The sequence below is a fragment of the Prionailurus bengalensis genome, chromosome C1, assembly GCF_016509475.1.
Source record: "Prionailurus bengalensis isolate Pbe53 chromosome C1, Fcat_Pben_1.1_paternal_pri, whole genome shotgun sequence".
In the NCBI taxonomy this organism is placed as follows: Eukaryota; Metazoa; Chordata; class Mammalia; order Carnivora; family Felidae; genus Prionailurus; species Prionailurus bengalensis.
In genome coordinates this window covers 12,139,423-12,209,533 of record NC_057345.1, presented here as the reverse complement: position 1 = coordinate 12,209,533, position 70,111 = coordinate 12,139,423, and the positions used below count along the sequence as shown (strand labels likewise).

Below are 70,111 nucleotides of genomic sequence, written 5' to 3'. Positions count from 1 at the left end.
GGGCGAAGTCCCAGAGGCAGCTTGGTGGGCACGGAGGCGGAGCTGAAGCGCCTGCCGTGGAGGACATTGGTCGGGGCCGGGCCAGTCCTCCCACCACATCTCTCACCAACAAGGTCCCGTCTCTCACCAGCCTTGGTAGAAAGACTGACTCTTCACGGGCAGCAGTGACACTGGGGGTTCCAATGCCTCCATCCTACTTTCGGCATTTACTGAGCACCTGTCTGTTGAGACTTCTTTGTCTCTAAAGTGATTTATGCACTTAGAAGGCTCCTGAAAGCTTTGAGTAAACCTTCACCCAGTCAACAGAAGTTAGAACCAGAGGGCAGAGGACCACGGTAGGAGAGGTCGCTGGGATTTGGCGCCTGGGGGGTTGGGTTCAAGTCCTAGCTCTGCCCCTCCTAGGCTGCGTGGCTTTGGACAGATCACTTAGCCTCTCTGTTCTAGGCAAAATAATGTCCCTCCCGAACAGGTCCACATCCTAACCCTGGAACCCACAAACAGTGGCAGAAGGGGCTGTACAGATGTGATCAAAGTTAAGGATTTTGAGATAAAGGGTTAATCCTGGATTATCTGCTCTGGGTGGGCTAATCTAAGGACAGGAATCTTTAGGGGAGGGCCTTTCCTCGCTGGGGTCAGAAGGAGGCATGACCGCAGAAGAAGGGTCATGGAGCTGGAGCTCTGACTCTGGAGCCGGAGGAAGGGGGCTGTGAGCCAATGAACGTGAGCAGCCTCTAGAAACTGGAAAAAGCAAGGAAATGATTCTCCCCCAGAGCTTCCTGAAGGGAATGCAGCCCTGTCGATGCTTTGATTTTAGCCCAGTGAGGCTCACATCGGAATTCTGACCACCAGAACTATAAAATAATAAATGTGTATGGCTCGGCCACCATCGTTGTGGCAATTTGTTACAGCAGCCGTAGGAAACCAATACGGACACTGGGCCTCAGTTTCCCCATTTGGGAAATAGGTGACGGCACCACCCTCCCTGGACTCCTGGGAGCACTACAAGTTGAGAGCCCAGCCCTAAAGTCACAAAGTCCAGGGTTCGAATCCAGACTTACATGGGGTCTCACTCCTCCCGAGCGGGCAGGGCAAGGGCTCACCCCGCACCTGACTGAGGCACGTTGCCCGAACACCTCCCCAAGCTCTCTTTGGGGCCTTTGATTTTGAGCCAGCGCACCTGGTCAGGCCAAAGCAGAAAGGATTAAGGGAGAGTCTTGGGAGGGGCCGGAAGAAACAGGGGCAGGTCCTGGCCCAGATGCCGGATGCAGCCAGGGTGTTGGGGGAGGGAAGAGGCTCAGCTTCTGACTGTGGGACCCCCAGAAAGGCAGTTAGCCTAGACCTCACTCACCCCATCTGGGAAATGGGGAGGAAGGGTTCTAGAAATAGCCGGCTCCCGTTCATATGCACGCTTTTTTTCCCCCCTACCACACCTCCCCTCCCTCTCCTTCCTTCCCTCCCTCCTTCCACCCTGTGCTCTGATTAATACTCTCTCCCAGAAGCAAGCAAAGGAGAACCTCTGACCCCACTTGAGTCCAGACCCAGTTTAGCCTCCCTTCTCCCCACGAGGCAGTCACTGCTCTTTGTCCCCAGAGACTTAATAAGAGGAGACAGTATCACACAGCAGGGCAGAAAGGTAAAGCCAAATCCCAGGTCAGCCGCCTGCCAGCTGGGTGAACTTGAACCAGTGACTTCATCTCTCTGAGCCTTCATTTCCTCACCAGAAAAATGGGCATAATAAGAGTGCCTATCTCACTCAGAGCTGTTTATTGAGCACTAAGTGAATAACCATGTGAAGTATGCAGCGAGGATTAGAAACATAGTAAGTACTTAATAAAGGCTATCATTAAATTCCCTTTATAGATGTAAATAAAGAAATTAAAGATTTTATACGTACATATAAAAAAATAAATTCCCTTTAAGCTCCCCTTCCTCCTCCCCGCCCCCCAGCAACAAGGGTGGGGTCCACCTGGACTAGAGGAACGCTTCTTTTTTTTTTTTTTAATGTTTATTTATGTTTGACAGAGAGAGAGACAGAGCACGAGTGGGAGAGGGGCAGAGAGAGAGAGAGAGGGAGACACAGCACCCAAAGCAGGCTCCAAGCTCTAAGCTGTCAGCACAGAGCCCCAAGCGGGGTTCGAACTCACAGACCACGAGATCATGATCTGAGCGGAAGTCGTGTGCTTAACCGACTGAGCCATCAGGAGTCCCTGGCCGAGTGCTTCTGAATGAAGTCCTGTGTGTGAGGCCCTAAGGGCGGTGCAAATCGGAAGAAACGGGCCCTTTCCCTGCTGGGGGACAGGGAGAGGAGACAGGGGTCTCTGGAAGGAGGGAGGGGAGTCACAACCCAGAGGGGCAGGCACTAGGGCCGGGAGCTGCTTTCTGGGGAAGGGGAGCAGGCAGCAAAGGCCAGATGTGGGAGCCTCTTAGGTTCCACTGGCCTTAACGGACTGGAGGGAGTCCTTCCTCTGTTCCGTTGTTCTGTTTTGTTTGGGGGGCGGGGGGGGGGGGGGGCTGTTAGTCTTTTTCATTTCTCAGTTGCTTGACCCTCACAACAGCTCTCTAAAAGCACAGTTATTCTCCACATTCACAGAGGAGGAAATTGCCCCCCTGAGTGTCCTGCCCAAACTTAGCAGGTGGTAGGAGGCAGACAGGGTCTCGCAGAGACTTCAGAGCGCGCTGGAATCTCCTGCGGATCCTGGTACAAAGCAGGCGGCTGGCCCAGCGCGTCCGACTGGGGGTCCAGCCTCTGCATTTCCATCAGGCGCGCCGGAGACGAGGGGCTTGCTCGTCCACGGACCACACGCAGCTTCCACGCTCTACATGGGCTCTTAATAAGTGCTCGCTGACGAGTGTAACCACGATCCCGTAAGGAAACTGGACCTGGGTGGGGGGGGGTGTAACTGGTCAAGTCACGGAGCCCGCCAACCGCAAAGGCGGGATTTGAACCCAGGGCTTACGATCGCGCCAGCACACGAAAGGAAGCCTGGGACCACCGAAAAGTGGCTCGCAGATTTCCGCGAGGAGCCAGGCTGGGCGGGACTGGGGGGGTGGGTGGTCTGTGCGGCGGGACCCCAAGGCAGAGACGCCTGCAGATCCCGGGGAGGGCTGGGGGTGGGGCGGGTGGGGCTCGCTCACAGACTTGGCCAGCCCACCCCCCCCCCCTCCGCCAGCCAATGGGCTCTGGCGTTTCTTCAGCGGCCCCTCGACAGAGTGAGACCAAGCCTGTGATTGGAGGAGGGCGTGGCCCTTCCCTGGGCGCGCCCCGGGGGCGGGGGCTCGGGCCGCGAAGGTGCCGCTTAGTCACTAAAGTGCTGGCCGTCCGCCCTAATCCCGGGCTAATGCCTCACTAAACCCTCGCTGCCGGCTCGCTCCCGGGCCGGGCTAGGCGGTCACGGGTCAGGGCCCGGCCGGGCGCGCCTCTCCCGCCCCGCACACGCCACACGGTTCGCCCCTTCCCGCCCCTAGGCCCCCATCAGCAACCCCCCTCCCCACCCCGTGCATTACACCGCAGGCCAGAACAGCCCCCGCCCCTGCAGTTCTTCTGGTCCAGGCCGACGTCCCCGAGTCACAGATGGGGAAACTGAGGCCCAGCAAGAAGGAACTTGGCCAAGGCCAGCAGAACTGGACTTCCTCGTGGAAACCCTGGTCACCGACTGTCATTGCCTATTGCTGTCTACACTGAACTCCGGCCCTTACGCTTAGGCCAGGCCCTTGTACACAATAGGTGCTGCGTGAACCTGGGGCCTTCGGGGTCATTCCAGAACTCCACATTGAACTGGATGGAGAAAAAGACAAGGCCGTGGCCTGAAGACTTAGTGGGAGAGGTGGAAGGATGGCATATTCTGGAAGGAGTGGAATAGACCAGTGAAATGTGCCCATTTTATACGAGTATTTGCTAGGAATTTGGACACTAGTGTCCTTGGAACCTGAATTTGCTGGGCTTGCTTGCTTGCTTTTTCCCTTCCACTTTGTAAAATGGAAGCCCCTATTTGCATATCTCATTTAAACCTTTGAGCTGGAGATTATGTTATTCTTCTTTTCAGATGAGGAAACTGCATGGAATCAGAGAAGTTAGGTCACTTTCCCAAGGCCACACAGCTGGAAAGAGATAGAGCTGATGTTTGAAACCAGGTCTGTGCTCTTTTTCCAACTGAAATGAAATGAAAAGTCTGTTGAGGGCTTTCAGACCTGAGGTTCTGTGGCTCTACTGTTAATATTTAAGTTTTCCCATTGATCTTTTTGAAAAGTCCAGAGTCAGGTCTCCTGCAGCCTGACGCCTGAGTCTGTTCTAGCCTTTCTGCCCAGGTCAGCCCACAGCTGCCAGGAAAAGGCATTAATCCAGTTCCCCCTCTGGGGGCTGTTCTTTGATAGAAAAACTCCCTGGAAACATGCAACCTTCTGTGCACCAAGCGGCCACTTGTCCAGTTTTAACAGAACACAAACTTGAGGCTCAAGCACTGGGCGACTGATCTCACACAAGCCAGTTCCACAGACTGTCCCCAACACTGTGTGACAAATACTGTCCTGGGACGACGGAACAACAGATAAGATTCTTCCACTCTCTGTTCTGTAGGCTTCCCATCTGTAAACCAGCAGCACGTGACTAGGTCAGAGATGGCAAGAAATACAGTGTACAGGCCCCTTCCCTGCCTTCTAGCACCTGGAACAGACCCTGCTAACTGATCACAGCACACTTTCCAGCTGAAATACATCTCAGCCTCCAATACACAACTCCCAGCAGCCACCAAGCACCAAGGATAGCGGCCCCGGGGAAGATGAAACCCTTTGCCCTCCCCGGACTAAGGTAGCTCGGACTCTCCCCAGCTCTGCCATTCAGCTCAAGGCCTTCCAATTCCCCCGGAGTCCCCATCCCTATGAGAGGTGAGACGACCAGGCCAGGCCAGAGAGCCACAGGGCCGGCCGAGCCTCCCTCTGCCTCTTTCCTTGTCACGCAGAGAAACGAGACTTGACCAGCCCCCCAAAGACCTGCTGCCTCAAGCAGCACCTCCCAGCAGGGCTGCCTCCCAGCCCTCTGCAAGGAGGAGGCTGGGCACTCAGTCACACGCCAGCCACCTCCCCACCAAGACCACCTCGGCTCAGGCCAAAGTCGGGAAGGGAGAGAGGTTTCAGTGGCCCCCATCTCCGTTGTGTTGCTGCGGTTGGAGGGGGAAAAAAAACCCAGAAACACCTCAAGGCAACCTGGCTACACGTGGAGGAGACAACATCCCTCATGACCTTGTAACATGAGACCACTTAATCAGGCTGCATGTTTGTGAGATGGGAGACAAAGAAATAGAAAATGTATTTCAAGAAACTATGCCACGTGGCGTTCGGGGCTCAGTTCTTGGGTACGAACCCAACTGAGCGGTGCCGGCACGAATAAAGTGGCTTCCTGGAAGGAAAAGCCTCGGGTGTCAGGGCTCTCGGTGCACGAATCTCCAAGCCTCTGCGCCCGCACCTCCCTCTCTCTGACTGCCCTGCCCCTTGTCTGTCCGATAAATGCCTGTTATCTTTATTCCCTCCAACCCTTTCCGATGTCCTCTCCTTTGGGAAGCCTTTCTTGCCCCCCCTCTAGGCAGCCACCCGCTTCGTGGGTATGATGTGTGTGGCTCCTTGCACACACGCGTGCACACACACACACACACACACATTTCCCCTAGCCACTGTCGTGATTTCTGTACTCGTCTCTCTCCCTTTCCGGACTGTCAGCCCCTCGAAGGCAGAACTATTTTGTCAGGGCCAAGGTGCAGAGAGGGAACTCAGTGCACATTTGTGGACCTGTCGGTCCCACCAAAGCCTACTACCCAAAAAGTTTAAAACACCCCAAGCTGACGAGCCAGGGACAAACATCATTATCCCCAATTTGCGAGTGAGTCAGCTCAGGCAAAGAGACATGCCAAAAAGTCACCTGCTCGTGCCATTCGCTAAGTCAGGGCAAGGATCTGGGAGCCCAAGCTCTTCAGCATTCCAAGGAGGGGACACGGTCCCTCCCTCTGATTCTGCACATGAGTTGGCAAACCCTAAGTGTCCATTCGTGGGGGTTTGTGGGGGTTGTTTCACTCTGTATATTCTTATTCTGAGGCTGGAGCAGTGAATCCCAGTGGTTAGAGCTCACGCGACCATAGTCAAAAGTTTACAGCACTTTCAGCAAAAACTTTTTTTTTCTTTCTTTTTCACGTTGAACGAGCACTTTCTTCCTTTTTTTTTTCCAATATAATTTATCGTCAGGTTGGCTAACACACAGCATATAGAGTGTGCTCTCAGTATTGGGGGTAGATTCCCGTGATTTACCGTTTACCCACAACACCCCGGGCGCATCCCAACAAGTGCCCCCCTCAATGCCCCTCACCCATGGTCCCCTCTCCCCCGCCTCCCCCATCAACCCTCAGTTTGTTCTCTGTGTCTAAGAGTCTCCGAGGGTCTGCCTCCCTCTCTGTTTTAAGATCGCGAAAGACGGAGTGATAACATCCTTAACAAGCCAAGAGCTCTTACGAACAAATAAGATAACGCAGGAGACAAATAGTAAAAATCAGGAAGAGGCAAGCCACATGATTTAAAATCAACTCAACAATGATTGAGCAAACCACTGTAGGTCAGGCACTGTTGTAGACACTGGGGGTACAGGGTGAACAAGCCCCCCCCCACACACACTCTTGGAACGATCCGGTAGGGGGGCAACAAGCAATAACGAACAAACACGTAGACCTCGTACGGCAGGCAGCGAGAAATACTACACAGCCAAGCAAAACACGATGATATGAGGGAGGTAGCAGGGCTGCTATAGGTGGGAAAGATCTTTCCGGAAGGTGCTGGTGTCTGAATAACAAGAATGCCGCTCCTCGAAGGTGGGAGGAACAATAGAGCGTCCCCCAAGCTGAGAAGGCACTTCGAGGCCAGAAAGCAAAGCAGGCGACTCCATACAGTTTGCACGGAGTTTTGTTCAGCGGAACTGACGGACGGGGGGCGGGCATCGGGCAGAGGATGATCCGTGGCAGCCGCACAGCCTTCTCCGCAAAGTCCAGACCTTGGGCCACAGATTTTGTAGAGCAAAGGGACACACAGAAGGGCAGGTGGTGAGAGCAGAGGGTTCCCACGCACCTGACAGCCCTTCATTAGATCCTGTGGCCCCATCTCTGTGCCAGGAAGGGGAGAGACTAGGTTATCTCTGACAGACGCATGGGAGGCCAAAGCAAGCCTCCCCCATCCCAGCCTCAGCAGGCATTCCTAGGGTATGTACATTAATCTCCAAGGGCCCCAGAACACACAGCCCCAAGAGAGGTCATCGAGTGATCGTAAACAAGATGGAGGACCAAATATGGAGTCAGTATTGACAGCACGGAAGGGTCAGGGGGAGAAGCCCTCCAGGGGAGGGGCTGATGAGGTAGGGCAAGGTCTCCAAGTGGGAATGAGCTCCAGTGTTCAAGAAGCCAAAAGGATGCGAGTGGGGGGGGGGGGGGGGTGGCGCCTGGGTGGCTCCGTCGGTCGAGCGTCCGACTTCGGCTCAGGTCATGACCTCGCGGTTTGTGAGTTCGAGCCGCGAGTCGGGCTCTGCGCTGACAGCACGGAGCCTGCTTGGGATCCTCTCTCTCCCTGCCCCTCCCCGACTCTCAGTTTCTCTCTCTCTCTTTCTCTCTCAAAAATAAATAAATACACTTAAAAGAATAAATAAAAGATCACTTTGGGTGCTGTGTGGAGAGGTGGCAAAAGTGGGGCCAGGGCGGGAGCAGGGGGTCCAGTTAGGAGGCACTCACACTGCAGGAGGACCGATGACGCCGTGGAGGCATGGGGGGCAGGGAAGGCGCAAGGACTCAGGATGTTTGGGGAGGAACTGACAGGATTTGCTAATAGGACGCGGGGATGTGAGAAAGAGGAGGAAGGATACTGCGTATATTTCGCCTTAAATACTGGGTAGATGGTGCTACTTTTTCTTCGAAGGAAGAAATGGCAGAAAGGGGGAGACAGAAGTCTTGGGTTTGTTTGTTTTGTTTTAAGATGTTATTTCAGTAATCTCTACACCCAACGTGGGGCTCGAACGCACAACCCCAAGATCAAGAGTTGCACGCCCCACCGACTGAGCCAGCCAGATGCTTTAGAAGCTTTAAATAATGGCAATAGCTCACACTTTCTGAGCTTTGCCTCTGTGCCTGGCGTGCTTCACGTCAGGGATTCCCAACTTTGGCACGATTGATCATTCTTGGTCCTGGGGTCCTCTTGTATACTACAGAATGTTTAGCAACATCCCCGGCCTCAACAGACACACACACACACACACACACACACACACACAGAAGGACAACCCAAACTGTCTCCAAACACTGCCAAATGGCCCCTGGGGTGGGGCGGAGGGGGGGGTGCGGGGAAATCACTCCTCGTTAACACGGCTACACAGGGACTGTCCCACAATAATCCCCACAGGCACCCCCATGAGGTTGGTTCTGTTATCATCTCCATTTCACAGATGAGGAAACTATGGCCCAGGTTGGTTAAAGAAACCAATTCGAAGTCATGAGATCTTTTTTTGGCCAAGTTGGGCTTGAGGGTCCACTGGCCATCCGTGAACAGACAAGCAGGTAGGCGTATGGCCATGACTGGGGTCCAGGGAGGCAAATAGGCTGGAGAGGAGCTGCCATTCGGAGTCACTGGTGTCTGGCTAGGATTTACCCCAGGGGACTGGAGGAGGTCACCGAAGGAGACTGTAACGTCCCCTCTCTTCTCATGATGGCCGTTACTCCTGCTTTCTCTGCCCTCTCCTGGGCCACCAGTTTCTTCCCCTTTTCCGAATGTCCCCATAAACAAACACAAGGAGTGTCGCCCTCCTCATAAGCTGCCCTCCAGGTCCTGCCCCATTTCTCCGCTGCCCTTCCTAGCAATACTCCTGAAAAACTGGGGATGGCCTGTCTCTCCAAAGCATCACCTCCCCTGCTCCCCCCCCCCCCACCCACTGTGGTTAGGCTCCCATCTGAATACGCCACTGCCACCATGGCCTCCGTGCCACCAACTCCAGGGGTCGCTCCTCTGTCATATCACCGGCCCTCTCAGCTGGCCTCCCTCCTTCCTGAAGCACCTTCTTCCCCTGGCTTCCTCCACGCCATGCTCTCTGGCCTTCCTTCGAGCTCTCTGTTCCTCCTCCAAAGGGGCCCGGGATCTGGTCCCGGCCACCCTTCACTTCCCTACTCACACAGAAGAAGAATACAGATGGCCAACACACAAACACAAAGGTGCCCAGCCCCAACTGTAAGAGGTGCCCCATAAAACAAGTAAGATAGATATTGTCTTAATTGTTTAATAGGATATTTATTTATTTGAGAGAGAGAGAGAGTGTGTTGGAGGGGCAGAGAGAGAGGAGAGAGAGAGAGAGAGAGAGAGAGAGAGAGAGAGAATCCCAAGCAGGCTCCACCCTGCCAGTGCAGAGAGCCCGATGCAGGGCTCAAACTCACGAACTGTGAGATCATGACCTGAGCCAAAACCAAGAGTCAGACGCTTAACCGACTTAGTCATCCAGGCGCCTCAAGGTATATTTTTAATCTATCACAACGTCAGAGGTTCAAAAGATTATTAATGCGGGGCGCCTGGGTGGCGCAGTCGGTTAAGCGTCCGACTTCAGCCAGGTCACGATCTCGCGGTCCGGGAGTTCGAGCCCTGCGTCGGGCTCTGGGCTGACGGCTCGGAGCCTGGAGCCTGTTTCCGATTCTGTGTCTCCCTCTCTCTCTGCCCCTCCTCCGCTCATGCTCTGTCTCTCTCTGTCCCAAAAATAAATAAACGTTGAAAAAAAAAATTAAAAAAAAAAAAAAGATTATTAATGCTCAGTGTTAGTGGAGATATGCGGGGGGGGGGGGGGCGGTGGTAAGCCCTTTCATTCACCATTGGTGAGAAGGATAAAGGGTATGGTCTTGTGTTGGAAAGGAACTTCTCAGTATCTACCGACATATAGATAAAATGGAATAGAATGATTAACACTATGTTGTAAACTTTTATTACTGACATAATTTCTGACTTACAGAAAAATTATAGAAATAATACAAAGAATTCCCAATCTAGATTCCCATCTAGATCAACTAGATTCTCCAAATATTAACATCTTACTACATCAGTGCTCTCCCTCTCTCTATATATTTATTTGTGTTTTATATATATATATTTTTTCCCAAACCACTTAGTAGTAGGCTACAGGCATGATGTCCTTTTACCATAACCACGTATTTGTTTAAGTGTTTCCTAAAGTAAGCGATTCCCTTACATAACCACAGTACAATTATCAAAATCAGGAAATTAACATCGATGCAATGCTATTCTCTAATCCACGGATCTTACTGGAATTTCACCAACCGTCAGAATAACGTCCGTTTCAGCAAAAGAAAATCCAAGATCAGGTGTTTCATCCAATCGCCAGGTCTCTTTAGTTTCCTTTCATCAGAAACAGCTCCTCAGACTTGCTTTGTGTTTCATGACATTGACCTTCTTGACGTTTTTTTCATAGAATGCCCCTTAGTTTTACCTGACACTTCCTCGTGATTAGACTGAGGTGATGCACTTTGGCGTAAACTTTTGTGTTTCTCTTCCCTCTGCCTGAAGCTGGTTGCCTGGCTTTGCAGCTGGTTTCTTCTCCTCCTTTGAGTCTCACTGCAAACATCACCTCCTGCAAGGAGCCTGCCCTGACCACCCTAGGTAAATAGGTCTCTTCTGTTTTCTCTATGACAGCATCATTGCTTATTTCCTTTACAGCACTTCTAGTTCCCTGTAATTATTTATACATTTGTTTGCTTGTTTATCATTTGTCTCTTTGCATAAAGTGAGCTCTGTCTGAGCAATGACCTTGCCTGACCTGTTTTTTGCTTTCATCCCAGAGCCTAACACAGCTGGGAATCCAGTAGGGTCCCCAACAACTATTTGATGAACAAATGCATAATGGTCATGTACAAAAAGCAAGTTGCAGAATGAGATATATGATGTTAATTTGATCCCATTTGTGTTGGGGAAAAAAAATCATACAATATGGCTACAGATATCAGGGATGCTCTAGAAAGATTCACAGCGAATGGCTAAAAGTGGTCAGCTCTGGGGAGACGGATTATGGGGGAGGGGGAACTTTTACTTTTTTACCTTATATAGTTCAGTATTGTTGGATTTTTTTTTTTACAACAGACATGCATTATCTTTGCAATAATTTTTTTTGACGTTTCTTAAAATAAAATGACTCACCCCCTCTGGGAAGCGTTCCCTAGCCAGGTCTCCCTCCTCCGGCCCCTCCCTGGGAACAGTTCATGATATGCCAGGCAGAACCGGCAGAACTCAGCCATCCTCAAGGTCAGGGGCTTCCAACCCTCTCTCCTAAGCGCTCTCCTGCCCCACTCTCCACAGGTGCTATAGCTGAATAAGCAAATGGCTAAATGAGCAGGATTCCGGACCCGGGGCCAGTGCGCCAGACCCATTCCTTGGAACGTTCTGGACCGCTCACATCTCCAGAGTGCACACACACACCCCCGCCCCCTCCTCTTTCTTCTGCCTGGCAAACTCCTCCTTGCCCTTCAGGACCCAGTTCAAACACCACCTCCTCTGGGAAGTCCTCCCAAACTCCCACCTGTTGCTGCTTCCTTGGCTCTTCCTGCTATAGCAGGTACTGGGTTGAAACCTTGTATCAGTGTCCCCGTTTGGAGCTCCTTGAGGCCAGAACCCGCCCCTGTGCATCTCTGAATCCCAAGGGTCCAGCACAACGTGGGGGTCTCAGGTCTTCAGCCAGCGTCCATGAAACCGTCACAGGTGGCATATCAGCTTAAAGGGAGGGTAAGACCTCAGACCCTTCACAGGGTCCACGCTATGGCCAGCACAGTCCCCAGCACATAGTAGGTGCACCCCCAGGGTCAGGACAGTGCCCAACAGATAGTAGGTACTCCATAAGTATCATCCATGGAAGGAGCAAGTGTGTTTTGGTTAAGGATGATTAGCACATCCTGAAAGGGATGGGGAGTGAAAGTCACCCCGGAAAGCAGGCTTGAAATTCTCCTATAGCTCCAGAGCGAGATGAAGTCCCCTTGTGGAAGAAGCTTCTCCCCCCCTCTCATTCCCAGGGAGATCTGTATCCACCCATGTCCCTCTTGGGAGACAGGTTCCCAGGGGTCCTAAGAGCCTCTGCACCTTCCTCCTGGTTCTGCCAGTAAGGCAACGTTCTGACTGCTCCTTCTCAAGGCCAAGTCTCAGGCTCGTGTCTGCAGCAAGCAGCTGAGGATGAGGGGCTATCAGCCCCTGGGACGAAGCAGGCTTCCGCAGATTCTTCAAACTCAGTGTGCCTCTACTGATGCCTGAGCTACCCCCCTCCCCGCTTCCTTTGGGCTCTTTCTCCAGCCCTCCTCCCCGGTGATTCCCACCCCCCAACACCCCAACCTGCTCTTTCTACCACCCGTCTCCTCCTGCCTTCGTCCAACCAGCAACTAACGGGAAAGGAACCAACAAAATCATTCACCCTTAGGTATCCAGTTCCGATAACGTTCTCAGAGTAACCTCGTCCTGGAGTAATTAACACATTAAAGGCAGGCCAGGGGGTCACGCCACTGTCTCCCAATGTGTCAAAAGTGCCACAAGTGGTCCCCCAGGTGCTTTTCCGGGGGGCGCAGGGAAATGAACACAGCATCAAGTAGCACCGAAGTTACTCCTTCCAGAATTCTCTTCGTGTCTTCTGGTCAGCTCAAGGACAGAGTATCAGAGTCGGTGCTAGTCTTCTCTTTAACACTGGCCAATCTCCCTCTCAGGCAAGAAGAGATCAGGTCTCGGGCTCTCTGAACCCATGCCAAGCTCCTGTCTCCGGCCTGACCTTAATAAAAATGATTTCACTTTCCTTATATGTATTTTATAGGAAACTGCTGAGGGCAGGTCCTACTGGTTTTCCACTAACGGCAGTGACACAATCGCCCTTCTTAAATAACTTTATGTTGAAAAAGTGAGTGAAAGACCAAAAGGTAAGCAAGTAACAATTCAAGTAAACAATAATTCAAGTAGTAACCGTGTCATAAGTCACGGACGTGGCAGAAACTGCCAGGTTAGGAAACATGCCACAATTTGGGGGATGGTGTCCCTGACCCTGGGATTGGAGGGCACGCTCCGGGCCTCCCCGCTCTGTCCCACCCTAGCCCTCAGCCACATTCAGACCCACCTGGTACCTCCTGGTCGCCGAGCGCACATCTTGGCCTGCACAGAAGAGGCTCTGTGCTTGAACAATGAAGATAGAACCACCCACAGTGGATATTCCCTCTTAACCCATTTCACAGAGGAGGTAACTGGGATTGGAACCAAGAGACCCAAAGCTACCTCACTGGTGGAGGGCACCGATGAGCCTCTGCCCCCAACATCCAAGAGTGTAACGGCTCCTCTTTGGGACATAGTCTTTTTTTTTTTTTTTTATGTTTACTTACTTTTGAGAGAGAGAAACAGAGCACAAGTGGGGGAGGCGTAGAGAGAGAGGGAGACACAGAATCCCAAGCAGGCTCCAGGCTCTGAGCTGTCAGCACAGAGCCCGAAATGGGGTTCAAACCCACAAACTGAGATCATGACCTGAGTTGAAGTCAGACGCTTAACTGATTGAGCCACCCGGGCGCCCCTGGGACACGGTCTTGAAACCCTATCCTGCCCCTGATCCCCTGAGTTTCTCCCCCAGGGGGCTGACCTGGACCACAGTGTCCCAGCCTGGTGTTTAGAGCACCAGGAGTCTCTCTTCCCCGAGAGAGAGCTATCAGGCAAAGCGGCACCCAAGCAGCCTGAATTCCTCCCTCCCCATGGAGGCAGAACAGAACTCCCTCAGAGCAAACAGGCCAAAAGTCAATCCACCATATGATCAATTCTCCAAGGAAGCCATTGACCAAATTATCAAGAAATCTGATGTGTTAGAGCAGAGGCTGACCAACGACAACTCACGAATCAAATCCGACCCATGGCCAATTTGCCTACAGCCCACGAGCTAAGAATGGTTTTAACATTTTTTTTTAATGTTTGTTTATTTACTTGGGGTGGGGGTGGGGGTGGGGCAGGGGCAGAGAGAGAAGGAGAGAGAGAATCCCAAGCAGGCCGTCAGTGGCAGAGCCCCCCGTGGGGCTCGATCCCACGAACCACGAGATAATGACCTGAGCAGAAATCAAGAGTCAGATGCTTAACCGACTGAGCCACCCAGGCGCCCCCGTTTTAACATTTTTTCATATTGACTGGGGAGGGGGGTGGGAATCAAAAGGAGAATGTTTCATGACAACACACACAAATTAAATGAAGTTCTATTGCCAGGTCCGTAAAGAAAGTTTCAACGGGACAACACCGCGCCTATTCGCTACACGCTGTCCAGGATGCTTTCCCCCCGAAGACAGCAGACCCGAGTTGTTAGACCCACCACTCTCTTCACCGCTCGGGGCCACTCAGGGCACAACAAATCACAGCCACACAGCTGTTAAGGTGAAGCGTGCGTATCGCCACGGTGCATCCTGTTTTTTCAACCGATCCTCGATACTTGTGTCAAAACAGGGAGGCACGGAGACTTCAAATGTCGCAACTTTTTTTTTTTAATTGTGGTAGAATCCACCCAATGTGAAATTTACCATCTTAACCATTTTTTTCTTTTTTTTTCTTTCTATAATTTATTTATTTTTTATCATTTACATCCAAGTTAGTTAGCCCACGGTGCAACAATGATTTCAGGAGTAGCTTCCTTAGTGCCCCTTCCCCATTTAGCCCATCCCCCCTCCCACAACCCCTCCCGTAGCCCTCAGTTTGTTCTCCATATTTATGAGTCTCTTCTGTTTTGTCCCCCTCCCTGTTTTTATATTATTTTTGCTTCCCTTCCCTTATGTTCATCTGTTCTGTGTCGTAAAGTCCTCATATGAGTGAATCATATGATATTTGTCTTTCTCTGACTAATTTCACTTAGCATAATGCCCTCCAGTTCCATCCACGTAATTGCAAATGGCAAGATTTCATTCTTTTTGATGGCCGAGTAATACCCCACTGTGTATCTATACCACATCTTCTTCATTCATCCATCGATGGACATTTGGGCTCCTTCCATACTTTGGCTATTATCGATAGCACTTCTAGAAACATGGGGGTGCATGTGTCCCTTCGAAACAGCCCACCTGCATCCCTTGGGTAAATGCCCAAGAGTGCGATCTGCTGGGTCGTAGGGTATTAACCATTTTCAAAGTGTAGGGTTCAGTGGCACTATTCACACTGTTGTGCAACCAGCACCTCCCCCCATCTCCAGAACTTTCCATCCTGCAAAACTGAAACTCTGCACCCATTAAACACTAACCCCCGCACCCCGTTGCCTCCTCCCCTCCCCCGGCCCCCGGCCGTCACCACTCTACTTCTGACTCTATGGATCGGACTACTTGAGGGACCTTGTACAACTGGAATCATATGGTATTTGTCCTTCCGTGACTGGCTTATGTCACCTAGACTAATGTCCTCCAGGTCCACCCATGCTGAATTTCCTTCCTTTTTAAAAGGCTGAATAATGTTCCGTCATATGCATTTACGACAGTATGTTCTGATGGTCAAATATCACACTTTTAAGGCACAGGGGAGTGTGTATCACTTTGTTATCGAATTCGATGGCAAAGCGTTATACTTAGTACACGACGACGCTATACCCGTGCTAAAAGAAAACAATACATATCTTGGTCTGAAAAGCCTAAAATATTTACTAGCTGGCGGTCTATGGAAAAGGTTGGCCCACCCCCATTTTGGGCTTATCCTGGCTTCACAGCAGCCATGGGGCTGGACTGCAAATCTGACTTCACTGCACGCCTGTGTCGGTATGGTTCCCATCTCAAACACAAGCTCAAATGCTCAACCTTCCTCTGTCACTTTGTGTGGACTTCCCCCGCCCTTTCCCCCTAATTGTGCCAACGCACACCATCCCTAACCCCTGCACCTGGCCCAGAACCACCCCCAGCTCTTGTCCTTTCTCGCCCAAACATTCAGTCATTCTGTAAACATTTCCTGATTCCGCTTCTGTACCCGGCCCTTAGGGGGTCGGTGCGTATATACCCGACTTGTGCCTGCCTCCCCCGTCCACATGCTCAGCGTCTTCCTGGGGTTAATCATCGAATCTGCAAATCACGGGATCTAAGATGCAAAGGGATCCCCAGCAGGTGCGAATTATAGAATCTCTGAGTTACTAAGCTCTTGCTTTAGTAGAAGCTTGGATGGAAGAAACGCGTGACCTTAGACCATTAAAACGTCAGGATCAGGGACTCGTAGGACACTACTTGTTCAAAATAACAAACACGAAAATGTTAAAATGGTGGGCTCGTTTAACCTAGGTGCATGACAGCCACAGAGTTTTGGGACAGTGGAAGAATAGCACAGTGTTCTAGGTGGAAGGGACCTTCCAGATGGTCCTAGATGGTTCTAGCTGGTCAGGACCCACTTCTTCCCTGGGACATGACTCCCTTCCTGACCCCAGCAGCCTTCCTCCCTCTGCCTGATCTCAGTCCCAGGGTCTCACTGTCTGGTCATGCTGTGAGCCCCTGAAACCCACCCTGCTTACCACCCACCCCTCCACGCCCTCTCCAAAGACACCCAGAGAGGTTCGTGTCTTCAAGCCTGCCTCGCACGGTGTCCTCTGCCCGGCTCATCCTCCCCTCTCTCCTCACCTCCCTATCCCTGCCTGTTGACAGGCCAGCCACTTGTCAAGGGCCCCCCCAAATGTCCCCTCCACCAGGATACGCCCCTTCGTTCCCCTGCGCACAGGTCACAGCCCCTCCAACCTCAAGTTTACCTCAAGCCTGAAAGTCACTGTCATTCTGAGAGCCTGTCTCAACAACTGGAAAGTGGAAAGAATAAAAGTACCCGCTCCCGGCAGGGTTGCAGTGGGAACAAAATTGGAGAAAGCAGAAACGTTAGCATAACATTAGCTGGGACACTCTGGCTTCAGAGCGCCCGCTGAGCCCTGCAGCCTCGAAGCCCACAGCCTCCCAAGGCAAATGCAGAACCAGTTGAACGCGGTGTTGAACCTGAGCCCAGGAAGAAGGGGAGTGTGCACCTGGCAGGGAGGTGCCCATCCAGGAAGACTCCCTGAAAGGAGATGGATTGCCCTTGCCAGAAAGCACTTAGGGGATGATTGATGAGGGTCAAGCATGGGTGAGGCCAGCACATGATTTCACCCAGCACTGGAGTGAATGACAGGTCAGAGGGAGGGGCTGGAGTAGGCATGGGGGGGCCAATCGCCCAGCCTGATGAGGGGTGAAGATTTTAGCTGAGAAGTCACCCCAGGAACAAGGAAAGAAAGAGTGCATTTATTGAGCGCTTACTGTGTGCCCGGTGTCATGCTAAGTACTTGACCTGGGCTCGTTTGGTCCTCACCAAGGCGCCCAGCATTGACATTTAATAGAAGAACCAGACGGACCTGCATTTAAATCCCAGCTACTCCGAGGTGATGTGATCTTGGGCGGGTCCTGTCCCTCACCGCACATCTCAATTCAGAGGAGCCACATTTCAAACGCTCAGTAGCTCTGCGGGCCAGTGGCCGCCTGCCACGTTGAACAGCTCGGCAAAGAGACCGGGGCGGCTTACTCCGGCGCCCTGGCAGCTTTTCAGAGATTTGGCCCGTTACACACATCTTCTCGAGGATTTGCCTCCGCATCTCTGTTTTAGGGGTGTCGAAGCGTTTATCCAAGTTTCATCCTCCCATTGAGCTGGGCTTGAATCTCAACGATTAGGGACGGGATGCTGTGCTGGGCAAAAAGTCATTTTGCCCTTTGCAAGGTAAACCGAAGGCAATAAAGAAACTTACCTCTGAGGTTGTAGCGGGGATCGCTGGCAGGCAGTCGATGCTCCAGAGATGGTGACCTCATGAATCGAAGCCTTAGCCCCCTTTGTGGCGCCGTGATGGTTAATTTTATGGGTCAGGGTGGCTGGGCTGTGGCCCCCAGTTGTTTAGGCAAACACCAGAATAGATGTCGCTGTCAAGGTATATTTTTTTTAGATGTGATTAACATTTAAATCAGTAGACTGAGGGGGGGCTCCGTCGGTTGAGCGTCCGACCCTTGATTTTGGCTCAGGTCATGATCTTGTAGTTCATGGGCTCTGTGCCTAGAGCCTACTTGGGATTCTCTCTCTCTCTCTCTCTCTCCCTCTCTCTCTCTCTCTCTCTCTCTCTCTCTCTCTGCCTCTCCCCTGCTCACATGCACTTTCTCTCTCTCAAAATAAATAAACTTAATAATAATAACAACAACAATAATAAACCAGTAGACTCTGAGAAAAGCAGAGCACCTCCACGCTGTGGGTGGGCCTCATTCAATCAGTTGAACCCCTTCAGAACAAAGACTGAGGTTTCTCCAGGCAGCAAATCTGCTTGAAGATTGCAACATAGCAACTCTGCCTGGGTTTCCATCCTGCCGATTTCACACTCCAGACAGCAATAGAAATTCTTCCTGAATTTCCAGCCAGCCTGCGGTCCTGCTCCACAAACTTCAGAATGGCCAGCCGCAACAATAGCACGATAACATGAAGCATTCCTTAAATAAATCTCCCTCTCTCTGTATACACACACACACACACACACACACACACACACACACACTTCCATAGGTGACAGTAGCCCTGGAAAGCGTTCAAGTGTGAGTCTCACTCTGAATACCTGTGATATTAAAGGTAGAATGACTACATTGTTATTGTTCAAGCCACTGTATAAATGTAACAACGTATAAATGTAACATCTCAGCCCTTCCCTTCCCCTAAGTGAAACGGCTTGCAGGACCCACGGCTGAGGCAGAAGTGGAATTCGTGTGCCGTCCCAGAGCCCCTCCTTCACTGGCTGGCCAGAGACCCCCTTCCAAGAAAGTGGGATCGCAGGGTGGGCTTTGCTGGGGGAAAAGGGATGTGAGGAAGCAAGGAAAGACCCAGAGTGTGGGGAGCTGCTCTTGGGGGCAGAGGTGGGGTGGAGGGCAATCCCTGGGCATAAAGGAGCTGCTTTGAGGATGGACGGCCCATCACCTCCCCGCTCTGGCCTCCTATCAAAATTCCTGCCAAATTTGGCTCTGCAGTGATTTTCCTAAAGCTTCCGTCATATCATCTGTCAGTCCTTGTGAGGCTTTCCTGTGACCTTAAGGTAAAGCCAAAAGTCCTTCCTGTGATTTACAGGGCACTGTGTGACCTAGTCCTGGCCAGGCCAGCCCCTGCCCTACCCAAACCTTGGCCAGATGGAACTCACTAGACCCTCACACGTGCACTTGCCTCTGTCTGAAACACTTTTCTCATCTCCAGACCATCCTCCAAATTTCATCTCATTCTACAAGGCGGTCCTGTTCCCCTCCTCTGGGTCCCCAAGGCCCTGGCTCAGTGGCCTCTCCAGAATTTCTGTATAGGGGCGCCTGGGTGGCTCAGTTGGTTAAGCATCTGACTCTTGATTCGGCTCAGGTCCTGATCTCATGGTTCGTGAGATCGAGCCCTGCATCAGGCTCTGTGCTGATGGCTCAGAGCCTGCTCGGGATTCTCTCTCTCTCTCCCTCTCGCTTTCTCTCAAAATTAATAAACTTTAAAAAAGAAGAAGATGTATTTCAAAGAAAAGAACTTCGGGGCACCTGGGTGGCTCAGTCGGTTGAGCGTCCGACTTCGGCTCAGGTCACGATCTCACGGTCTGTGAGTTCGAGCCCCGCGTCGGGCTCTGTGCTGACGGCTCAGAGCCTGGAGCCTGCTTCAGATTCTGTGTCTCCCTCTCTCTCTGCCCCTCCCCCACTCATGCTCTGTCTCTCTCTGTCTCATAAATGAATAAACATTAAAAAAAATTTAAAAAAAAGAACTTCTGTGTAGAAGAGCTTTAGATTCAGGCATCTGCTTGCGAGGGTTTAGGGGGCCACCCCAAAATATGCCTCTTTGGCATATTGATTACCTTAAACTGGTTATTTTTTTTTAAACATTTATTTATTTTTGAGACAGAGAGAGACAGAGCATGAACGGGGGAGGGGCAGAGAGAGGGAGACACAGAATCCGAAACAGGCTCCAGGCTCCGAGCCGTCAGCACAGAGCCCGACGCGGGGCTTGAACTCACGGACCGCGAGATCATGACCTGAGCCAAAGTTGGACGCTTAACCGACTGAGCCACCCAGGCGCCCCTAAACTGGTTATTTTTAAGAAACCACAGGCACAAAAGAGGCTCCGAAAAACCAGTAGAAGTTACCATTTCATAAGAGACATTTAATATGCATACGGGAAATCTTTATGCGTAAGGGTGTCTCCCTCACCATGCCAGGAAAAGGGGGAGGACTCTAAATCTCTAGACACTCTATCCACGCAGAAGGCACGACTTAAATCTGCATAACAACCTGCCCCTTATTGACTGTGCTTTTCCCGGTCACCTCCCACAACTGACTCCCATTTTCTTTCTTTAATTTTTTTTAAGTCTTCTCTACCCTCAATGTTGGGCTTGAACGCATGATCCCAGGATCGAGTTGCATGCCCCACTGACTGAGCCAGCCAGGCGTCCCTCTTCCTTTGTCTTTAGCCTTAGATGGTATTTCAGGTGACGGCTTCAGCCATTTCAGGAGTTACTCCGTTTTCCTGAGTCTCCCCCATGTAAACAGAAGGTATACGTACTATTAGACTTTGTTTGATTTTCTCTCGTTAATCGGTCTCATGCAGTTTGATTCGTAGACCAGCTACAAGAACCTTGAAAGGTAGAGAAAAGTCTCTCCACCCCAGCAGTGATCAAGAACACTCCCCTGCTCCTGCCCTCTCCTTCCTAAGAATGGCCACAGCTGTCTGTTTTTACATCTCCGGCCACCTGGTGCCTGGTACAGCCAGGCACACAGTGACGCTAAATATCATCCACTCCCCACCCTGCGTTCTTCCATTTGCTGGCTGGCTGGGCGACCTCGCTCCAGTCCCTTCCCCTCTCCGGGCCTCCTTGGGGAATCAGAACCTTGCTTTAATCTGCAAACTCTGAAGTTCTGGGCAATAGGAAGGGGGAGCGATGATCGCACCCTAGGAACGCATGCTCTTGACAAACCGCAGAGAGCTTTCAAGTGTGTTATAGAACAGCATGTACACTCAGAAGCCTGTTTTCACAAAAACTTAAAATCTATTCATATATTTTAAATGACGAGCCCTGAGCCAGGAGCAGGAGCCCCGAGTGTGTGGGTCCACTGGATCCAGGTTGGAGTTAATATATAACTCCATCTATCGGACTTAGTCTGAGCTGGGCTCTGATACGCTAAACATTTTCCTGTGTGTATCACCTCACTATTCCTTACAACCTTGTGGGCAGGGGACCCCCAGTTTCCCCTATAAGGAACAAGAAGCTACGGTTCAGAGAGGTCTCCTAGCTAGCGAGGGGCAGAACTGGACTTGACCCCAGGTTTGCCAAGTCTGAAGGCCATGCGTGCTTTTCACCCCCAGACCAGTTGGTGCCTCTGTGCAAATTGGGAATAATAATAGCTCCCGCCTCACAGGGTTGTTGGAGGATTAAATGAGCTAAGAGGTGCAAAGCCCTCAGAGCGGCTCCTGGCAGAGCCTGAGGGCTCAGCCAGTGCGGTCACCCACAACAGCACCGGACCGCCTCTGGGCGGGCCCTGCAAGACCTTCCTCAAAAAAAGTTCACGGTGATGTCTCCGGGCCTGAGGTCATGGGTGATCATACTTGTTTTCTTTTTCTATGCTCATCAGGTATTGCTTATATATTTCTTTCTTTTTAAACTCTAACGTGAATGATGCCCTCAGTGAGCTCAAAGCAGGCCCATGAGACGTCTGCGTCACCTCCCCAAGGCCTGGCACAGGGGGGCACAGAGACCCCCAGGAAAGGATCGTAGCACAGAGCAGCGCAGAGGAGCCCTTCCAGCCCAGACTCTCCAGCCAAATGCTTGGCGGGAGCCGGACTCAGGGGTGTGGGGTGCGGGTCAGTGCCAGGAACTGGCCCACGCTAAGCCTGTCCTTTGTTGGCATTCCCCAAAAGGCACAATGAGATGCCTTGCGGCTCTTCCGGCCCCCAGGGGAGCGGTGGGAGCAGCAGGGATGCGTGAGACCTCCGGCCCTGAATCCACCAACAGCTGTGACCACTTCAGCTATTTTAAACCCTTGGGCACCGGGAGCACGCCCCCCCCCCCAATCTTAACACCAACCAGGCCCTGAGCCAAGGACAGGAACCCTGAGTGTGGGTCCACCGGGTCCCGGTTGGAATTTTTCAAGGAGAGGGAGTCTCATCTCTTGCTTTGCCTCGCGCCAGGGACCTCGTGCTAGTGTTTTCCATACATTGTCTCATGTGATGCCACCCTCCCGTCGATGCGGAGAGAGCAGCCGTTCACAGATGACAAAACCGAGGGCTCCAAATGGCAGGGCGCATTGTCCCAGGCTCCACAAGGGGACTAGAACTTGGGTTTGCTCATCTACCAATTAAGAGCCGACGTTCCTTCTCTGCTCCCCCCTGCTCTTCCCCTGTCCCCCACCCCCCCCACCCCCGGGGCCACACAAGTCCTACCCTGGCTCCGCCACTCTTGGGAGCTAGGGGACTGAGGGCAAATTCTTTAACCTTTGTGCCGCTCGCTTTCTTCATCTGTAAAGTGGCAGGGTTAATTGGGACGGTACGATGATCTAATTCTAATACATGAAAAGTGCCGCTGGAGCTGTGCCTGGCACACTCCAGAAAGAACGCATCAAGGGCCCGCTGTTATTTTCTGTGTGCTGGCAATCACCACCTCTTGCCTGACGTTATCACTATGCGGCTGCTGTCGTGACCTGCCGGGGCCTAGGTGGGGGTGCAATGTCCCTCCACCCCCCCCCCCCCACACACACTCTGGGCCCTAGTTCCCTGGTGGGTGACATAAGGGTACCATGCTCTACGATCCCCAGGAAGGCGGGGTCCCCAGCATGTGCCCCGTATCTGCCACAGGGTAGGGGCTGCAAAAGTGACTCCAGTAGAGGAATGCCCAGACAAGGTCCCAGCTGGGGGGACCCTCAAAGTCAGCGCCAAGGTGCACAAGGTAGCTCCCCTCGAGCTGTCTCCTGACTGGATGGTGCACTCCCTCAGCACTGCCAGGAGCCTATTAAAAGCTACCAGCGTCTCCCTGGGTCTGTGAGCCCTTTGGGGCACATGCCCCCTTAGCCCAACTCAGGCCTTCCCCTTTCGCCACCCACTTTCCTCCCAGATCCTGCTCTGCCCACGAGCAGCTGGGCTCTACTATCTCCTAGTTTGGGCCACCTCGAGAAAGTTGATGGGGTCAGGGGCTGGGTGTGCCTCAGCTCTGGGCACTTCTAAGCCTCAACCCTCTCACTCAAGTGCACCCCCTCCCAGGGCTCCCCTGCCCCAGCAGTCCTGCCCCCTCCTCAAACACACACCCCCTCCAGCCTGCCCCCTCTTTCTTGTAACCTCTGTTCACTCCCCCTGCCCCTCCCCACCCCCCCCCCCCCCCCCCCAGCTCCTGTCCACTCTACCAAGGAACACTTACTCATAGCTGGCTGAATTATCTGAATAGGCATAGGCCCTGGCTCAGATTCGGAGCGGGGAGGGTCTGAGACAGGGGTAGGGACCGGTTTGGGCTCCCACTGGATGTTGTCCCACACCTCAGCCTCCACAAGACACGAAGTGACTCCTGCGGTGGCACCCTCCTTGGCCCCGCAGCCCAGACCAGCACGGGACCCCTCACTGCCCTTCCCCCAGAACATCAATACCCCACAACCGCTGCTCACGTCGATTCCCCTCCTCTCCGCCCCCCCCCCCTCACACAGCCCCAGCTGGGGTCTTCATCACCACCACCCCCCCACCCCCGTTGCCCCAGGGCACCTCCATCTTCCACAGCCAGAATGGCCCTTTTCGCTTCCACACCCGACCACTCCTCGCTGAAGACGCCACGCCAAGGCTCCTACCGCCCACCCACTCACCAATGCCTTGACTTGGCATCCTGACCCTGTAGGCTGCTCGGTTCCCCTGCCACCCCCTCCCCATTTTCCCTGATTGTCCGGTGGGCGGAGGGATGTCAGCTTGTATCTGGCTTCCTGGCGACTCCCCCGCCTCCCTTCCCCCGAGTTTGCAAATGCCTCCTTTAAGAAGGCTCGGTCCGGCCCCCAGGCTGGGTTTGGGCGCCCACTCCCTCTGGGCTCCCGCCGCTTCCTGTCCTCTCCCCTCTGACCTCTGACAGCTGCACAGTTGCACTATCTGCCCTGAAAAACTGGGGGCGCCCGGAGGGCAGACTGGCCCCGGCGTCCTGGCGCCGGTAGCTGGGAGCCCACCGCAAGTGTATCGAGCCAGCAAAGCAGGCGTGGAAAGGAGGAAATTGGCAACCGTTGACCTCACCCGGATTACAGGCTCCGGGGGCGAGGGGGCGGGGCCGCGCGCGCGGGAAGGCTGGGGGCGTGGCCACGCTTGACGGACGGGCCCGCGGCCCACTGCGAGAGGAGGCCGGCCGGCCGCCCCGCCCACCGGCCGTAGATAAAGCCGCCCGGGCCCGCAGCGCCTCAGGCGGTTCGAGGGGACTCACCTGCTGCAGGTGCTCGGGGCGGACCTGACCTGGACGAGCGAGGACGGGCGCAGGGCCGGCCACTGGGGGACGATGCAGCAGGAGCGGACAGTGCGGCTGCAGTACGGGAGCCGCGTCGAGGCGGTGTACGTGCTGGGCACGCACCTCTGGACCGATGTCTACAGGTGAGCAGGGCCACCGCGACGGCCCGAGACCCCCCGCTTCTCGCCCCCCCAAATCCCGAGACCCTCACACAGACCCAGCAACCTCACCACCCCTTTCCCAGGGCCCCTCCCCTGTCCTCCAATCTTCCCACGGTCTGACCCCCCTCCAGCCCCTTTCAGGACAACCCCAGAGACACCCCTAGTCCTCCCGCCATCCTCTCCCCTCAGCACCTCCCTTCTCCCCCCAGGCCCTCCCCTTCCTCTCAGACCCTCCCGACTCCCCACTCACCTCAAATCAGCTGAGCTTTCTCCAGGATTTGCTGGGGGAGGGGGGGAGGGCTGGGGCCAGGCCAGAGGGGAGCTGCCCTGGGGCGGAATCTGGCCCTGGGGGTTGCTCAGGCTCCAATTTCGCCCTGTGGGGGCTGCCCGTGGTTGCCTGTCCGCAGGCACTGGCTGTGAGCTCCTGTCCCCAAATGCCTTCCCCTGACTTCACCCTGGGGTTGAGAAGGACTTTATTCTGCCAGGCTGGAGGGTGCAGAGGTGGGGGTCTTTGTCCGAAGAGCGTCCCTGATTCTAGACCCTGTCCCCTCCCCGTCTTCACTTGCCCACAAATGTTGGCAGGGTGCAGGATTTCTGAGACAGCAGGCCGTCGGGTGGGGGGATTGAGGCCATGCCCCCCCAAAGCCCCCAGCCCCCAGGAAGCAGGCAAGGCCAGTGGTCCATCTCCTGTAATTCTGTGGGGCATCCTTGCGAAGGTGTGGCTGGTGTGAGTGAAAAGGTGGACGGGGTCCAGGTAGGATCATTCTGTGACCATTCTGCCATAGCAGCCCTCTATTCCAAGCATGTGAAATGTTCCTCGTTGCTAGAGTTTGGAGGGGTCAGTACCAACAGGAGAGAGCATGCCGGACTCTAAGGCGGGACCCCATGCTGATAAACTTAGGCATGTCCCCTAACCTCCCTGTGCCTTGAGCTGAGCTGGAGGTGCCAGTGTGACGTGTTGCTCCCAAATTGCCCTGTCATCTGGACCACCCGCCTCCCCAGACCCTTACGAATCCCATCCCTGTGTCTTCCCACACACCCTCCCCAGCCCATCCTCTGTCGTCTCCGGTGGCCCCAGCAGCCCTGCCCACCAGTCGCCTGCCACCTCTTGGGTAGGCACTGGCCACCCTGATACCGTTAAGCCCCAGCCTCCTTCCATGAAGGCGAAGGTCCTGGTCGCCACGCAGATGAGGGACCCTCCCCAGGCATCTGCCCCTGGCCTTGGTTGTCCACATGGAAACTCCAGGGGTAGTTTCTGAGGGTCATAACGCAGCAGTGAAGTGTGGTCCAGGCCTCAGTGCTTGGGAGAGCTCCCCTCTCTTCCCCACCCCCAGTCCTAAACTGAGCACTGCCAGGGGGTGGGCAGGTAGCCAGGGCACTTAGGTCTCTAAGCCTCAGCTGTCCCCATACCCGCCTGTTTGTGCACTGGGGCCCTTTTGCCGCAGCCTGAAAGACTGGCATGGTGCCTCCGGAGGGGGGATGGGGAGAAAAGAGAGGGGCCATGCTCAGGCCTCCTGCCCTACCTTGTCCTGGCAGAGAGAGGCCCAGCCCCGGGGCGGGGTGGGGGTGGGGGTGGGGCATTGAGTCGGGGAGGTGTGGACTCACCCTCCCTCTGCCAGGGGGCAGAGCTGTGATGATCCGCTTTGTCCTTTCTCAAGAAAGCGGCCACTGCCACCACAACCACACCCCGCAACTGCACTTCCCTTAAGACTCCCCCACCCCGGAGAGAAGAGGTGCAGTCTAGACCAGCACCGTCCAGCAGAGACAGAATGCCAGCTACAAACTGAGCCACAAGTGTAAATTTTTAATTTTCTTGTGGCCCCATTTTTTAGGATTAAAAGAAAGAGGTGTGGGGCACCTGGGTGGCTCCGTGGGTTAAGCATCCGACTTTAGCTCAGGTCACGATCTTGTGGTTCCTGAGTTCAAGCCCCTTGTCGGGCTCTGTGCTGACGGCTCAGAGCCTGGAGCCTGCTTCAGATTCTGTGTCTCCCTCTCTCTCTGCCCCTCCCCTGCTCATTCTCTCTCTCTCTCTCTCTCTTCCAAAAATAAAACATTAAAGAGGTGAAACTAATTTTCATAAAATATATTTTTAAATGTTTATTTTGATAGAGAGAGAGTGTGCGCATGCACGAGTTGGGGAGGGGCAAAGAGAGAGGGAGAGGGAGAATCCCAAGCAGGGCCGTCAGCACAGAGCCCTGCCAGGTTTGATCAGCAAACCCTGGGGCAGCAAATGACAGATTACTCCAGGCTCCTGAATCAGAGAAAGGAGAGAGCAAGGGGGCCAAGAACTCCAGTGGTGATGGCCCGGAGCAAAGCTCTTGCCTAGTTTTTATTGAGAATCTTATCAGTGCATCTCAAAGGCTGCAGGGGAAAGAAATATGTAGTTTCAAAAGCAGGATCAAAGCTTGTTCCTAAGTTTTTGGCTGATGAGTACAATCAGGGTAGTGACGTGCAGGCAGGCGAGCGGAACGTGATGGGGGCAGTGTATACATCACAGGAAGGGGGTTGTTTTTCTACCTTAGATTAAGCATTTACACAGTGGGAATGTTGATCCACGGGCAAGGTCTGGCTGTTTCCAGGCTTGACATTGCAAAGGACACCTGGTTTTCCTGGTCTGCTTTGCTGCTTTTCAACCAGCTGTTTCCCAGGCTGCAAACACTTCTTCTTTAAATCTTAGCCAGCCAGGCTCTGTGAGTCTCTACAGAGCCCAACTCGGGGCTCTATTTCACAAATCTGTGAGATCGTGAACTGAGCTGAGACCAAGAGTTGGACACTCGACCGGCTGAGCCACCCAGGCATCCCAATTTTCATAATATATTTTATTTAACCCAATATATCCTAAATACTAGCATTCCAGTATGTAATCAGTATGAAACTTGTTAGCGAGATAGTTTACATTGTCTTTTTCATACTGAGTCTTTGAAATCCAGTGTGTAAATTTTATACTTACGGCACATCTCAGTTCAGTTTTCACCGAGCATCGGGTGCCCAGAGCCCCAGGTAGGCGGTTAGCATTGTACTGAACAGCACAAGTCTGGAGCAGAGGTCCTGAACCTCAACGCCATTGCACTGGGGGCCAGATAACTCTTTGCTGAGTGGGGAGGGGGCTGTTCTGTGCCTCGTAGAATGTTTAGCTGCATCCCTGGTTTCTAACCCCAGTAGCAATGCCCCTGCAAAAGTGACAAGCAAAAATGTCTTCAGGTAACGCCAGGAGTCCCCTGGTGGGAGGACAGAATCACCCCCAGGTTTGAGAACCACCGGTCTAGTGGAAGGAAGCCCTTTCTAGAACAAAGGAGCTGGAGCTATTACTGCCGTCATCACACCTAATATCGGTAGCGTTACGAGCTACTGTCAGTATTAATAATGGCAGAGATTTTAGGGAGCACTGAGAAACCAAATGCATTATCTTGTATCTTCCTCATTGCAGACCTTGGGGGTCATGCTGAGATCGTCCCATTTTGTAGACGAAGAAAGCGAGGCCCAGAGAGGTGTCACATAGGACTCCGGGCCAGGTCTGTCTGACTTAACTTCCACTCTATCCTGTGTGACCTTCAAACTAGCAGGTTGAACTGGGCGACCCTCTCAGCCTGTGTCCCTTCTACCCTCCGCTGCCCCCAGACACTTCACTCGCCCTCTTTCAACCCTGCACTGCCCGATGAGTCCTTCTGGATCCAGACACAGGTACTGACGCCAGACCCCACATGAGCCCCCCTCCCCCACGCCCCCGCCAGGGTCTCTGTGGAGGCATCAAGGGACAAGGCCTGGTGGACCCTGGGCCCAGTTAGTAAGGGAGTATTTTTGACTTCTCACTCCTGAGTGACAAAAGAGAATGAACAAGTCTCCACACCCACACCCCCTTTCCTAAGACGCACAGGCGGCTCCCCTCCCAGACACACGGTGGGGGCCTACCTGCCCCGTTACTCAGCAGACCCTATGGTTGACCCCCCCTCTCCCCAGCCACACTGACCCTTTGGGGGTGGACGCCCTGACCCAGGCACGTTCTGGGTGCTGGTTCTAGCGAGCTGTGACTAAACACACAGAAAAGGGGAAGTGGGGATTTTTATCTAGAGATTTGCTTTGCCATGGTTATTGAAGGCACTTTCTCTCACGCCCAAGCATCTTATCTTAGGTCTGGCACAGGTACCCCTTGCCCGCACCATCTCCCCCGATGTTCCCTTTAGCTGGCAGCTGCTTCCTCACTGGGGCTGCCGGGGCCCCCGCCTGATCCTGGCTTGAAGCTAGTGAGGGCACAGAGCAGTGACATTCCCATGTTGGTTTCACCCTCCTCCCCACTCACCTTTGGTTTCCCAGCGGGGACACCCCCAGAGCTGGAAGGCGTTGGAGAAAGGGCGGCCGCGGGGTCAAGTAATGGGGTGATCACACTCTGCCTGACTCTCCCGCTGACCCGCAGACCAAGTTGTGAAGGCAGATTCTCCTACCCCTCCCTTTGTTTACACAGTCCTGGGGGGTGAGAGGCGGCCCCCTCACTCTGTTGGAGAAAGTTCAGGACCCGTATCCTGAAGTCCACAGGAACTTCAGGGCACAGGTGATGTGAACAATTGTCTCTTGCCTCTGCAGAGTGGTCTCCTAAATTACACTTGACCTCAGGATGAGAAGGGAGGTGGGAATGATCCCCGCGCCCTCCCCTGGCATACCCCAGGGCAGAGGCTGACCAGCCATGTCTCTTGGCAGGATCTTGACCATCACTTCCGGGCAGAAGATAGGAAGGAGGGTACCAGGGCGGGAGAAGCAGGCACAGTAAAATGTTGGGAAAATAGGGAGGGGTACAGATTTGTACCCCACTTTGGGGAAGAGCCCAGAGCCTCAAAATTCACCACCTCACTCCCTCGACTCTTCTCAGACTCCCTCCCTCCCTGTTCCTCGGTTGGTGTGAGTGTTTTAGAAAGTATCCTTAGGACAAAGGCCAGGGAGGGTCTGCGATCCAGTTAGAAGCAATGGAGACTTTGTGTGCCATGATCTCCCCTTCCCTTAGAGTGCCAAGCCCTGCCTCTCCTGCCAACGACCCTGCACACACTCCACTCTGGCCGCACTGGTTTTGTGGATCCTACTAGCTCTCGACCACACCAAGCTCATTCATACCACAGGGCCTTTGCACATGCTGTTCCCTCTGCCTGGAGGACCATCCCCCAGACCTCTGCAAGCCTGACATTTCATCCACCAAGGCTTAGCTCAGATATCACCTCCTCTGAGCAGCATTCTCCACACCGGCTGCCTTCCTCACTCCCATACACCTCCAGCCCTCGAGTCAATGAAGGGCTCCTTCATTGAGTAAATGAATGGATGGATGTGGCCAGTGATGCATGTAGACTGGCCTGTCACTGGGTTGAGCTCCCCACCCCCAGCCTCAAGGGATGAGCACCGTTGGACTGGCCAGTGGAAGGTCAAGGGCGTGTAGCCGAGCTTGGCCAGAGCAGCGCTTGCTCCTAAGAGAATGATGGTAGGAGGAATCAGGCCAAGTCAGGAGGCCTCATAAATTAGAACAGCACCCAGCGCTCTCAACCCTAAAGAGGAGGCCTTGCCAGGAGCGGTTCGGGGGCTCTGGTTTCAGGCTAGCTCCTGGGAGGGGTTGGGGGGAGGGGGGCCGCGTTCTAAGGAGGACCTTGTACCCTGTGTGTCCGGCCCAGCTTGCATAGCTGGGGTCCCCGAGAGCCTTCCCTCCTTGCCCTCAGGGCCCTGCATCAGGTTGGGAGCATGGTGACAGGGGCTCACCACCATTGTCCTCTCCTCTCCCCCCTCCCCCGGCTGGACAGACACCTGTTAGATGGGGCGGGGGGGGGGGGCAGTTTTCAGAGGCAGCTCTGCCTGTCCAGCCACGCCAGACTCCATGGCCAGGGGCTTTGACTATCTAGGCCACTCACCCAAGCCTTCGGTGTCCCTTCTCTGGGCCTCTGACCCCACCTACAAAATCAGCAGGGAGCTCTAGGGGTCCCTCAGGGCCTCTCATTTGCTCTTGTCCTGAGCCAGGCCTGACATTCTCCCCTCGCCTTCCACCAGAGGACCTTTAGGGAAGACTGTAACCTGTGGATCCTCCCCCAGGAAGGGAGCCGCCAGACCCAGAGCTCAGAGAGCTTGAATTTACCCCCACGCTCTGCCGACACCGTCCCCGAGACTCGGAGCAAGTGCTCACCCTCTGCCAGTCTCAACATGCTCCCCTGTAAAATGGGACGATATTGAGACAGACCTCATGGGGTGTCGGAAGGATGGACCGAGATCCCGTGAGTCAAGGGCTTCCAACAGTGCCTGGCACGTAGTAAATACTCAGTAAGTCATTATCGTGAAGTACCGTTGGGCTTATTGTAATATTAGTAAGACGATAACGAGCTATGGCCTCAAAACATCCATGAGACTCATGGGAAAGAAATGTTGAGCATTTGTTTTAAGTGCCGTTTGAGGCACCAATGAAGCGGGGGGAGGGAGGAATCCTGGCGGATGGCATCAGGGAAGACTTGCTGGAGGAGGAGGCAGCCAAGCTGAAGGATGGACAGGGTGCACAGTGTGACCAGGACATGCCATGCAGGAGCAAAGGTACCTGGCAAGACAGTAGGGACCCACAGGGGCAGAAAGGCCATCGACTCCGTAGCCTAGAGCGTAAGGCTAGAGAGTCAGTGAGCTCAAGCCAGGGCTTTGACTGCCAGGCTCAGACGTTAGACTTTGTGACGTAGGCAGTGGGGAGCCACTGAAGGTGTCTGGGGAGGGAGTGACCACAGAGGAGACTGTTTCTGCCCTAAGGAGAGGGGCGGCTGGAAGCACCAGTGCCTACTGAGAGAGGCTGCTGAGGTCACCAGGCAGAGAAGGGGGTGGCTGAAGAGAGACCCATCCCCGTCCCCAGCCCCCATCACGCCAGCTTGAGGCTTTGCCTTCCTCCCATCTGGAGGGTGCTCGCCGTGGTGTTGCCTGCCAAGCTGGCACCCACGAACCCCCTCCCATCCTGCAGAGACCCGAGGGCAGGATGTCGCAGTCAGACCGCCAGGAACTGGGCTCCCTGTGGGGGTGATCCCCGCCTGGTGTTAACGAGGCCCGGGACAGGTGGATAAGCCGAGAGTTCCAGATGCCAGCTAGGAGCGGGCACGCCGTGCCCTCGCGCCTGGGGCCGAGTGGGCACCCCAGCCCCACGAGGCCAAGCTGGTGACCCTTCCCTCTGACTGAGCGAAGATCGGAGAAACCGACTGGTTCCTCGGACGCCCTAAAACCTTCGTGGGGCCAGGCACATGTTAGGTCTCCGCAGTCCATTCCCTTGGGCCGGGCTCAGCCAACCTCCCTCTTCCACATCTGACACCGCATTCCAGTCTTGCTCAAAGCTCCTTTGTGTGACACCAGCCATGACTCTCCATTCCCACGGCCATCACCTTGTCCCACACCGCCATCCTGACTCACCCGGACAGCGGCAGTCACTTCACTGACCACCCCCCCCACTGTTGCCCTCCTGAAACGCGTTCCCCACCCTGCACCCTGGGCCCTCTGTCTACAGCGCAAAAACGATCATGTCACCAAAACCTAGAAGCCATCAGTGCCCTCGGGGGGGACGCAGGGGGAAGGCCAGCTCCTCGCCATGAGCTAGGTCCTCTCCTCCCGCCACCCCCTCCCCTTTGCTCACAAACCGCGGCCACGCTGCTCTCCCTCGTTTCTCCCAACGCGCTCGGCTAACGTCCGCTTCAGCCGCCACCCAGGCTGCCCGTGCTGCCGGGAATCCTCTGCTCGTCTTCCTCTTCTCTGTGTCCAATTCGTTGCTTCTCACACTGTGGGAGCTTGTTAGAAAGGCAGTCTCCAGGCTACACGTTCGCCGTATTAAGACCACGCGCGTGTCCCCAGACCCCTGTCCCTTCGCTAGTCCTGGTTTTGCAAATGCTGGTGACATACCCCAGGGATGCCTCTTAGGCGGGAAGGGTCTGTGATCCTAGGTCTCCCATTCACCTCGAGAAATGATAGCACCTTTGCTGTAATAACTTTTGAAGATAACCGTTGTTAGTTTGCCACTAAATGAATAATGAAACGAAGAAAAGACACGGGGCACCCGAGCGGCTCAGTCGGTTGAGCGTTGGACTTCGGCTCAGGTCATGGTCTCACAGTCTATTAGTTCAAGCCCCACATCCAGCTCTCTGCTGGCAGCTTAGAGCCTGGAGCCTGTTTCAGATTCTGTGTGTCTCTCTCTCTCTCTGCCCCTCCCCTGCTCACATTCTCCCTCTCTCTCAAAAATGAATAAACATTAAACAAATTTTTTTAAAAAGAGAAGAAAGACATGCAGTTTCGTTCCACAATGTGTATGTCTAGCACATCATCATGTTGGACACTTTAAATATGCACAATTATATTTGTCAGTTGTTCCTCCATAAATTTGGGGGGGGGGGGAAGAAATGCAGTGTTTTTTTAAGTTTATTTATTTATTTTGAGAGCGCGAGAGAGAGCACAAGCAGGGCGGAGGGCGGGCAGAGAGAGAGAGAAGGTTCCAAGCAGGCTGCATGCTGTCAGTGCGGAGCCCCACGTGGGGCTCGAGCTCATGAACCGTGAGATCGTGACCTGATGGTGGCCGCCCCCAATTTCCCCACTCGGTCCCTCGATACTATCCTGGGCCCCTCCCTGCCTTCTCCGGGGACAATCAAGGTGCCCACAGCCCCTGGTTCTCGGGTTTCTGGGGGATGAGCTCTGAGAGGTTGGTTCTTTCTGGGGAGGGAGGCAGCCAACAGGATCTCCAGGGGACAATGGGTGCCTTTGTTGCTTCTGCCAGAGCCGCTCCAAGAATAGCTGTTTGCTCAGCTCAGAGCAGGGCTGGTGCTGGGGTAGGAGAGAATGGGGCCCTGGAGCTCCAATGCCAGCCAGGGCCAGGCGTTAACCCCCTGAGCCTCTGGGGCCTCCTCCAGTTTCTCGCTGGCCCCGAGGAACGAAGGTGGCAGGAAGCATCACTTAGAGCAGCAGTTGTCAAAGTCGGGTCCTGAAACTCATCCTGCCCTGTGAGTTTGTAAAGCATTGTTTTCTAAACTGTATGCAGAAACCCAACGTATAAAACCAGATGAAATCATCGTGGCTGTGCGTAAAGGGAAGTGGGGACCCAGCCGAGAGATCCCCAGCTTTTCAGTGCCTCCCTCCTCACCCCTGGGTGCGGGGCCTGTGCTCCCCGGTGCCAGCCGCCTCCCGCTGGTGTCATGCTCCCATTTTCCATTTGGTGAAACAGAGGAAAAGTGCGTTGCCCAAAGCCATCCGGCAAGTTGATGGTCAAAGCTGGGACTTGGGCTAGAGGAATATTTTCCTGACCTGAGACCACAATTGCCCAGGGTTGTGCTTTTTCCCCCACACTGTATTGTACCTGTAGTACTGTTAACATTTTTCTTTACATCAACTCACATTTTATAACTTTATCTTATTTTAATTTTTTTCAGTTTATTTCTTTATTTTGAGAGAGGAAGAGAGAGAGAGAGAGAGAGAGCTTGAGCAGGGAAGGGGCAGAGAGAGAGAGGCGATGAACCTGATGCGGGGCTCGAACTCACAAATTATGAGATCATGACCTGAGCTGAGATCAAAAGTCGGATGTTCAACTGACTGAGCCACCCAGGCGCCCCTAACTTTAAGTGGCGATCTTGCAGGGCATCTGGCTGGCTCAGTGGGTAGGGCATGTGACTCTCCATCACGAGGTCTTGGAGCCTATTTTAAAAAATAAGTAAATGGTGGCTCAATCAGTTACGTGTCTGACTCTTGGTTTTGGCTCAGGTCATGATCTCACGGGAGTCCGAACCCCAAGTTGAGCTCTGTGCTGACAGCTCAGGGTCTGCTTGAGATTCTCTCTCTCCCTCTCTCTCTCCCTGCCCCTCCCCCACTTGCGCTGTCTCTCTCTCTCTCTCTCTCTCTCTCTCTCTCTCAAAATAAATAAACTTAAAAAATTTTAATAAAAATAAATAAATGGAGAACTTATGTTATTACCATAAATGGCAATCCTTTATCAATTGCCATGAAAAGATAACGCTTTTTTAAAATTTTTTTTCTTAACATTTATTTATTATTGAGAGACAGAGAGAGACAGAGCATGAGCAAGGGAGGGGCAGAGAGAGGAGGAGACACAGAGTCGGAAGCAGGCTCCAGGTCCTGAGCTGTCAGCACAGAGCCCAACGCGGGGCTCGAACTCACGGACCGCGAGATCATGCCCTGAGCCGAAGTCGGACGCTCAACGGACTAAGCCACCCGGGCGCCCCGAAAAGATAACACTTTTAATACATACATAAATCTTTTCAATTGTGCATCCATGTGCCACCTCACGGCGTCTTACGTGCGTGCCCTTTGGGCGATGCCGCCTGGCACTTCTAGAAGGCTCACCTCTGTCCTGCTCAGCTCCACCCTCTTTGCTGGGGTGTGTGTGATGTGCCCAGCCCCACGCTGGTCTCTGCAGGAGGCGGGGCGGGGAGCCCCTGAAGCCCTCGGGGGCTTGCCATCCAGAGAACAGGTACCCCGTGGCAACACCCTGAGACAAAACTCAGTCCCTGCCCTGTGACAGATGACGGACAAAGCCCGTGGGACAGGAGGGGTGGGTGGGTGTCTTCTGGGTGGGCAGATGGACACGCAGAAGGTGCAAGGAACACGCCCAAGCCTCCCTCGGCAACTCAGTGGCAAAATTGGGCTCAAGCCCACGTGTCAAGCAAGTGGACTCCCAATCCGGGTTTTTGCTGCGACTCTGCTTCTCCCAACCATGAGTGTGGACAGAGGACAGCAGCCCACCGCCAACAAGTGTCCAGCCTCAGATCAGCTCAGTGACCCCGAGATGGGCTCAGGAGTTCAGGAGGGGGCAGTTGGACAAGAAACAGGGTGGCCCCGGAGCTTTTTCAGGCTCCTTTCCCAGCCCCGGGCATGGACGGCCAGACCCTGACCCGCGCTCTCCTGCAGTGCCCCGGACCGGTGGTCTTGGCCAGCGGCCCCTACAGTCCGTGGCCTGGCTCAGAGACACCCTGCCTGGCAGCCTCCACAGACTCACTCACAACCTTGGTCACCCCAGGGCTCTAACCACCAGACTGCACTGCCGGGCGTCTAAACCAGTGGTTCCCTAGACCCGTGTAGCTCTGGAGCAGCATCACCAACAGGTCCCCGAAACAGTAGACACGCAGGTGGCTCAGTCGTGAAGCATCTGACTTGGGCTCAGGTCGTGATCTCACAGTTCGTGAGTTCGAGCCCCGCTTCGGGTAAGCCCTGCTTCTCTCTCTCTCCCTCTCTCTCTGCTCCTCCTGGGATTCTCTCTCTGCCCCTTGCTCACTTGTGCCCTCCCTCTCTCAGAAAGAAAGAAAAGAAAAGAAAGGAAGGAAGTGGTAGAAATGCAAAGTCTCAGGCCCCACTCCAGAGCGTCTGAATCTGAAACTCTCAGGAGGGCCCGGCGATCGTCATTTAGACAAGTGTTCCAGGTGATGCTGCTGAGCTTTGAGAACCTCTGCCCTAAACCTCTCACCCAGCCTCTGGCCGCTGCTCACCTCTGCAGCTGCCCCGGCCGGACCTCCGCTCTGCCAGCCAGACGCTCCGGGGAGAGGATCCGCAAATCTCCAGCCTTAAAAGAAAAACCCTGAGGATTTAGACCGCACCCTCTGGTGATTCTGATGCCCAACTGTAGTGGAGAACAGCTCAGGCACCGGGAGTGCCGGGCCCTCGGGACGGCAGATGTGCCTTCAAAGCTGACACTTACCTCTATGTCTTAGTCCCAAAGCCTAGGGGAATCCCACCTAAATCCCTCTGAGCCCTCTTCAGACTGGGCGCTGGCTTTAGCAAAACTGTCCTCCCCGGACACCTTCCTCCCCCAGTCTCCCTGTCCTTCCTGTGGCCTCCCCTTAAACCAGTGTCTCAGGCAGTAACAAAATACCGCGGGTTGGCGGGCTTGAAAAGAGCCAATTCTCTCTCCCAGCCCTGGAGGCCGGAAGTCTGAGGTCAGGGGCCAGCGTGGTCGGGTTGGGGTGGGAATGCTTCCTGGCGGGTGGGTAGCCGCTCTCTGGCTGTGGCCTTCCTCGGTGCGTGGGAGAAAGATCTCTCTTCCCCTTCTCGTAAGGCGGCCAGCCCTATCAGACAGGACCTCGTGAGCATGACCTCATGTCACTTTAATTATCTTCTAAAAGCCCTGTCTTCAAATGCAGTCATGTTGGGGAGCAGGGCTCCAACATGGGACACAAATGTGCCTAGATCAAACCAGATCAAGCCAGTTCGCTTCCTGCCCTGAAATCTTAATGGCTTTTCAAGAATTCTGTATGTACCACCGTTTCATAGAAGGCCGCCCCAGAACCCCTAGGAATGACTGTGAGAGGGGAAGTTCCAAGGTGGGAAAGAAAGTCACGGCGGGAGGGGCCTTTGTGACAGAGCCGACCCACCCCTGCCCTTTGAGGACCCAAGTTCCAGGCTCCTTCCCTGGGCAGACCCCGCACTTGGGCGCCTGCCGCTTTGAGGCCTTTCCACCAAGTTCCGCCTGTAGCTCAGACACGGGAAGGGGGGCGGGCCCTGCCTTTGGAGCAAGTTCATTCCTTGGTCCAGGCCTCTGGGGCCTGGACCCGTAAGGTACCACACGGCTGCCCGTCGGAAGCCATGCGGAAGCCATTAAGAATTCAGAGCCGCAGGCCCCACCCTCGAACGTTCTGACTCAGTGGGTACGAGACGGGCCCAAGGAATCTGTATTTTAACCGAGGGCCCTCCTCACAACCAGGTGATTGTAGTGCAGCGGGGTCCTTTGCGGGGGCCCCCAGACCCGATCCCCCAGAAGGGCCCTTGCCACCTGGCCCCCCAGGAGTTTTTTCTTGGAGCCCCTTGTCCCACCTGTCCGGGGATCGCCTCCTCCGACCCGCTCTCCTCTCTCCCTCCAGCGCGGCCCCCGCCGAGGCCCAGACCTTCAGCCTGAAGCACTCAGAGCGCGTGCGGGTAGAGGTGGTGCGTGACGGGCAGGCCGAGGAGGTGGCCGCCAACGGCAAACAGCGCTGGCTTCTGTCGCCCAGCACCACGCTGCGGGTCACTATGAGCCAGGCCAGCACCGAGGCCAGCAGCGACAAGGTACCGCGGCCGGGGAGGTGCTCCGAGGGCGGCGGGGACCAGGGGCCCAGCTAGACCGCGCCGTCCCAGCGCAAAGCGAGTGGGAACCACACCCACCCCTTGCCCGTTGTCTAGTTGCCACAGTGAAAGGGCGAAAAGAAAGAGGTGGGCCTAATTTTCGCAGTGCGTGGCCCTTAACACCGTAGAGGACAGTCTTACGAGTTTGACGTGATACCAGCATAAAAAAAACTAAGGAGCTGGCTCATGTTCTTTGTCGTACCAAGTCCATATCGCACGGCGCATGTCAGATCAGATTTGCCACGTTTATGTGCTCGGTACCCACGTGTGGCCGGTGGCTACTGTTTTGGAAGCTCCGTGCCAGACGGCCGAGTGATGATTTCGTGGAAGGTTAAGGCTGTCAGCTGCCGAGTGATCTATTAAATCGCTGGAAGGTACACCCCGCAACGTCCTCCGTCTCAGCGGGGTCTAAAAATGGGGCGCTGAGTGCCCCTGGGTGATTTGCCCGGAGCTGAGACCAGATGTCTCCTCGCTGGGTACTTTGATTACGAGCTTTGCCGTGTGCCCCACGGCAGTGATGGCTCTGGGCGTTATTCAAAGCAAACAACCTCAGTCCCGTGCCCTGGTTGCTTAGCAGAAGCTAGCCATACATCACGGTAGACCCAGCAGAATGCACCGGGGCACACAGGTAAGCAGTCAGCACCCCGGATGCCCTCTGAGAGGAGGGGAGGCCCCTGTCCGGTTGGATAATTGGACAGAAGCAGCCCCGCAACCCAGGAATGCTTCCTGGAGGAGACGGTTTGCATGTTAGGGGAGAACTGGCCTGACAGGCCGTGAGGTAAGAGTCAGGGAAGGGGGTCCCTGCAGACCTTGCTGCCTGTGATCTGTGATCTCTGCTCTTCTCTCCCTCCCGGTGCACCCCTGCCTGCCAAGGTCACCGTCAACTACTACGAGGAGGAGGGGAGCATGCCCATTGACCAGGCTGGGCTCTTCCTCACGGCCATCGGTAAGTTGGTGGGGCTGTGGCCCGCGTGCCTTTGCTCCCCTGAAAACAGGCACCTGGCCTGTTTTCAGTGCTGCGGACCTGGCACTCAGAGCTTCCTCTGAATAATGCGGGCCCGAGAAGGGATGCACAGGTACCCAGTCCCTTCCGTACTGGGTTGGGGGTGTCCTGCAGGAGGAGGCAGGCCCTGGCCCGCCAGCAACTCACCCCAGTGTTGGCATTCCCAGCCCGGGCTCTGTGGGCCACTGAGAAGAAAGAGCAAAGTCTGTTCCTCCCTTGCCTCTCCCCTGCAGCCTGCAGAAGAGTCAGCCTCTCACAGTGAGGGAAATGGCCTGTCTACAAAGTCTACTCTGTTCCTGATAATCCCAGCTACCCCCTGGCCCTCCCTGGACCCAGCCGTGGAAACAGAGATGCCTGGGCCCTTAACTCGCCTAGTCCAAGCCCTTCATTTGGCATTTGGCACAGCAAGGCCCAGAGAGGTTAGGGAACTTGTTCACAGTCACACAGCAACTCCACAGCAGGTTGAGTGCGGAGCTCAGGATTATTCCCCTCCCCGGGCCTTCCCATCTGCACAGCACTCCCCTGCCCGGGTGCCAGGGCACATGGGGTGGGGTCTTCTCCAGTCCTTCAGGTCGGCTTCTTCTGCAGTCGAGGTGTTCCACGTAGACGTGTATATGCTTTTGCCGGGAGGATATTTCAGGGGGTCATTCTGTCTGTCCAGCCTTAATGTAGGATTGATAGAGTTGCCACATGGCAGGGGGAGAGAACCACCAGTTACTGAGAGTCAACTCTGTGCTGAGCGCTTTAAAAACAGTAATAATGTCTTCCATTTCTTCAACACCCACTCTGTGTCCTGGCCTGTGCTGGGTGCTTTGAGGAGGAGGAGAAACTCCTGAGCTTTATTGAGCACCTACAGTGTGCCAGGCTCCAATCCTAGACGTTTTACTGTCACGATTGCCATCTACTCTCCTAGCTGTCCCAAGGATCGACGGGGGGGGTCTCAGAACTGCCCCCAGAAAACAATTAATTCCCACGTCAGGGCCGCCTCCTCCAGCCGTGTGCCCTTAGCCACCAAAATGGGCTCAACAGCAACGCTCCCCTGCTTCTCACCTTTTCCCCAGTGGGTTCTTTTGCTGGTTACCCTGACCCTCTTTCTGCACCTCATGAGGGAGAGCCCAGCCTTGGGGTGGGGTCCTCAGGACGCCCTCCGCGGGGCCTTGGGAGACAGGCGCCAACGCCTCCCCTGTTGCAGGCGGGAGCCAGCAGGCGTATGCACGTGAGGATGTCTCAGATGACCGGCCCTGAGGAAACCTAATCCCACAGAGACAGGGACACTGGTGACAAAGCAGGAAGGGCAGCGGCCAGAGGCCTGTCCAACGGGGGTGGTCCCAGAGGGCTGACCATGCCATTAGCGAGACTTCTGCCAAAGCGAAGCACACAGAACAGATGGCAATGCCCCGTGAGGAGGCAGGACTGGACCCCCCTCTCCACTAAAAGACCCTGAAGCTTGTTTGCAGAGGGAGCAGCAGGGCCGAGACCCCAGAACATACTAACTACGCTTCCAGATAGTTTAGATTGCACGGGTCAGTAAAATTGTGGTTTACTCCAGTAATAAGCCTGCCCATTAAAATTGTTGTTTAATGTTTATTTATTTGAGAGAGAGTGACAGAGCATGAGCAGGGAAGGGTCAGAGACAGAGGGAGACACAGATTCCAAAGCGGGCTCCAGGCTCCGAGCTGTCAGCACAGGGCCCGAGGTGGGGCTCGAACTCATGAACCATGAGATCATGACCTGAGTCAAAGTCAGATGCTTAGCCGACCGAGCCACCCGGGCGCCCCTAGTTCTGTCCTGAGCCCACGCGGAGCAGAGAGAGCCCCGGCTGCGGAGTAGACAGAGATAAGTCTAAGTTCTGGCCCTGCCCCTTCAGCCACCTAGGGACCGTCACCCCTCTGAGCCTCAGGGCCCTCCTCTTCACAGCGCATGCTTGCGCTGTGCTCATGGGGACCCGATGGGATGCTGTGTGCAAAGAAGATGCTCAGTCAGGACTTTTTCTTTTCTCCCTTCTGCTTGGGGGTAGCCACATTTCCCCTCTGCCTGAGCAAAGTTGGAAGATCTTTATTGCCCCTCAGGCTTCCTCCTGGGATTTGGAAGTAAACCCATGGTGCCCTCGGCCAAACCGGGTCTCAGTTCCCAGTCCCGCCAAGGACTTGCCGTGTGACCTTACCAAGGAGCCCACCCCTCTAGACCTCACTTTTTCCCAGCTGTGAAATGAAGCCTTTGGGCCCCGCGGTCCCCGAGGGCCTTCGAGACTCCAGGTACAGCTGATTTGCAAAGCCCCCCCCACCCCCCCAACCCCGTTGAGGGGAATGGGGGTGGGGGATGGGCTCCTCTTTGTTGCTATCCTGGCAACGGGAGCACGACGCGAGCCCTGAGAATTTTTAGCATCAACCTAAGGATCTCACTCCCTGTACCCCTTCCCCAGAGTCTAGGATGATTGCCCTAGTTGGCTGTGGGGGAGAAAGTCCTCCTTCCCCACCACACCCCAAGCTGCCCAGTTACGTAAGAAGGCCAGGCACCCTGCCACTGTCCATGGGGGCCGGCGGCCTCTGCCAAGATGCTCAGGCCTCTGTGTCAAGCCTCCGTGTCTTGATTCTCGGGGCAGACTACCTTGAACCCAATCCCAGTGACATTTCCCATAAATCTGCCCCACACCCCAGAGGCCACCTGACACCTTAGGGCTATTCTGGGGAGCTGAGGTAGGATTCAGAGCCTCTGGAAAATGTCGTCTGGAGCCTAGATGCCCCGAAACAGATGTCCTCTCCTCTCCTCCCTCCCCCCCCTCCCTCCCCCCCCCCCCCCCCCCCCCCCCCCGGCCCCCGGGGAAGACAGAGCTATCCCAAGAGGGCAGAGCTCTGGGAGGGTCATGAGAGCCCTATTCTCTGTCCCTACAAGGATCATCCCGTCAGAATCTAGTTAAATTGAACTTTGGAGGAAGCTTTGAAGGGGGAGAAGTCCTCGGTTGGGCCGCGGGTGATAAGAGGGCCCAATCAGGTAATGCCTGAATATCCTAACAGGAAGTCAATGAAATGTGTCTGAAGTTAACAAATCAAGGAAAAGCAACAGAGATTGCCTCGGGCAGGTGAGGGGATGGGATGGGCAGGAAACTTATTTTTCTTTAGAAGCTGTTTGGTGCTATTTGATTTTTTTTTTTTTTTTGCATTATGTGCAAATATTATATCGATAAAATGTTTTAACTTAAGGAACTCATCATGAGGTAGAACACGATTAAGTGCTTCGTAATTTCTCTCCTGTGATCCGCTGCTCTCGTGGACCCGCCACTGCCATGGCGGGGCGCCACCTTGACCCAGAGACAACAGCCACAGGGGTGCGCCAGGGTGGGGATGTGGCCAGCCCCTCTGGGAGTGACCTTAAGGGGAGCAAATCTCCCCTTGAAGGCGGACTTGGGCTTCAGAAACAGCCCAAGGTGGAGATCAGCCTGAGACAGTGCAGGAAACAGGCCAAGGCCAGGGGCCTGGAGTCAGAGGCCCACCTGGGATGCCTGGGTCTGCACTCTCTGGGGACATCATGGTCACTTCCCTGCTGGGTGCCTCGGTTTCCTCGTCTGTGTGGTGAGGGTGGCAGGGCGAGTGATAACTCCTCCCTGCATGGCAAGTTCTCTGCCTCTGGCAAGGGGAACTGTGCACACAGGAAAGATTGTTACCTTGAAAAGCAAAGAAAGGGATTCCTTAAGGAGCCCGGGTCTGTGGCTGGTTCTTGGGGGCCGAGCTTCGGGAAGCCAACCTCGCTGAGAGGCCGCATTGACTGGGGAGTGTCCAGCTGGAACGTTCATGAAGGTCTGGGAGCCAAAATCAATACTGCTTTTCCATCTGAGACTTCGGTCACTTAACAGCAGCTGGGGGCACCCCCCTTCACCACTTTGTCCCCAGCACCCTTACTCTGCAGCAGCCTCCAGGTTATCAGCCCCATCTGCTGACAGGTGACATCTCTGAGGTTGGGTTTGCTCACCTGTACAACGGCAACAATAATATTTATCCCGTAGGACCGGCGATTCCAGGGCAGGCACTATGCCCTGAATGCCCACTGCTGGGTCCCCATGCCTGGTATAGTGCCTGGAAATAGTAGATGACCAACAGTGATTGGCTGAGCAGATGGTCGATGGGAGAAGCTTACCTAATCATGCCCTATGGCACCTGGCATCCCTAGGGAGGCAGAGGTTGGGACCCTGGGGTGCTGCCTCTCCCAACGAAAGAGTACCCTAAAAGCTTCCCCTGCCCTGCCTCCTCCTAGACCCAGAAAAGCCACATTCAGGGAATCGGGCTATGGGCAAAGGGAAGACTTGAGTGTAATCCCCAGGGTGAGCCATCTCCGGAATGGTGACATCAGTGCCCTTCCTGTGCCAGGACCCTCCTTCCCACCCAAGCCAGGGAGAGAGCCTGCCTGCCAAGGGGACAGACCAGGAATGCATTCATTCCCACCCAACTCCTGCCCTCTGTCCAAGTCATGCTCAGCGTGAGGCCAAGCCCACGGGGCAGTTCTGGGACCTGGACTAGCTTGTCCCATTGTGTGACATCCCCATCACCTTGGGACAAGCTCCCCTGCCCCTCCCTGTTAGTCTCTAACTCAGGGGCCATTTGGCAATATCTGGGGACACTTTCATTGCTGAAATTGGGGGGTGTTACTGGCATCCAGCAGGTGGAGGCCAGAGATGCTGTTAAACATCCTCCAGTGCACAGGACAGTCCCCACAACAAAGCATCCAGCTCGAAACGTCAGCAGTGCCTACTGTTCCAATTAGTACACCTCCTCCGACTGGGAAGGGCCCCATTTTGCAGGTAAAGAACCTAAGGCTCAGAGAGGCTGCCTAACCTGCCCAAAGTCACACAGCTCGTAAGCAGAAAAGCAGGGTTCAAACCTAGCACTCTCTTGACACTAAATCTTGAGCTCATTTCACTGCCCCACACAGTTTCTGTGACACCTGTCCCCGGGACAGGCCTAAGGTCACCAAACGCCCCTTCCCCAAAAGAAAGAGTAAACAGGGACCTCACCCTGGATCTTCTATCTGACAGCCTGGCTTCTCAGGCACCCTGAGATCCAGAGGGGTTGGAGACCTAGTTTCCACAGTAAAACCCTGGTGGGAGGTGGGCGTTCTAGAAGAGATCACATACAAATGCACCACCTGTGTGTGCACCATCAGGACAGAAGACTGGGAAAGGCAGTCAGGAACCCCTATGAAAGTTTTTCAACTTTTTTTTAATGTTTATTTATTTTTGAGACAGAGAGAGACAGAGCATGGGCAGGGGAGGGGCGGAGAGAGAGAGAGGGAGACACAGAATCCGAAGCAGGCTCCAGGCTCTGAGCTGGCAGCACAGAGCCCAATGCGGGGCTCGAACTCACACACCGTGAGATCATGACCTGAGCCGAAGTCCAACGCTCAACCGACTGAGCCACCCAGGCGCCCTGCCTGTGAAAGTTTTTAAAATGTGAGCTTCAGATCTGACCAAACACGGCGTGTGTCCCAGGTCTGCTAATGCTACCTGTTCACTCACACAGGGCACACAATTTGGCCCCTCTGAGCCAAGGCTCCTAGACCTGTAGAGTGAGGTTCATCCCGCCCACCCCCCAGAACTGCCTGCAGAACAGCGAAGTATTGGGAGATCCCTGGCCTACCTCACCCTGTCCGGCAGGCTCAACAACTCACCCATGTGTCTGTCCCCAGAGATCTCCCTGGATGTGGACGCAGACCGGGACGGCGTGGTGGAGAAGAACAACCCAAGAAAGGTACCTAGTTACCAGGGCAGACGGGGCTGGCCTGGGGGGGGGGGGGGGAGTGCCTGGGGGGAGAGCCCCACGATGGATCCCATAGTTCTCCCAGCAGACACAGACAGCTCCCCTTTTACAGAGGAGGAGACTGAGGCCCAGCGCAGGCTCCCACACACGGCGCACCCGTGGCAGAGCTCACGGGGGAGCCGGGCTCCTTAAAGCAATAGCTACAGGGCCCTTTCCTGAGTCTCAGTTTCCCGCCCCCCCCCCCCCCACAGGATGGGACACTAGTTTGTGGAAATAATGACCGTCCTGCCACAGAGAAAGTGCTGCCAGAGCATCTGCTCCCATTATTTTCCCTTTGTTTTTTTTTTTTTTTCTTTTAATTTTAAAACTGAACGAGGGGGACTGTCAGGAGGAAAGATTGCATTAATCGTTCTCAGTTCAAGTCACATATTTTTTCTCACTTTAGAGGAGAGAGCAAGTGGGGGGAGGGAGGCAGAGGGAAAGAGAGAGAGAGAGAGAGAGAGAGAGAATCCCAAGCAGGCTCCACTCTTAGCCCAGAGCCCAACGCAAGGGCTTGATCCCAAGACCCTGGGATCATGACCTAAGCTGAAATCAAGAGTGGGATGCTCGACCGACTGAGCCATCCAGGCACCCGTGCATGTTATTTTTCATGGTGCACACACAACGCCTCTCTTATTCTACTCATCTATTCATTCATCATTCATTTATTCCCTTTTATCCTGCATTCCACACTCCCATTCTGCTCCCCCGCAAAGGGCCATTTTAACGGGCTCAAGGTGTTTCTTTCTGTTCTCATGATTCTTTTTTTTCCTTTTTAAATCGTCTTTATTTATTTTGAGAGAGACAGAGACAGCACGAGTGGGGGAGGCGCAGACCGAGGGAGAGAGAGGCTCCACACTGTCAGTGCAGAGCCTGATGTGGGGCCTCGAACCCACACACCACGAGATCATGACCCGAGCTGAGACCAAGAGTTAGACGCTTAACCGACGGAGCCACCCAGGCGCCCCTGTGTTCTCATGATTCTCGTAGAACGCACAGTGTGGTTCGTGCGCGTGTGTGTTTTAACTCGTGTCGAGAGCCTTGTGCTGTCCATTTCATGCTGCTTTCTCCTCTGCCCTCAAGCCGGTTGTTCAGCTCCACTGGTTTCGCCCTGCGTATATCCAGGCGGTTTGCTCCTACCTATTTTCCATTTCCTGGCCTTCTACAAGTCACCGATATTTTTGCCAGGGGCATATGTTACTTTCATATGCCAGTTCATCCCCAGAGAGGACGTGTACGGTGCCCTCAGTGTAGACCCAGGGCGGATGCTCAGGGCTGGAGAATCAGAAGGGCCTCCAGGAAGAACAGATGGCCGTGCCACAACCAGAAGGAGGAGTGGGGCTGGCCAGGTTAGGGGGACACCGGACCACGCAGTGAGCACAGCGACGTGCAAGGGCACAGGCCTGAGAGCTGAGGGAGCAGAGCGAGCGAGGGGGAAGGTGGAGGGGGGCTGAAGGAGAGCCGGCAGGTCTCGCCGGGCCTTGCAGCCTGCGGTGAGGGATCGGGACTTTATCCTAAGTCAACAGGGAGCCCCCGGCAGGGCTTAAAGCAGGAAAGCAACATGATCTGGTTGGAGCTCCTTCCAATTCGGCCCTGGCTGCAGCGTAGAGAGTGGATCGCCTTGCAGGTCCCTTTTGGACCACTCAGCATGTCTGCAAACAGCTGGGTGTCTGTCCGTCCAGGCATCTCCCCGTGATCCCCTGTGGACTTCAGAGCCTGTCATAGAATGTCGGCGGGCTCGTTTCTCTGGCCTCCCTCCGTCTCCCTGCCTCCACCTCCTCCAGGCACAGGCACACCAGACACAAGGCTCATAAAAGCCCCGGTCAGTTTTCCTATCTCTGGGTCTCCCTCTGCCACCGTCCCCCTCCCGAGCTTACCTCCAGTGCTTACACTGCCCCTCTCCGGGCATCAGATGGGGGATTCGCGTTTGCCAAGTGCCCCCTGCCCCTGATGAGCGGTGACTGCTCTTTCTGTCATCCTGGGGCTGTCTCTTTGGTGTCCCGTGGGATCTGCAGTGGCGCCGGGAATCAGCCAGAGGGTAGACACGAAGGCACTGACCTGTCTCCCTGCCGACGCAGGCATCCTGGACGTGGGGCCCTGAGGGCCAGGGGGCCATCCTGCTGGTGAACTGTGATCGAGACACGCCCTGGTTGCCCAAGGAGGATTTGAACGATGAGAAGGTCTACAGCAAGGAAGGTACCAGCGGGACCCACGCTCGGGGTTGGGGGCAGGGAGAAGCAATGGAAACACTTCTGCTCAGTCCTGGGCCGGGCCAAGGCAGAGGCAGGAGCGACCTTCAGTCTCCAGGGGGTGGTCGACTGAAGTATCCATTCTTGCTAAAAAAAAAAAAAAAAAAAAAAAAAAAAAATCTACGAATGTGGTTCAATTGGAACCACATTTTTTAGGAGTTACACATACTCATACACCTAGGGAACGGACTGGAAGGGAATTCTCAAGAGGTCACAGGAGATCATGGTATTGGAGGTGATAACCGGATTTTATGCTTTTCTGCAGTTTCCACAATACGCATGTGGGGGGGTGGGGTGCGGGTTCTGTCTTGATGGGAAAAGTGACGGTTATTTGCGAGCCAACAGTCCAGCCGCATGTGTCTTAGTTCTAACCTCCTCGTGCATCCCCCTGCCCCGCCCCCCGCACTCGCCACAGACCTCAAGGACATGTCCCAGATGATCCTGCGGACCAAAGGCCCAGACCGCCTCCCCGTGGGATATGAGATCGTTCTCTACATTTCCATGACAGACTCGGACAAAGTGGGCGTGTTCTACGTGGAGAGTGAGTGACCCCTGCCCTTCTGAACGTTTCTGTCCCTTCAGCGCTCACTGAGCTAACCTCCCCGGGGCCCAGCCCTGCCCTCCCCCTTCCCCAAAGTTATCCCCAGCTCTGCCCCAGGCCTTCCCCAGACGCCTCTGTGGAGTCTCCTGTCCTCCCACCCCTTAGCAGTTATGGCCCCTGCAGGTGCAGGTGACTGGAGAGGGCCAGGTTTGGCCTCTTAGAAATAGCCACTGGGAGCACTCTTGTCCTGTGACGTCACGAGGCCCCAGGGATGGGCCTCTCCCGCCTCAAAGGAGTTGGTAGTGATGCAGGTTTATGTACAACCTAGAGTCCCCCCTTCCCCATGAACCAAAGGAGGAAGGGCTTTTGAGGTCCATTTTTTCTAGAGCCACATCACCTTCCTGATATGCACCCATCACTTCCCTGGGTGTTTTCTGCCCATCTCGGACTTTCTGGAGCCGAGAACAACCTCTCTTTTTTTTTTTTTTTATGTTTATTTATTTTCAAGAGAGAGAGCATGCGCATACACAAGCAGGGCAGGGGCAGACAGAGAGAGAGAGCGGGGACAGAGGATCCGAAGCGGGCTCTGTGCGTCAGCCATGGGGCTCAAACTCACAAACCGTGGGGTCGCGACCTGAGCCAAAGTGAGACGCTCAACCGACTGAGCCACCTGGGTGCCCCGACTGCCTTCTAACTTTTAAAGGGTCTCCAGTGAGGTTCTGGGCACCTTTGCAGAGCTGACCCCTTGCTCCTCTTGATGGTGACAGGGCACCCTGGGTCCCCGCTGTGCAGGGAGCTTGCTTCCACCACAGAACTAGCCCTCACAGCTGCCCGCTCTGTCTCATTCTTTCTAGAAATACACGTTGAGCCCCCTCAGTGCCAAGTGCCATTCTCAGTGCCGGGGTCCTGGCAGTGAACTCTGCAGTCCCGGCCTGCCGTGGGGGAGGCGATGGCCTAGTGAGGGAGACCTGATAAGGAACACAACTGGAGGGAACAATACCCACCAAGTAGTAGGGAACATCAGAGACAGAGGGGAGGCCTCGCTAGCCTGGGAAGGTCTGGGAAGGCTTCTCTGAGCAGGTGACATTTGAACTGAGACCCAAATCAACAATGGGGAGGAAATAGCCATTCATGAGCTGAGGGAAGAGTGTTCCAAGCAGAGGGAACAGCACATACAAAGCCCAGAGGAGCGGACCAGCTTGGGGCGTTGGAGGAGCAAAAGGGAGACCAGAAGTGGTGGCTGTGTTGGAGTCAAGGTCAGCGATCTGGGCAGAGGCCAGGGCATGCAGAGAGAGGCCTTGGATTTTATTCTGAGTGCAGTGGAAAGCCATTAGAGGGTTTTAAGCAAGGGGCTGTCAAGATCTGATTTATGTATTAAAAGCCTCTCTCAGCAAAATAGTTTGCTTTGCAATTTGCCATGATGTGGGGCGGGGCTTCCCCTGTGTGCCCAGCTGTCTGGGGGGCCCCAGATCTCCAGCCTACCTCTGGGGCCCACCTCTGGACAGGCTTGCTAGAACCACGAGGAGCTGGTCACGGGGGCCCTGGACCCTCACCGCGGGGGGTGATTTAACCAGGACAGCAGTGGACAGCGGCCACCCAAAGCCAGTCCTCCCTCTGATCCACCCTGGGCCCGGACAGTGACCTCACACAGGTTGGAACGTCCCCAGAGACAGGCCGGCTCTGCTGCCCCCAGGGGGCCGGAGAGGTTGATGTTTACCCCGTCCAGTCCAGGGTTGCCACAGCGACAGGGGCTGCCGGCGGGACCGGGCCTCCACCTGTGCCTCTCGACCGTGACGTTGAATTGTAATGCGGGATGATTTGCTGGCGGTGACACCTGCACGTTATCCAGAGGGCCCTGTTTGGTAGTGGGAGCGGGTCGCCGTCTGGCCCCGCGATCACATCGCGGCCCCTCACTTGCCATCCGAGATGGGCCCTGAGTAGACAAGCACCTTGAGGCTCCGTCGCCCCGTCTGTCTTATCTGGGCTGCTGTCCCGAGGGGCGAGGGGGGCCCGTTCCTGACACAGCGACGATTCCAGAATAGTTCCCCACAAAATGTGGAATCTTGGAAAGAACAGGTGGGGGGAAGGGAATAATCCATCTGTGACGGTTTTCTTTCCTTCTGGGCAAAGATTTTCGGGTTTGGTCAAAATCTGAGTACGGTGATGGGTGAGAGTGTGTTGTGTCACATGAATGCGGTGTGTCACCTGTGTCCCCCAAGGGCTGGGGGCCGGGCTGGAGGCCAAGGGACCCCAGGAGGGAACTCCGGAGCCTGGGAGGTTCAAACCCTGCATCTGGACAAGTCTGCTCACAAGCCCACGCCTTGTGAGTTCATCTGGGACGTAGGGATGATGAGAGGCCTGACCATGTCCCTGCTCACGGTGGGGATTAAACAAGTAACAGGTGTCAGGTGCCCAGCGCAGCAGCCGGCCCGTGGAATGCTTCTAAAGGTGGCACTTGTTGCTTCTGTTGGGATTATTCTGACGATTATTCATTACAATCATTGCCATAGACAGAGGTCCCCAGTGCTGTCAGGCAGACACAGGTATCTGTGTTCCAGCCTCAGATTCTGCCCCAGGACCCCAACGTTGGGGCCTGACCTCGTCCTCTAAGGATACAGTGACCAGCGTGCCCCAGTCTGCCCAGGACTTTCCTGGCTTTAACACAGAAAATCCCTCCTCCTGGAAACCGCTCAGTCCCCGGCAAACCAGGACAGTTGGTCGCACTATCAAGGAGCCTCCTTGGGAGGTGGAGTGGCTCCAAAGTGACCAGAAGGGTTATGCCAACCCATACCACGCGCCGGCCGGTAGGGCCAATGCCTGGGGCCAAGGAGAGGTCAGGGTGGCTGGCAGGCCCAGCCCGAGGCATGTGGGCTGCTCAACAGAAGGGCATTGTGGAGTCCCGCAGGGAGAGCCGGCCATGCCCAGGCAGCCCGCACCAAGCTGGGGACAGGGGGGGAAGGAGGCTCCTTGGGACAGTGGCTGGATTGTTCCCACCAAGGAATCGATCCGCCTGGCGCTGACCCAAGTCACCAGAAAGAGAGAAACATAAATTGCAGGCCTCGAGGGGGAGAATACCACCTGCAGATGGGCAAGAAGGTGTCCTGGCACCTGACCCAGCTACCTGACCAGACCCCTTCCCGGCCCAGGCCCAGGCCGAATGCCCAAGTGCCCAGAGTCCTGGGGAAGTTTTGGAGCTTCCTGCGAAGACAGGTCCGCTTCTAGGCCTGAGCTCTCTCCCCTGAGCATCAGTGCAAGTGCAACCTGGGACATACGGGTAGGCCTGAGTGCCTGGAAGAGAACTTTCTCAATTACGCACACCCATCTGGATCTACTTGGTGATCGGGAGGTACTCAGGGCGCACGCCGTCGTTTCCGGGTCGGGCTGTGACGAGCTCCTTGGCACATCCGGTGTCTGAGTCTATCTGCCTCATTTCTTGGGCCCACCCAAGGCAAGGTGAGGTGAGGTATTATTTCTTTGCCTTCTGTTCAGAAGCCGTTCAATGAGAAGGCCCTGAGGTTCGCAGGAGGGTCGGTGCCGACTCACTGACGGGCTCTTGTAATACGAATGCCAACAGGCCCTAGCTGGGTTACTGATGGTTACCCGGGGTTACTGGGTTTCCCTGAGTTACCGATGCTGCATCCTTTTATCTTGCGACGACTTTGTGGCGTCGGTGTTATTATCCCCATTTAACAAATGAGCGAACTGAGGCTCAGGGAGGTTAAGTGAACTCCTTAAGGTTTTGCTTGTGAAGTTAGAGCGGTATTTGAACCCAGGTCTCTCTGACTCTGGAGGTCATAACCACTAGGGTCACCTGCCCTCAGCGAGATGAATAGGTTAACCAGACCTATACCAGGGTCTAGTTGAGCATATTGTCCTAATGTGAGGAACTGTCCTGAACCCGGGCTTCTGAGATTCCTCCATTTAATTTACAAGGGTTTTTTTTTTAATGTTTATTGATTTGTGAGAGAGAGACAGAGTGTGAGCAGGGGAGGGTCAGAGAGAGAGAGAGAGAGAGAGAGGGAGACACAGAATCTGAATCAGGCTCCAGGCTCTGAGCTGTCAGCACAGAGCCCGACGTGGGGCTCGAACTCACGAACCCTGAGATCATGACCTGAGCCGAAGTCAGATGCTCAACCAACTGAGCCACCCAGGTGCCCCTTAATTTACACGTTTTAATCAAGCACCCTATTTGTACCAGGACTGTCCCGGTGACGTGTTCTAACCCATGGCTGACTGGTCATTAATCATTACCATTGTTATTGACGATGAGTATTAAGCTGAGCCTGATTCTGCCCTTCCAGCTCTGCAGGGCATAAAGAAACTCCTTCTGGAAGCTCTGCATAGGGTCCTACCTCCATGCCTTTGGCAATGCAAGTATCTCCTCTCCTCGCCACACCCCACCTCTGCCACCCTAAAGGGCCTCTCAAAGTCTCCCTTCCTCTGCTCGCATGCTTCCCGCCCTGCCTCCCTTCCCCTACCCTCCCTACCCCAGTAACTGCCGGGATCTCTCTCCTGTGGCTCACTTATGACGCTTCCCACACCCGCGTTACCTTCTCGTTGGCTGAGCACCGTGCGTAGACCGAGAGAGATGCTACATCCCGACCATTTCTATCCTTCCCCAGAGGCCCTTGCCCATGCTGGCAACACAGTTGTAATTCAGTACGTGTGCTCTGGCCTGAAAAATCTATAGGGCATGGCGCGGAAGCCATTGGTTCATTTGGTAGATATTTATTCAACATGAGCATGTGCCACATTGGCTTTGTGCCCAGCCAGGCCTGTCTCTGCCCCCAGGTGGCAGTCTCTCAGGGCCGACAACTAGCCCCCAAGATCGTACTCCCTCAGAGAGTCTGTGATGGGCAAGGAGGGGGGGCTGCAGACGCTCCACACAGAGCCCCTGCCTTGGTCTCTGGGGGATCTGGGCATAATTCCCAGAAGGGACACACATCCGGGCCTGGAAGGAAAGGAACAACCATTCCCAGCGGAGGGAAGAGCCACAAGAAGGTACAGCCGGAGACCACGTGTGGTTCTTCATGCCAACGTGACTTCTGTTCCGCAGACAGGAATTCGGGGTGCAAATGGGCACGGCGACGTTTTGTTTATTAAGGGGGAAGGGAGATTGGGGTTCAGAATTACACATGAATTTGTGTCCCAGCTTGGCCACTTGCTGGCTGTGTGGCCTCGGAGAAGCCATTTCCCTATCCTGAGACTCGGGTTCCTTATCTGTAACTCAGGGACGTAATGTCCTTCCTCCACGCCGCTAGCTGCTCAGCCACTATCTGCTGTCATTTTGTGTATACCATGGCGGGGAGGGCAGGCTCATTTCATAGGCGAGGAAGCCGGAAGCCAGAGAGGTCGTCTGGTTCCATGCCACATGGCGAGCGGGCCACAGTGCTGGGACATGGAGCGGGCCATGGCCCTTGTGGTGGCGTTTTCTGCTTGTGCTTTTCTCCCTAAGTCTAGAGGACTAGTTACTGTTCCATCTCGCCCCCTGCCCCAGTGACACTGCCCCCTGGTGGGGGCGGGGACCTGACGTCGGCCCTTCTCCCTCCAGACCCTTTCTTCGGCCAGCGTTACATCCACATCCTGGGCCGACGGAAGCTCTACCACGTGGTCAAGTACACGGGCGGCTCCGCAGAGCTGCTGTTCTTTGTGGAAGGCCTGCGTTTTCCCGACGAGGGCTTCCCGGGCCTGGTGTCCATCCACGTCAGCCTGCTGGAGTACATGGCCGAGGTGAGGGCTCCAGGCCTCCAGCATGAAGGGCTGCCTCCGGGGACCAGGTGGAGTCCTTCCAGAGGGTCCGTCTCGGGGCCCCCACTCATTCCGCTGCCCTCCAAGCCTGGAGCACCCCAAGCTTGGAGACCTAGATACCCCCCCCCCACCCCCGCCAGCCACACGTGTCTGCGAGGGGCCTCGGATCCGTGCGCTGGGGACCCTCCGGCTTGCCGCACCGACTCCCCAGGATTCCCTGTGCGTGACATTTCTGACATCCCCCACGTCTGTCCCCTGGTCTGCCCACCCCCCTGCAGTAGCGTGGGCCTGGTTCCGAGGCACAGATCCCTCCTGGTTAGCGCAGGGAGCAAACTGGGCCACACACGTGAGGTTTATCGACTACTCGTATGCCCCGCTTTTCTCTCCCCTCACCCGACTGTGGGTTACACCAACTCTGACCCACAGGCTGAACCCCAAATCCCAGCCCCAGGTCACACCCCCACCCTATGGCCACATACGTCACCCATCTTTGTTCTTGGTTTTGGGAAACCGGACGAGAAGGAGGGCACCTGCCCCTCGGGAGGAGAAGCGACCCTCACTTAGATGTATCCTGCTGACAAGGGTCTTAGGCCCAGACTCCCACCTCTCGGGCCCAGCCCGCTTTACTCAGATACAGGGAGGGACCTGGCTCTCGTGCCCACTGTCAGGTCCAGAGCACTTCGGGCCAGGACACAATGGGCTCTGTAGAAGGTGAGGCTGGGGTCTAGCTCAGACTCCTGAGAACAGGCTCCAGAGTCAGACTGCCCGGCTTCGAGCCCTTGAGACACGGGGCGGGTGAATTTGCCCCCGGGCCTTCGTTTCCCCGTCTATGAAACAAGCGGCAAAAGTTTCTCCTTCTGGAGCCGTTGCGAGCATCCAAACTTGTAGGAACGCATTCCTCAGAATCCCTCAGGTCCCTCAGAAGAAGAAAGGCAGGAAAGGTGACGCTAACCGGACGAGGTAAGGAGAAGGCTTCTGTTCCCGCCTGTGCCTGGAGTAGCCTGACCATCGGGGTCTCAGACCGGCCCCCCCAGTGGAAACCAGCAGAGATTGAAAAAGCAGACCCAGGCAGGAAAGGCCAGCGAGGCCCATAGTCCCGTCCGCTCCCGCCTTCTCTGCCAAGGGCAGGCGCCGTTTCCTGTAGGTGTTCAAAGCCAAGTACACAAAGGAACCCTGGAGTTCGCTTGTTTTCGCTCAGGTTCCAGGCAAGCCTTCTGAACATTTCCTGAAAGAACAACCTGGACGTTGCAAAATTCCCCCCAAACATTTGAAACGTTCACCTGTAGAAAAGGGCAAGGTGCCCAGAGCAGAAGCAGAAGGTGGGGGGGGCTGGCTCGGCCGTCCCGTGGGCCAATTTCAGGAAGTGGACTTCGATGGGGCAAGATCTGATAGTGGTTGTGTATGGCTGCAGCAGCCTGACCGCCTGGGTTCAAATCCAGGCTTTACCCCTTGCTGATCGCGTGCCCGTGGGCAGCTGCATAACAAGCCTGTGACTAGAGGTCTGTGACTCAGTTTCCCCACCTGCAAAGCAAGGGGTTATGATAGTATCTACCCCCTGGGGTTGCCGTGGGGCAGAAAGGAGATGGCACATGTGACGCTACCCCAGGGCGCGGCACGCGGCGCGTGTTCAACAAATGTAGGCTGGTGGTCGATTCCACCCGCTCTACGAGGCAGGCCTGAAACGCACCCTGACCAGACTCTGTGATCCCCTCCTTTGTCCCGTGCCCAGGAGATTCCCCTGACACCTATCTTCACGGACACCGTGGTGTTCCGGATTGCTCCGTGGATCATGACCCCCAACATCCTGCCTCCCTTGTCGGTGTTCGTGTGCTGGTAAGCAAGCAAGCGGCTAACGCTGGGGCTTTGGGGGCAGACAGATCTGAGTTCAGATCCTGGCTCTGTCATTTACCGCCCGTGTGACCTTGGGCGACCCGCAGGGCCTCTCTGTGCCTCCGTTTCTCTGAAATGCTGACATCACACAGTCACCGTGGGCATAAAAGAAGCAGGCAAAGTATTAATCCAAGGTCTTGGTACAGTTTGTGCTTCAAATACGATAGCCATCATTTCTTTTCTCATTCTCGCCCGTGTCATCTGGTTGGGAACCTCCCGTGGGTGTTCAGCTCATCTTAGGCAGCGTTTTTTTTTTTTTTTTTTTTTTGAGCATCTATTATGTGCTAGGCACCTGCAGCAAAAGGAGAGGCAAGGAAAAGCAGGGCCTGCATGGGTGCCGGTCAAGCCCAATGGGACCCTGAGGCCCCGGGCCCATCCCCTGCCTCTAAGCTAGACACAGCTTTTCTTTGGAAATCTGGGAAGGTGGGGGCAAGAGTCCCCTTTCTCGTGACCTTGGCAAACGCCGCGACTAGAGCAATTCGCTTGGCCTTGGCTCCACCTTTGCAAAGGTCACTCACTATGAATGCATTTGTGGCCTCATCTGCCCAGCACAGCCCGGAGGTGCCAGCTGCTTGTTGCCACCTCGGTTGGACTGGCCCTTGTCCCTCCTCACCCTTCCTCCTGGCCTCCCTCTCTTCCCCCAACTTCTCAGCATGAAGGACAATTACTTGTTCCTGAAAGAGGTGAAGAACCTGGTTGAGAAAACCAACTGTGAACTAAAGGTCTGCTTCCAGTATGTGAATCGAGGCGACCGCTGGATCCAGGTGAGGAACCCCGGGCTGGGAGGGACGTGGGCATGGCTACGCAGGGAGAGTTGGCTTCATGTCAGGGCCCTGGCACCCAGCAGGTCCATGTATGAGAATTCTGCTGTCAACTCATACGTGCACATGTGCACAGAGATATAAATGTATAAGGCAGTTCACTGCAGCATTGCTCCTTATAGCAGCAAAAGACTGTAAAACAACCTAAATGTTTATCCACCGGCGACTGGGATATGGCATGATGGGCTAGCCTTACTGTGGAGTACTATACAGCAGCTAAAAAGAAGCCAACCTATATATACAGAATGCACTTCAAACAAAGATGTTACTTGCAAGAAAATGTACATAGGATGTTATTGATTATGTTTTAAGAAGTGGGGTTGATATGAGTACAAACGTGCTTGGAGCATGCAGAGACTATTTGAAGAAGGATATGTAAGAAACCACTGCCGTCGTTTGCTAGTGAAAAGAACTGGGGAGGCTGGCTTGCCTGACAGCTCTCCTTGGTGTCCCCACAGGATGAAGTTGAGTTTGGCTACATAGAGGCCCCCCATAAAGGCTTCCCCGTGGTACTGGACTCCCCCCGAGATGGATACCTGAAGGACTTCCCAATGAAGCAGCTTCTGGTGAGATGCTGAGGGCCACCTTGGGGTGAGGGGCAGGGGAAACAATCCTGAGGACTCGTACAGCACAGAAAGGTCAGGAGACCTTGGGCATCCTTGACAAATTAGACTGTGGCCCAGCACCTCCATCTTCTCCCCTGCAGAATGGGTCAGTTGGGATAGTGACCTCCAAGGTCCTTTCCTTGGAGAATTTTCTCATAGGAAAGTGCGACACTACCCCAGGGCCTGACACACCCCAAGTGCTCGATAAATGTTCTATTGTTATCACTTGGGAAGGCAGGAGTGAAAAGCACCCTGATGTGACTTTTTTGATCCCCTGGCTAAAAAGTTTTCTCGTAGGAGAGTTATCTCACAGGAAATGGGAGCTGTGGGAAAGAGGCGGGGCAAGAACCCTAACTCCTGCCCCTCCCCCACCCCCCACTTGCAGAAAAATAAGTTCCAAAGAGGAAAATTATAGTGAAGCCATTGTCGAAAATCGTGGTTCCAACTTCAAAGCTCATTGAAGCTGTGGTTTTTTAGCTTATGTGTGTTTTGTTGTTGTTGTTTTGTTTTTGTTTAGAGAGAGAGAGCAGGGGAGGGGCAGAGAGAGAGAGAGAGGGAGAGAGAGAGACAGAGAGAATCTCAAGCAGGCTCCACACCCAATGCAGATCCCAACACAAGGCTCAATCCTACAATCCTGGGATCGTGACCTGAGCTGAAATCAACCAACTGAGCCATCCAGGTGCCCCAGTGTATGTGTTTCTTTAAAGCAATCCGATCCCCTGATTCTAGAGGCCATTACCACCCCACTTATGCCCTGAACCACTGGCACAATAAGGGCAGAACCGAAACCTGTCTCCTTTGTCCTCACCTTCCACCCTGAACAGGCAGGGGATGCTTGGATGGAGCAAGAGGCAGAGACGGGGATAGGTCAGGGGGCTTTCCCAAGGTCACATGCGTGGCAACCTCTCCTGGAGTCCCGAGAGGGCCACAGGGTCACACCTACTTCTTGAGAACCTTCCCTAACCTGGGGCCCTTGCCACGGTGAGATGGTAGAGACTGGCCTCGCGTCTTACCCTCCTCAAGCCTCAGTTTGCGCCTCTGTAAATGGGCATAGAAACCGTATTGTTGTGAGGACCGAAGGCACATCTGGGGTATCCTGCCGCACCTCATACGACGGTCATTATTAGCCATCATTATGGCTATCAGTCCACAGTCCTAGACATCGTCCTCGGTGAGGACCGTCCACTTCTTCCCACACTGTGAGGGGTAGAATCAAACTGGCCACCAGCAACGGTGGCCGCAGGCACGAGAACCGAGGCCTCCCAGCTCCTGCTCCCACACTCTTCCCAGGTCACCACCTGCCTTCTTTGCTCCAGGCTGGCCTGGTTCCAAGGCCCCGGGCTGCGTTGTTCCCGGAGGCCTGGGCCAAGCCCGGCTTTGTGCTGCCATAAAACCCAGCTGCTCCAGCTCCCGGCAAATCACACCTTGCCATCTGGGGCTCCCAGGCGAGAAAGCGCTAAGCTGCAGCCATCCACCCCACTGGGCACGGCTGTCCCCTGAGCCCTCGGCTGGGCCGGGGTAAGCCACATCTTCCCACCCCCACGGTATTGTTTTCTTTTCAAACAAGAATTTTTGTCAGGCAAGCTTCGTCCCGGCCCCAAGGCAAGTCTCCAAGCAAGGCCCCTACTTTTTCACCAAAAAGTCAGGGCAGGAGCCTTAAAATTCAAGAGTCACTAGGGCTGTATTATGTGTCAACTCCAGTTTGTTGGAGCTCTGTGCTAAGAAGGATTCAGAGGCTGCCTCTGGGCTCAGTGAACAAATACGGTTGGCTGGGAATGGGTGGGATGGTCTATATGTTGCGTGTCCGTCATTTCCCGCATGTATCGGTCAGCTTTTCTCAGTAAGGCTGCAGTAACAAACAACTCCCAAATCTCAATGGCTAACGACTAACGGTCCATGTATTGCTTGAACTCGGCAGTGACTGTTGGCTGGTCACCTGCAGTCCGGCTTCCGCACACCTTCCGCCTTCTAGAGCCCCAGCTGCAGGAGCAGCCCCCAGCCTGGGAAATGCCATTCTCCTAGCACAAGGAGAAGAGAAAGAGTTGGCCGGCACACGCGGTGGATCTCACGGCTTCTGCTCTGCCCTGGCACGCATACTTCTGCTCACGTGCCAGTGGCCAAAGCAAGTCACATGACCAAGTCCAACACTAGGCGGGGAATTCTATTCCTTCCACGGGGAGATACCCACATACCAGCCACGGCTCAGGGTGCAAAGTCTTCTCACTGGGAAAAGGGTAGCAAGTTGCTGGGAACAAGGGTACAATCTACCACCCTCTCTCTCCAGTGTCTAATTGGATGCCTCTTTTTTATAGCTTGGGAAACCGAGGGTCAGATAAATGAAGCAATGAGCGGGGATTTCAACAGCACAAAATGAGAACTAACTCTGAAGTCACCGATATGTCTCTGTGTCTGAGAAGAAGAGGCACATGCAGAGACCCAGGGCACACACACACTAATACACACTTGTATACCGTCAGGCATGCCCACCCTTACACCAGCGCGCTCACGAACTCAGCCTCCCCGTGCCCAGCCCCCGCTCTTTGGCAGGAATAAGAAGACCGTGGGCAGGGCTCTAGACGCTAAGTGTCAGATTAAAGGTGGTGAAAGAGTAGTCATCAGATGGTGGCTGAGAGGGGGCTGAGGACCTCAGGCTCCAGGAGACTAATGATGGGTGTGTGCCCCGTGCCCAGGGCCCAGATTTCGGCTACGTGACCCGGGAGCCCCTCTATGAGCCTGTTACCAGCCTCGATTCCTTTGGGAACCTGGAGGTCAGTCCACCAGTGACTGTCAACGGCAAGACATACCCCCTGGGCCGGATCCTCATCGGAAGCAGCTTTCCTCTGTAAGAGAAGCCAGGGCGGGGCTGGGGGGAGCGGGGGTGGAGGAGTTATTCTTTCTCTTTAGGAGTGGCCTGGGCTGCTCACGCGTGGAGTGATGGGCTGGGAGAACGAACCCCTTCCACAACTCTGAAAAGATGCAGACACGCTTGGAAATGAAACCAAGTTGGCCTTTGTATCTTAGCATGACTTAGGATCTAATATAAAACTAAATACAGAGCTCATCCCCAAATGGGAGGGTGTGTAGTGAGACTATAAACCAGGTAGGGAAGGGACAAAGGAGTCCGTAGAAGGTAATTGACAGAGAATGAGCGGGAGAGTGCCAATAAGTCCTTGGGGGTGTCCACACATAAAAGAGGGCTGCGAAGACGTGGCCCTACCCCAAAGCACCAGCCCTGGCTCCCTGGCCTGTCCATAACACCATCACTCCCTCCCTAGGTGACCCACTTCCCAGTGAAAAGGCAGATTCTTTCTTGATCAGGACAGTCAGTGGGAAGAGCGATTGGTCTTCATTTCACAATGAAGAATTATTGGTCCTCATTTCACAAAAGGGCTGCCAGGAACCTGCCTATATGGGACCAGCCAGGATTTGGCCACCAAGTCCCTCTGAGCCACACAGGATGCTCTACCTTCTGGGAGGAGGCCACTGGCCAGGAAGTGACCATTGGTCTAGCTTCTTGCCACCCTCCACTCCATAGTCACTCATCCATTCAGCAGGTATTTTCCAAGTAGCAGCCAAGTGCCAAGCCCTGTGCCAGTCATGGTGTTCTAAACATGAAGACCAGCCCCGCCTTCAGGGAGACAGTGGAGATCACAGACACGAAACAGCAGGGGCAGAGGAGGGACATATACAGTGATAGACAGAAGCACAGGGAGCCAGGGGAAGCCAAAGATAGGTCCCCCTCGGGGAGTTCAGGGAGGGCTCCTTAGAGACAAATACTTCTTGAGGGCCTCCTCTTCCGGGCACTGTTCTAGGCTGTAGGGATACAACAGTGAGCCAAATAGACAAAGCCCAGCCCTTGGGAAATTTTCAGCTAGGGTAGGAGGAGTACAGAAAATAAATAGCTTCTGTGGGTTTAAGGAAATGACTTGGGAATTGAGGCTTGAAGGAGAAGGGAACGGCCATGGGAAGATCGGAGAGAAAGAGCATTTCAAATAGAAGGAACAGCAAAAGCAAAGCCTTGGGGGATAGCGAGCAGAGCTAGTAGAGCAAGGAGAAAGGGAGGGAACGGAGGTAGCAGACCCGGGCAGCGGCCAGATCAGAGAGGAATTTTGGCCACTGCAAAGGCCTGGAGTCATAGTCTCAGGGTACTGGGGACATCGAAGCCCTCAGAGAGTCTAACAGGAAGCGCTTCCTGGAGGAGGTGTTGCTTAAACTGATTAAAGATCGAAGATCAGTAGAAGTTAATGTAACAAAGAGGCACATGGGCTAGGGCAGGTTTCGAACTGTGCCTGTGCCCTAGCCCCCTCCAGCAGTCCAGGCAGGACCCCTGAGCACAGAAGCTGGCCTCTTTCTACCCCGTGACACCCTCAGGAACTGAAGGGGCTGAAGGCTGGGCTCCGTGCCATCCATTCATACAGGCCACGGCTGCAGCCACGGCCTCCTTCTTTGCCTCTGGGCACAAACGCCTTCCTGTGCCTGCACCAGGATCTCTCAGCCCTGAGCCTCAGGCTCCTTCCCGTGACTTTGGCTGATGCCGCCCTCGATACAGGCTAGGTCCCAGAGGCTGAACTCCTGCAGGCCCTCTGGTGAGGCAGGCACAGCGGGAAATCCCCTGAAGAGCTGCCTCGTCCCCACCCCTACCCAGGTCCGGTGGTCGGAGGATGACCAAGGTGGTGCGGGACTTCCTACAAGCCCAACAGGTGCAGGCACCCGTGGAGCTCTACTCAGACTGGCTGACCGTGGGCCACGTTGATGAGTTCATGACCTTCGTCCCCATCCCAGGCACAAAGGTGAGCTGGCCGCTGAGGCCTGAGTGAGTAGGATAGAGGAGAACTCACGTGCTACCAGCTCTCGTCAGCAGAGGGCAGGATCTAGAGGTAGTGGACCGCAGAGAGGAAGAAGGAAGTAGGCTCAAGTTGGTTTGCACGTTGTCGCTGTGGCAGGGTCAATTTTTAACCCGATATACCAAAATATTAGCATTTCAACGTGCCATCAATCTAAAAATTATTAATGAGAGATTTTACACTTTTTTATTCATACCAAGTCTTCAGAATCTGGTGTGTACTTTACCCGGAACAGCACGTCTCGATTCAGACTAGCCACACAGTCCAAGTGTCCAATAATCACAGGGCTAGGGGCTACTGTAATGCTCTGGAGAGCTGTGGGGCGTGGGCCTGGGGCTCTTTTGTTTTCTGAAGGGAAAGGAATGGCTGCAGTGGCATACCCTGGGAATGTTATACAAGTGGCCCGGCCTCTTGGCCACGTGGAGAAGCTCTTCCATTCTGCCCGAAGCCACTTTGGACTCTGAGCTTGGACTCCATGGCATTGGGGAGAAAACCCTGCCAGGCCGTCTGTGCCACTTGGCACGGGGAGGCTTGAGACAAGAGGCAGACAGGGCTCCGAGTCCCTGGTGGGGGGCTCCCTCGTGCTCCTCGGCCACGTCCCTTCTGTGGACACCGTCCCTCTGGATGTTCTCTCACAGCAATTCCGGCTGCTCATGGCCAGTACCTCGGCCTGCTACAAGCTCTTCCGAGAGAAGCAGAGGGAGGGCCACGGGGAGGCCATCATGTTCAAAGGTGAGTGCCCACGGGCCCTTGGCGGGGAGTGGGGAGCTGAGCCCCCCAGAGAGACGCCCAGGAGGAGGGGGCAGAGCACTTTGCCCCTGAGCATCCGGCTCCAGTTTCTGGGGGTCCGGACGGCTCCGGGCTGTGAGGTCACCATGGTGGGAAGCAGCCCCGGCCTCTTGTGACCTTCACCATGGTCAGCTGGACCATCGAGCTGCCCGCTGCTCCCTATTATCAGCATACACATTTAAAGTGGACACTTTAAGTGGCACCAGACCCCAAAAAGAGCTAACTGACCTGTGATCTGGATTTGAGGAGCTTGAAAGGGAGATAGAGAAAAATGTACGTAATGCGGTTGGGGACAGGAAGAAAAGTGGGAACAGCCTGACATGATCTACAGCCAGACATCGTTACTGTCAGTCCCAGAGTGAGAAATTATCTGCTTAATTTAGGCATGCCCTTAACTGGGACAGATGCAGACGGAGACTAGGTGTGCTCTTGAATTAATTATGGAAAGAGGGAAAGCTGATCGGCTGGAGACGGCGAGCCAGGTTACAGAGGGCGTAACAATTTCTTACACGTTTTTCTTAAATTACTTTTTGTCACTTTTCAGGTTGGTATCTCCAGTCTGCCTACTCCCAAAAGTCTGCGTTCCTAAGGCTCATTGATACTTACGTACATCACTGCCCTCCGTATCCAAAGGCAGTGTTCTTGATAGTGACTAGGGGCCAGAGTAGACAAAGCCAATTTAAGACCACTGTCCTGTTTTTATTCCCAACCGATGGGGAATTGTTTTTCTTGGATTGGCCAGCATGAGTCTGGATTTCCTGGAGGCTTCTTTATATAGTAAAAACGCCCCCAAAGCTACCCATAGGCTATAGGAGCCATTACCTTTATACGGACAGGTCCAAGCGGCACTGTGGAGGCAGCACAGGTGCAGGGTGTGACAGCCCCAATCTCTTTGCCAGTGACAGGCTGCAAGATTGGGAAGTGCGATGGACCAGCCAACTCTTCCCAGATCAGGCACAAAAAAAAAAAAAAAAAAGAAGAAGAAGAATTAATAGCTTAGGTTCTAGAATCAGACTGCCTGGTCTGCATACAGGGTCTACCAAAGCTAAAAGACCTTGGACAAGTCATTTAGCTTCTCTCTGCCTCAGTTTCTTCATCTTTCATGCGAACAGCTACCTCCTAGGAATATAGGAAAGATTCCTGCGTTGATCCATGTAAAACAGCTAGAAGAGTGCTCAGCGAGCATTAGGCAGGACTAATCAGACCGAAAGCCGTGCGTGGAATAGGAGGCAGGTGCAGGCACACATCGGGGCAGGGGCCAAGCATGAGGCAGCTCTAGAAAACAGCAAGGACGACCTCTGGGCCTCCTGCTTTTGCCACACTCACCCTGGGCAGCTGCTGGTCCTTAGAAGCAGGCTGCGGCGGGGGGAGACCCGGGTACCAACCTGTACCACTCCACCCTCTGGCCAGAGAGAAAGCAACCCACCCCTTCCTTGGCCCAAGCGACATGGCCCGTCCTGGAGAAGGAAGTGTGTGTGCTGCCCTCCCCTGCCCTGGGGTTACCTTCCTGGGTCCCCGCCTGTCCCCGGCCCCATCTCCTCCCTCCCAGCAGTTAGCCCAATAGCTGGGAGCAGGGGGGCGGGGGGGGGCTGACAGAGGGGAGCACCCAGGCTGGGAACCTGAGGCTCGACTGTCCCCTGGGACCTCTGACCTCCACAGGCTTGGGCGGGATGAGCAGCAAGCGAATCACCATCAACAAGATTCTGTCCAGCGAGAGTCTCGTGCAAGAGAACCAGTACTTCCAGGTGAGGCCCGAGCAGGGGGCCCTGGGAGGGATGGGGTTGTGCCCAATGACGCCTCTCACGTCCTCAGGGCTTCCACAGGGAACGACCGAGGGTTCAGGGTCCAAGACGGAGGGAAGGGCCTCGATGAGCCTCCGGTCCAGCCTCCCTGCTTTGCTGCTGTGCTAAAGCTGGGAGCTAAATGGAGGGACAAAGGCAGGCTGTGGCGGCCCGCGGAGGCCAGGAGCAGGCAGGAGACCTGGGAAGGAAGGTGCATCAGGCAGTGCTAAAGAGCCAAGGGTTCTGTAAGGCCCATGACACTGGGGGAGGCGCACGCCTTTAAAATATGATGCAAGCCTCGGACTTGCTTTCTAGGAAATGCGTGTGTAAATATATGCCCTGGATTTTAATTTTTTTTAGGGGATCAGTGCTCCCTGAAGTTTGCTATGGATGCATCCCCCCTTCTGAGTCCCCGTCTAATTTTACCAAGCGTCATTCTGTGACCTTCTTCTGTCTTGTTCTCTTTATTCCCACCGTTACTGAGCCCTGGTGGGAGGGGCACTGGAGAGGTGGCGGGGTGCTAGGTAGGTGCTGGAAGTCTCCCTGGAGTGCTGGGGCCCTAGGTGTGATGCTGCAGACAGGAGCAGGGTCGACGCAGATGGCAGGAGTGTCCCCGGACTTGCCTACCCTCCCTTCCCCTCCCCCCCCCCCCCCCCCAGCGCTGCCTGGACTGGAACCGTGACATCCTCAAGAAGGAGCTGGGGCTGACAGAGCAGGACATCATCGACCTCCCCGCTCTGTTCAAGATGGATGAGAAACGCCAGGCCAGAGCCTACTTCCCAAATATGGTGAGGCACGCGGGGCCCCAAACCTCGTCAGGGCCAACCAGGGGCAGCCAGAGCCAGAAGGTCCCCTCGGCTAAGTCTGTGGGTCGGGAAGTCCAGGTCCCCGCCCTGGATGAGCTGCTGCGTGGCCTCGCCCATCCACCCCAGGCACCTGTCCTCTCGGGGCGGCGTTCCCTCGTAGGGGTGAGAATGCCCATCCTACAGCTGCCTCACGGGGGGGTCCCGGAAATCCTTTAACAGATCGGAAAGGGCTTTCCGAGTTAAAAAGACCTTTATGGACAGGAGGGATCCTTGTCGTCATGCAGGAGAGTCTTCAGTGAGAAGGAGGGAGGTTAGAACACACACACAGATACCTATCGATGCACACGCAAATACCCACGCGCCCATATGTACACATTTGACCACGTGCGTGTGCGTGTGCATATTCCCACGCGTGCGTGCAGAGGCAGGTTGCCTGGTTCTTCCACTTCAGCTCTGCCACGTAGGAGGTTGCTTCGCCCCGTCGGTGCCTCGGTTTCCTCATCCGTAAAGTGGGGATAATCACCACACTCGCATCGTAGGGTAGCTGGGAAGGTTCAGTGAGCTTCGCGCGGGGCCCAGGCGAGTAGTGGGCGCTCACTGAACGGAGCTGGTGCCTCACCCCCGTGGCAGGTGAACATGATTGTGCTGGACAAGGACCTGGGCATCCCTAAGCCGTTCGGGCCCCAGGTGGAGGAGGTGTGCTGCCTGGAGACACACGTGCGCTCCCTGCTGGAGCCCCTGGGCCTCTGCTGCACCTTCGTGGATGACATTTCGGCCTACCACAAGTTTCTGGGCGAAGTCCACTGCGGCACCAACGTCCGCAGGAAGCCCTTCGCCTTCAAGTGGTGGCACATGGTACCCTGATCTCAGGGGGCTGCCGTGTGCGGGTCTCAGCTCACCCATAACCCGTATCGTGGCTGGGCCCGCCCTCGTGGTTCTTTACGATCGCAAGATACCCTTCGGCAGTAACTGTCAGGAAACTTTAGGATTATTACCTGCGGGACGGCACACTTGGGGCCACACAGTGAGGTCACAGGGAGAGAGAGACCACACAGGCCTGGGGTTCTGCTTTTCTTGCGGGGGGGGCCGAGGGGGGGGCTAGGGTTTTGCGGGCTCGCTCCTATTGGTGAGCTTAAAACATAAGAGCTGGAATTTAAAGCACAGGAAGAGGGAAATCCAGGGGCCCAGATGGTCAGCTATAGAAACCAACCAAATCTAAAACAAAGGAGCCTGGGGGAGGAAGAAGCCTGGCTTTTTATCTAGTCCTGTGGCTGGCAATATGCCTATTGCAGATAGCCTTCTCTAAAGTGGCTACCTCAGCAATCAAAGCTTAAGTCAGGCACTTGAGCCACCGAAGAGAAAACCCAACTGTCAGGGCTTACACTACAGGTGCCTTGACAATTCCCTCCTCCCTTCCTTCTCCAGACTCCTTGAACCCCCCAGAGCTTCCCCTTGCCCGGCAGGGACTTGACAAGGATTCTGTCCCACTGGCAGCAAGAGGTGAGGAATCTGGGATATCTGTACCTTGTCATCTCTCAGAAGGGCCCTAGCATCCACCCAAACCACCCTGGTGAGCCTCAACTCTGTCCTTCCTGAAAACAGCCGTGCACTTGGCCAGTGTCTGTATAACCCTGATACGAAAAACAAAAAAGAAAACCAAAACCCTGTACCCAAATCATTCCCCCAAAGACTCCTTAGTCTCTTGTCCAAAATTGAAAGAGGGGAGAAGGGAAGGAGGTTCTGGAGGCTCTGGGATCACCAGTTCTGGTAGCCATGCCCTAAAGGTCAAGTTAGATCCCATGGAAAGGGACCCTGGGCTCCCCGCCCCCCCAGACATACCTTGAACTGCTGACATCATTTCAAATTCAGCTCTCTTGGGGTGTCCAGGTGGCTGCCTCCAATTAGTCATTCCTTCCCTGCCTCGCTCCGATCCCCTTGGCTTTCTCTCTGCCGTGTAGACGCCATTGACTAGCTTCCCTATTCCCTGAGGGTCCAATCGTTTACCTTAGAACCTTCCCTGGAAGCGGATTTTATCAGAACAGCCTTCTCCATTTTCAAGATGCTCCTTATACCTCATCTTTCTGATGGACACAGGCTCCCCCAAGTGCTTGATCCCCCCACACCAGCATCCTTGTGCCCAAGAGTGCAGTGCGTGAAGACACCTGGGCTCCACCATAGCCTTCTGCTGCCTGGTTCTCCAGTCTCTGGGCAATCCCTGACCTCCCTCCTCTCCTGCCTCTACTTCCTATTCCTGACGCCATCCCTCCAGGCAGCTAGACAAGGACTTTTTCACCACCAGCCAAGCTCAGCCCTGCCTCCCCAGGGTACAGTGAAGGACCCACCTGTCCTCCCCAGATCTTAGACTCAACGGGTAAGGACCTGGCCCGGCCTCCAGCCGAACAGCCAGTTCTGGGCCAGCAGCTGGCCTCAGACGGACCGTCTGTCCCACGGAAGTTCACCAGTGCATTTGCTGAGCAACCACTAATTTGGACATAACTAGATTAATTCCCTGGCTCCAACCAAAAAGACTCAGTTTCAACTAAAAAAAAAAAAAAAAAAAAAAAAAGTGTAGGGCCAGCTGATGTCAGGAGAATAAGTAAAATATAATTCCACTTTGAGAGTTTAAAAAGAGCCAATTTATAACCAATGAAAAGGTTATACATCCGTCTTCTTGAGAGAACAGGATTTTTCTTCTTGGCTTATGTCATTCATTCTATCAGCAGGCATTTGTTGCAGGCCTACTAAGTGCCCGGCACAGTGCTGGGCTCTGAGGATACAGTGGTTAGCAGCAGATTGCACCTTGTCCTTGCTTCGTGGAGCCAGTCAGGTCTCCAGATGCAATGCCCACATCTAAATGGCCAGCTTTTGCCATCTCAGTGATGCGCTCTTTAGCAATGCCAACCTGCTACATTCAGGAAATGCACAGGGCACAGAACTTCCTGTAAGTCACTATTTTAGATGAAGGTAGAAGGTTCTTTTTCAAACCAGCTTCCTTTCCCATCCAGCTGGGCCGGTACCACCTGACAGATCAGACCTCAGAGCTTTCAGAAGCTATCGTGCCCCCCTGCCTTTTGGGGCCAAAGCCCCAGATATCTGCAACCCCAGAGTGCCTATTTGAAGGAGTTTATCTGGAGACTTAGAGTTTGTCGTGTGTGTGTTTGCGTGTGTGTGTTCGGTTAATGTGGGGTTTGGGGTTTCTTTCATTTTTTTCTAGTCTACCTTAAGGGGAAGTGAACGCCTCCCATGTGGAGACACTGTGTGTTATAGATTTTTCTAAAACTTCCCATCGGGAAGTCGGTAATTTCTGATGATTCTGGAGCCCCCAGGACTCAGATACCTATTATCTTGTTTGCCTCCCACCCCGTGTGACTGCCTTCCGCGTGCACGCCTCCCCCACCCCATGGACTCACTGCTCTTCCCCGCCCCCCACTTCCTCTAAATGTAGGCCTAGGATACACTTCTGTGTTGCAAAATTCAGCTAAGTTCCTGTTTCGATCTTTATTTTGAAATATTCTGTGTAAGAGGGAAGGGGGGGGGTGTTGTGAAGAGGGCAAGAAGCAGGGCACAGTTTCAACTTTCTGGACAAGAGGCCATGATGGAGATCGAAAGATGTTTGGGGAAGAGCCTGAATAAATAGCAATAAAATAAACCATCAGAGGGGAAGTCACGTGTTGGTGTGATGTTCATTGTTGTTTCACGGACACAGCCTGGAGTGAAGCAGTCCACACATGGGCCCTGTCCTGGTGGGCTCAGTTCCTGCTCTTCTGGGCTCAAGGTCAGGGTTCAGCAAGGAAATCTCAAGAGTTTAGAACCCCCTACACATTCAATGCATATGTATTACATGGCCACCACCCAAGGTCAAGACCAATACCCATCGTAAAGTCTGGCCATGTTTTTCTGGTGGTGTTCCCCAGAAGCAGACCCTGAAATGAGTGAGCATTTGGGAACAAATGATTTATTATTTATTAAGTCCGTCCAAGAGAAACCAGGAAGGGGGTGGAGGAAGCAGGATGAGGAAAGGGAAGAAGCCAAAGAGGAATGTGACCTGAGGTGTAGCCTCAGCCTGCTCACTGAAGGAACAGCTCTGGAACATATGTGGCAGCTCAGAGTCATCCCAAGGGGGGGCAGAGTTTTGTACACCTGCACCAGGCAGTCACTGGTGATGGGGACTTTGGCTCTCCGAATGAGCAAGGGGACACCAGTAGCCCATGAGCAATCATCTAAAGGGGATCACAGCTGCAGTGAGCAGCAAAGTCACAGGATCTGGGGAATGGGCTCATGACCAGAAGACGATCTGGCAGGGCACCAACAGTATCCACTGCTGTAGATAATATCATATTCTTATATGGAATTGTTACATGTAGATATTTGTGATTTGACCCATGGTAGAAAAATCCATACGACATAGCCATGGTCTAACATGGTCTTCGTGAAACTTCGTGAAACTCTCTGAAGCCCTAAAATAAAGCCACCTAGTTGCTTGCTGGGCCTAGAAGCCACTCCCAGTTCTTTGGGGGTATACCTCAGGAGGTCTTACCCCTCAGCCCCACCTTGGAATTCTGGACTGATATTTTGGTGATGCCATTTTAAGGAGCCACTGCAAAATGAAAGTCACTAGTTATACTACCAGACTTAACCCATGGGTCCAGCCCCCTGAGGTCAGTCCTCCGTTTTATACCCAACTAATGTGGCCCAAGCCATAGCAAAGGCAATCTTCACTGTGGTTTCCTGACCCACCCATTTCTGAGACTCCCCAGAGGATGCTGGTGAGTTAAATCCAGTCTAGTGACACTTTCATATCTTGGCTACTCACCTACCTCAGGATTGCTGGAAGTCACCCTGAGACTTCTAGAACAGCACTTTCCAATAGAAATATGCAAGCTACACATGCAATTTTAAAAGTTTCTAGTAGCCATGTTTTAAAAAGTAAAAGAAAAAAAGGCGAAGTTAGTATGTTTCCTTTAACCCAATATATCCAAATTATCACCATTTCAACGTGTAATCAATATTTAAAAATATCGGGGTGCCTGGGTGGCTCAGTCGGTTAAGTGTCCGACTTCGGCTCAGGTCATGATCTCACAGCTCATGAGTTCAAGCCCCATGTCGGGCTCTGTGCTGACAGCTCAGAGCCTGGAACCTGCTTCAGATTCTGTGTCTCCCCCTCTCTCTGCCCCTTCCCCACTCACATTCTGTCTCTCTCTCTCTCCCTCAAAAATAAATAAACATTTAAAAAAATTTTAAATATCAGCAAAATATTTCATGATGAGGGAGCATAAGGCAAGCTGACCCCGGCAAACCCCCTGTCCTCCCCAGGTGGGACTTGTGTGACATTCCTCAGGCACTCCTGGCTGCCCAAGAACAAAGGAAAGGGGAAAACCAGTGGTTAATTGATAGAGATCACAGTCATGTGGGACCTGAGTCTCCGTCACTTTACAGATGTCTTAGTAAATTACAAGAAAAAGGCAATCTTATCAATAGCCTCATCTCCAGAATCCTGTAGACTCAGTTTCTTGGAGCCCCAACATCACCCTCCCCTCCATAGTGATGTGGGGAACAAAG

General features: G+C 54.5%; 1 protein-coding gene and 1 non-coding gene across 2 annotated transcripts; both read left to right on the top strand.

The window, feature by feature from the left end:
* Positions 1-24,403: 24,403 nt before the first annotated feature.
* Positions 24,404-68,219, top strand: PADI2 (peptidyl arginine deiminase 2). The gene is made up of 16 exons (XM_043573881.1): positions 24,404-24,603; positions 37,449-37,632; positions 38,563-38,635; positions 44,369-44,430; positions 46,557-46,674; positions 47,143-47,268; positions 52,820-52,998; positions 54,746-54,849; positions 55,559-55,670; positions 56,186-56,293; positions 59,023-59,174; positions 60,978-61,122; positions 61,815-61,908; positions 63,625-63,710; positions 64,406-64,534; positions 65,183-68,219. The coding sequence occupies exons 1-16, from the start codon at positions 24,512-24,514 to the stop codon at positions 65,414-65,416; spliced, it is 1,998 nt and encodes a 665-aa protein (XP_043429816.1). The 5' UTR covers positions 24,404-24,511; the 3' UTR covers positions 65,417-68,219.
* LOC122482331 lies at positions 32,367-32,499 on the top strand. Its single transcript, XR_006297119.1, has one exon. It is a non-coding gene; the product is annotated as a small nucleolar RNA SNORA72 (small nucleolar RNA).
* Positions 68,220-70,111: the final 1,892 nt, after the last annotated feature.

What these genes read in the sequence shown, in the direction of transcription:
- PADI2 (XM_043573881.1), top strand. Translation starts at nt 24,512, where the DNA reads ATGCAGCAGGAGCGGACAGTGCGGCTGCAGTACGGGAGCCGCGTCGAG. An exon ending in AGAAGAACAACCCAAGAAAG is followed by an intron (nt 44,431 to 46,556) that starts GTACCTAGTTAC and finishes CTGCCGACGCAG; the next exon opens with GCATCCTGGACGTGGGGCCC. An exon ending in GGAGGCCATCATGTTCAAAG is followed by an intron (nt 61,909 to 63,624) that starts GTGAGTGCCCAC and finishes TGACCTCCACAG; the next exon opens with GCTTGGGCGGGATGAGCAGC.